The sequence below is a fragment of the Muscardinus avellanarius genome, assembly GCF_963383645.1.
Source record: "Muscardinus avellanarius genome assembly, chromosome: 10".
NCBI classification, from domain to species: domain Eukaryota; kingdom Metazoa; phylum Chordata; class Mammalia; order Rodentia; family Gliridae; genus Muscardinus; species Muscardinus avellanarius.
In genome coordinates, this window is record NC_137796.1 from 78,223,956 (window position 1) to 78,296,044 (window position 72,089).

General features: G+C 40.1%; 3 protein-coding genes across 3 annotated transcripts; 1 reads left to right on the plus strand and 2 right to left on the minus strand.

Moving 5' to 3' along the window:
- Positions 1–8,608: 8,608 nt before the first annotated feature.
- LOC308268036 (cytochrome P450 3A9-like) lies at positions 8,609–40,121 on the plus strand (the record flags this gene model as incomplete). The annotated part of the gene is made up of 13 exons (XM_080703045.1): positions 8,609–8,679; positions 11,948–12,041; positions 13,090–13,142; positions 14,500–14,599; positions 18,594–18,707; positions 18,960–19,048; positions 20,048–20,196; positions 24,706–24,833; positions 27,846–27,909; positions 32,765–32,925; positions 34,767–34,993; positions 37,890–38,052; positions 40,026–40,121. 13 exons carry the CDS (start codon positions 8,609–8,611, stop codon positions 40,119–40,121), a joined length of 1,509 nt encoding a protein of 502 aa, XP_080559171.1.
- A 9,478-nt stretch (positions 40,122–49,599) lies between these two features.
- OR2AE1 (olfactory receptor family 2 subfamily AE member 1) lies at positions 49,600–50,483 on the minus strand (the record flags this gene model as incomplete). Its single annotated transcript, XM_080702642.1, is given in 2 exon segments — positions 49,600–49,625; positions 49,628–50,483. Coding segments are annotated over 2 exon segments (882 nt in total).
- Positions 50,484–63,167: 12,684 nt separating this feature from the next.
- Positions 63,168–64,051, minus strand: LOC308267646 (olfactory receptor 2AE1-like; the record flags this gene model as incomplete). Its single annotated transcript, XM_080702493.1, is given in 2 exon segments — positions 63,168–63,193; positions 63,196–64,051. Coding segments are annotated over 2 exon segments (882 nt in total).
- Between the last annotated feature and the right edge of the window lie 8,038 nt (positions 64,052–72,089).

Here is a 72,089-nt window from a genome sequence, read left to right on the forward strand (position 1 = left end):
CAAAGAAGCCACTAAGAATTCATACCCTCATGAAGCTCAAATTTGAATAGGGGCAAGAGACCCTAACCAAATAAACACATAGGTAATACAGCACTATGAACTGGAATAAGTGTTATGAAATAAGAGAATCTTTTACTGGAGTTCCAGGCAGTATTTCACAAAGATGACCTATTAGTCAGCTCGTTGTTGCTGGGGCAAAGTACCTGAGAAAAACTTAAAGGAGGAAAGGGTTTTGCCTCACAATTTCAGAAGTTTTGGTCCATGGTCACTTGGTTTCATTAATTTGGGGCCTGTAATGAGGCAGAATATCATGGCAGAAGGGTGTGGCAGAAAAGAGCTACTCAACTCATGGCAGCCAGAAAAGGTGGGGGAGAGACGAGAGAGAGGAGAGAGGAGAGAGGAGAGAGGAGAGAGGAGAGAGGAGAGGAAGAGGAGGAGGAGAAGAAAGAGGAGGAGGAGGAGGAGGAGGAGGAGGAAGAGGGAGAATATATACCCTTCCAGGGCATGCCCTCAGTGACCTGCTTCTTCCAACTAAGCAAGACTTTCTACAGTTTCCATCACTTCCCAATAATGCCATCAATGATGAATTCACCAATGGACTGATCCACTGATACAATGAGAGCCCTTTGATCCAATTCCCTTTCCAAAGGCCCACCTCTGAACACTGCCTTTGACGTATGAGCCTTTAGGGAGTATTGTAGATCCAAACCACATAACATGACTTGCTTTTCTAATTAACTCTCTCCTCCTGCAGAAGTTATGGAATCAATAAGAATTGAGGGGTGGGATTTGTAAGAATGTTAGAATCACTGGTTCTGAGTCCTCAGCTGCCTATGAATCAGTTGGCCAAAACTGCCCTAATGAGCTCAAGTTCCTCCTTCTTCTAATCACAAGACACTTTCAGGACAGACTACGTCTTTGTCTCTCTTAGATTTTTAATAACACCCACCCCCACATACACAATTAATTACTTTTCTTGTATATCACTAGGGTCTTCTGGGTCCTCCAGCCCAGGCAGAAGCTCCTGTGTGGAAGATGTAGCATGAAGATGGAATAGGCTGGACCTGAAGGAAGACACCTGTCACGGGGGCCCTGAGCTCTTAATACTCGTGGATGCACATGCGCACGCGCATGCACACACACACACACACACACACACACACACACACACTTTACCTCAAGCAACTATAAATAATATTTTTTTGGTGGAACCCAGGGGCTTTTCTACCTCCGGGCTATACTCCCAGACCTATTTTATACTTTATTTGGAAACAGGGTCTCACTAAGTTGCTGAGAGTCTCACTAAGTAGCTGAGGCTGGCTTCAAACCTGTGCCATCCTCCTGTCTCAACCTCCCAAGCACTGGGATTACAAACGTGCCCACCTCTAAGTAATAATTTTGTTTAGGAAATTTGCCTTCATTTAATGAGGCATCCCATCTGAAAACCCTATAAGATAGCTATTGTTATAAACTCCATTACATATATAAGCAAATAAAGTTCAAAAAAAGTTAAATGGCCTACACAAAAATACATAGAGAATGCTTTATCTGAACCACATTTAAAATTTAGACAGTTTAGCTTCAGAGCGTCCGGTCTTAACTTTTTAACACACGCTCAGATTGCCCCACATTTACACACGTTTAGTGGGCAGACTAGAACTTCATTTCATGCCTTCTAAAAGTGTAGCAAGCAGACCTCTGCCCTTAAACAGGGTCAGAGTGAGGATACACAGCAAGCCTTTTGATGAGGGCTGGAGTCAGGTGAGTGGTGTCTTTTCTGCCTCATTTTCCCGGAGGGTAGGAACTTCTTTTGATTTTATGGCAAAAGAAATATAATTGAACTCAATGGGTTTGCCCCTTGGTGAGTGCAAAGCCAATAACTATAACCAGAAGATGAAAGAGTAAGGGAACATTTATGATTTTCAGCAAGTAAGGAGAACACTGAGGATAACTCTTGAAGGAACATTGCCCCCAGAGAACAGTACAAAGGGCTTTTTCTGGGAAACTCATGTTTATGCTTACTGGAAGATTCCACACTGAGGAAGGCATATTTCTGAGCATGCTTCCTCTCATATTCATGTTCAAAACTAGTGAAAGGGAACTCTTCTGGGTGAACAGTTTAGCTTCCTAATGAGATTATGAGTTAATTTTACTCTCTGGTGACCTAGATGAGAGGCTGGGTAGCCTCGGCTGGACTGACCCAGTCCTTGTGATTTTTTTCTTTGAAAAGCCTTAATTAAGGTGACTCATCTGAGGAGATGGGGATAGGGGAAGAGGGAAACTCTTTAAAGCACATGATGTACTTAAACATATCAAAGTCAATCAGGAAACCAAGCATGGGAGGGAGGGAGGGGTAGGGAAGGGGTTAGAGATTAGGTAGGGGCTGATTGGGGGATATGTGCATGTATATATCTCCACAAGTTTTTTACCCCATTAAGATGTATGACTATATTGCACCGATAAAAATTTATTTAAAAAATAAAATAAAAATAAAACAGTAAAATCATTGTGAGGGCATATTAACTTCTTTATCCCTGCAAGCTGAGTGGCTGCTCACCTTCTGCTCCACCCCAGAGTCTACACTGATAAACTAACTGCTAACATCTCCACTATCACTTCACAATTTATAAAGCACTCCCACATCTCTCATAATGGATCTTTATGGTGGCTCCTTGAGATGAATAGGACTGTAATTATTTTAATTCTCACTTTTCAGCAAATGAGTTAAACCAGGAAGCCAGGGCCTGGCTGGTTACAGATTGTGTTACTAACATGCTTGATTGGATACCAAGAAACCCCTTGAATAACCTAGCAGGTTTCATCACAAACACGGAATAAATGTTTCCTGTGCACCTTTCAGAACACACCTAATATACTTATAAAATGTTACAGAACTGGTTTTGACCACAAAAACAACAGGCACAGCTTTAAACCCAATGCTAAATTGTGTGCTCGCGGAAATCCTGGTATCAGGAAGAGAGATGTTGCAGAAAGTTCTGACATTTCACAATCACAATGATTTTTTGTGTGTGTGTGGTGGTACTGGGGTTCCTGGAAGCCCTTCTACCTCTGGGCTCACTCACAGACGTATTTTTATATTTTTATTTGAAAATAGGGTCTCTTAAGCCAGCAAGGCTGGCTTCGAACCTGCGTGATCCTCCTGTCTCCACCTCCCAAGCGCAGGGATTACAAGCGTGCGCCACCACGCCCAGCCAATCACAATTATTTAGGTAGCCAACAAGTCACAGAAAAATGAGAGAATATTGGCAAATTTTAGAAAACCATGTGGAGCAGAATTGGGCAATTTTTGAAGGAAAAGATGACTGTCATTGTGTTGTTGAAAAAGAACAAACATATCAAAGTCAATCACTAAGCCAAACATAAGAAGGAGGGAAAGGGAGGAATGGGGTGGGAATTGGGTAAGGCCTAATTGGGTGATGTGTGTGTGTATGCCTCCACCATTTTGTACTCCATTAAGATGTATGACTAAAATGCATCAATAGAAAAATTTTTAAAAAGAAACAGAAAAAGAATAACAAATTCTGTGCCTTCTCTCCTCCTAACTGGGGTAGTGGCCTCCTAACTGCCTAACACCTGACTCCAGGGTGTACTTATCCAAGAAGTCCTCTGCTCAGGCTCTAGTCAGAGCCTCATGAAACATGGATCTTATATCATTCCTCATTTGCTTAAATCTTTCTAACTGGTCCCAAAACCCACAGGATAAAATTAAAATGTCTCTGGACTGCAATACAAGGTCCATATTCTTCTGGCAATAGCTGGCTTCTTCATTCTAGTCCTTTCACTTCTCCAAAAATAGACTATGTTTTAAGTAACTGGTATATTTTGTCCCTTGACAAACTCCCCAGATATTATATTTTCCTGTGTGTGTGTGTGTGTGTGTGTGTGTGTGTGTGTGTGTGTGTAGGCTTTTAGCCTGGTGTTGGTCCAGACCATTTTCAATCATCTTTCAGCTTTCAACCAGGGCATCATCCCCTCCAACCGCCCCTTTCACTGTTTCAGCAGGCAGGCGATGGAGAGGATCTTGCTTCTTCTCGATCACAGTTCCTATAGAGGAATACTCAGAGACAGGGTACATATTACGATCCATGTGCATGGGTGTATTTCAAGAAATATAGATGTCAGGGAAAAGGAGGAGGGATCACACATAAGCATGACCTTTAGAAGGCAGGGATATTGACCTTCATCCAAATGCTGCTACAGAGGTGAAGCCAAGACTCCAAAATGCCAATCAATCTGAAGACTTAAAAAAGAGAGCACCACAGTCAACTCACTCTATGAGGGAAATATCAACTTGATCCAAACAAGACAAAACATCGTACAAGGGAAAAATACATGCCTGCCTCCCTCTTGAATATCAGTGTAAGGATTCTAAACAAAATAGTAGCAAATCAAGCCCAGTAGCAGTAGCTCATACTCATAATGCCACACACTCGTAATTCCATTACTTGGGATGCTGAGACAGGAGGATCGCAGGTTTGAGACTAGCCTCAGCAACTGGCATATAGAGAAACTGGTCTTCCAGCCATCTGCCACTGGATGAAGCAGTGAAAGACAAGGCAGTATTTTCTGGTGAAGTACTAGAGGCACCGTGTGAAATGCAGGTGCACCTAGCCAACCCGTAGCTACTCAATTCCGGCAAACCACCTACCTAGCCCATCACCACTGGATCTTCCCTGTAAGTACCTTTTAGCCAACCTTCAATCCTGCATGCCATCTCCAGGTTACTTTCTTTGGTCTATCAGCAACTCATCGCACCGCCCTTGCACAATTAGATTAGGGTTACTTTATGTGCACTTTATTTCTATTCATTTTTCTACAATCTCAGAAATAATATACTAGAACAGTTAGGCTGTGGGCCACATGCACGATTATGCTCAGGGCTCTTGGGCTCTCTCTACCAGTCTGAATTGGCTCTACAGTATGCACAATGCTGTCAGTAACATCCGGTGCACCTGAGAGGAAAAGACTGATGCAGACTTGGAGAGCAGATTGAAAAGGGCTGGCCCTGGGACTCACTCTTAGGTGAAGGCCCCCTGGAAACTGGCCCACAGCTTTTGTTGTCATTCTAAAGGAGAAGGTTGTGGTTTTGATGCTACTGCATACGTGCAGAATCCAGGAGGTAAGGTTTAACTAGTAAACATGCAGGGAGACCTAGAGGTAATGTTTTACAGGTAAACGTGCGGGGAGTCCTTGAGTTAATGATAGACAGGTAAACATCCGGACCCCTGAAGAAAGTCCCTGAGATAACAGCAATAAAACCCCTGGGGATGTGCAGAAGATCCTTGAGACAATGTATGACAAGCAGGATATTCAGAAGATATCACCAGCAAGAAACACAGGAATGTTTGCTTTGGAGGAACAGGCTGCTTTCAGGGAGTTCAACAGTCTGGTCATGGCTTTCCATAATTCTTAGACCCTTCCAAGGCAAACATTAGCCTGCGTCTGGTAGTCACATTCTCTACACAGTACTATGACATATCCAAGGCAAGTGTACACATTTTTAGGTGATTAAATCAGTGAGATTTAGTGTACTCAGAATATTATGCAATTATCACTTTTATCTAGTTTCAAAACATTCCCATCACTCCAACATAAAATCTTCTGCCTATTAGGCAGTACCTCCCCCTCCCATCCAATGGCAGTAACCACTGTGTGTCTGTCTCCAACAGTTGACCCACTCTGGTACGTGTGGAATTTTGTGTCTGACTTCCTAAACTTAGCACAATGTTTTTTAGATTCAACCATGTTGTAGCATATGTCGATACTTCATTTTAAACTTATGGCTGACAGCCGGGCGTGGTGGCGCACGCTTGTAATCCCCACACTTGGGAGGCTGAGACAGGAGGATCGCACAGGTTCAAAGCCAGCCTCAGCTACTTAGTGAGGCTCTCAGCAACTTAGTGAGACCCTGTTTCCAAATAAAGTATAAAATAGGTCTGGGAGTATAGCCCAGAGGTAAAAAAAAAAAGTCCCTGGGTTCCACCCTCAGTACCACCTAATAAATAGATAAACAAACAAACAAACAAACTTATGGCTCACTAATATTACACATGTCACAATTTGTCTAACCATTTTTCTGTTGATGGTCAGTTTAGTTATTGCCCATATTTTGCCCTTTGTGAACTGTTATAAACCTGTAAATACAGGTATTTGTTTATGTATGTAGCTGTTTTCAATTTGTTTAAGTAGCTGTTTTCAATTTTCTTAAGTAAATGATTAGGTATGAAATTGCTAGATCATATGACAACTCTGTGTCTAAATATTTGAGGTACTGCCAAAATGTTTTCCACAATGTCTGCCTATTTTTACACTCACCCCCCAGCAATGTTTGAGGGTTCCAATTTACATACATCCTCAACAACATTAGTTTTGGTTTGGTTTGGTTTGGTTTGGTTTGGTTTGGTTTGGTTTGGTTTTGGAGGTACTGGGGATCGAACCCTTCTACCTCCGGGCTACACTCCAAGGCCCATTTTATATTTTTTATTTGGAAATAGGGTCTCTTAAACCAGCGAGGCTGGCTTCAAACCTGCACGATCCTCCTGTCTCCACCTCCCAAGCGTGGGGATTACAAGCGTGTGCCACCACACCCAGCTACTTGCTTTTCAAATAGCCATCCTAGTAGGTATAAAATGGTAATATTTCTGGGATATTGATTTTGTGGAACTATACATGGTTAAAATCTGTAGGAATATGCCGGGTGTGGTGGTGCACGCTTGTAATCCCCGTGCTTGGGAGATGGAGACAGGAGGATCGCGCAGGTTCCAAGCCAGCCTCGCTGGCTTAAGAGACCGGGTTTCCAAATAAAAATATTTTTAAAAAATAGGTCTGGGAGTGTAGCCGAAAGGTAGAAGTGTTCCATCCCCAGTACCACCAAAAAAAAAAAAAACTGTAGGAATGAATTTAACTTCCTCAATTTGATTTCTGAAGCTCCAGGTATAATAGCAAGATTCAATAAATAGGATGGAGCCGGGCGTGATGGCGCACGCTTGTAATCCCCGCACTTGGGAGGCTGAGACAGGAGGATCACACAGGTTCGAAGCCAGCCTCAGCTACTTAGTGAGGCTCTCAGCAACTTAGTGAGACCCTGTTTCCAAATAAAGTATAAAATAGGTCTGGGAGTATAGTCTGGAGGTAGAAAGCCTCTGGGTTCCACCCCAGTGCCACCAAAAAAATAAAAAATAAATAAATAAATTGAAAAGCTTCTGCACAGTAAAGAAAACAAGAGCATGAAGTGAAAGCCCACAGAATGAAAGAAATCTTTGCCAACTACCCTTCTAATAAAGGATTGATATCTAAAATATATAAAGATATTTTTTAAAACTCTAGGGGCCTTCTTGCCAGCAGAATACTGGCAGATCTGCCTGAATATTCTATAGTGAGTCGCAAGCAAACAAAATCTTCTTGCTATATTAATATAAACCAAAAAGACCGAATTATAACCCATGGCTCACAGAGAAAGGATCTACAGAGGCCCAGTGATCTCATTAGACCCAGCTCTGTTGGAAAGCAGAGAGAACAACAGAAATGTGCCAGCAGTAACAGAAGTTGTCCATAGATGGAAAAGGTTCTATCTGAAGTGGTTGGTGAATAAAGACTCTATCATATGACCTTTAGCCTGAGTTAGGTTTTGAATTATGATTCATAATCTCTTTAGGAAGCCAGGCATGGTGGTGCACTCCTGTAAACCCAATACTTGGGAAGCTGAGACAAGGGGATCACAGGTTCAAGGTGCCTCAGCAACTTCACAAAACCCTCAGCAACTTAATGAGACCCTGTTTCAAATTTAAAAAAATAAAATAGGCCCGGGGAATGTAGTTCATAGGTAGAAAGCCTCTGGGTTCAACCTCCAGTACCAAAAATATTTGTTTAGTTTTTGTTTTTTAATTATTTTATTTTTTTGTAATGATACATCACTTTGAAATACAAGACTTGAGAGGATATACAAGCACATATCATCCAATAAGCCCTCATCCAATCCCCATCCCATTTCCTCCCCTTCCCTCGATCCCATGATTAATTGGTGATTATCTTTGATATATTTGTTTACGCACTTCATCAGTACCAAAAATATATAAATGAGAAAATTTTGAAAAATAGTCCAGAGGAGAGGGAGCACTGAGGCACGGTGAGAAAAGGAAACTACACGAGTGAACAGAGAGAGAGAGGGCTTTTTTAGATGGATTTTAAGGACTTCAGATAAAGGGTAACCCTGGAGACAAGAACAGGTTAGAGAACCATTTAATGCCAATGACTGAGTTTTTTATAAGAAACAATAAACAACAACCATTGACCTAATGATAATATTCATAGAATTTTTGTACTGATTTTCTACAAATTGTAAACTCAGAGATCTAAGTAGGCATGGAGAGGGTGCCTGACTCCCACAACTGTAGGTGGGGCTTCTCCACTGGCTGTCCACCCAACTCCACCTCCTTCTCCAGCACATAAGCACTTCAGGCTGACTTCACTGACTCACAGCTGAGCAGCTGTGGGTGGCAGTGGAGCACAGCAGGCGCTGCACTGCACAGGGCAGCACACGCCTCTGAAAGGAAAGCCCAGAGAAGAGAACTGAACAAGGAAATAGATGATGGACCTGGTCCCAAACTTTTCTACAGAAACCTGGATCCTCCTGACTACCACCCTGGTGTTCCTCTATCTGTGAGTAATTATTTAGGGCCCTTTGTCCCATAACCTAGGACTTGGGGTGCAAATTAAGCCACTCTTTCCCTTTTTTTGCTTGGAAGATCAAAAGAGAAAATGGACTGGCAGTTGCTTAAGAATTGGATACTACAAATACCTAAGAGGGGATTGTTGATCTTACACAGATCCCTTGAAGGAGAAAATAAGTGTTCCTCTTGCAGCAAGCTCCCAATTTCTTGAGTAGGGTTTAGTGACATCATTTGTTTCTGGACATGATTTTCTGATTGAGTCCTGTCAAGACTGATCAACCAGAATTCAACAGAGGCAGGTTATAAGCAACCGGTCACCATGTGCAGCAGGATGCATCCTTCACAAGCTCTCGGGATGCTGAGGGCCACCAAAGTGTCCATTCCTTTTTGCAACATTATCTTTGCGTGTGCGTGCGTGCGTGCGTGTGTATGTGTGTGTGTGTGTGTGTGTGTGTGTGTGTGTGTGTGTGTGTGTGTGTTTGCTGCTAGAGATATGTACAAGACTTGCCTCCTGTGGAACAGGTAGTTCCTGTTCTTTCATTTCCAGATCCACACTATTCACATACTGCAACAGGTTATGTATGCCCAAGATGTTATGTATCTCAGACTCCCCTGTTCCTTCTACTTTGTTTTCCTTCCCTGAAATAATTCCCCTCCCTCTTAAAACTCAATTACCCCACCCTACTAAGTGCAAACTACTTACCTATAAAGGATGAATATTTTTATTAGAGATGACTGGAAGAAATTTTGAACTCTTATTCTATTCCTTTACCTTTCCTTCCTGTCTCTGGGAGGTCTGCATCAGCATAAAGATTCATTTCTCCCCTGATTTGAAATCTACTGGCAGACTTAAGAGGCAAAAGCCCCCAACCTGACTTGAATTTTAGGTATCGGGGTTTTTTTTTAACTCAATAGAGGAGTGTGAATCAAAACCATCTAACAAGAATCCTTTCAGTCGTGGATTCCTGGTATCATGCAGCACATGCAGAGAAAAGGAGGTTTTGTTTTTTGTTTTATTGTTGTTTTGTTATTTTGTTTTGTTTCTGTGGTGCTAGGGCTTGAACACAGGGGTTTTCTACCTTAAAGCTGCATCCCAACCCTATTTTATTTTTTACTTGAAACAAGTCTCCCTTGGCTGAGAGTCTTGCCAAGTTGATAAAGCTGGCCTCAGACCTCCCAAGTACTGAGTTTACAGGCACACACTGCTGCATGCCTTGAAGAGGTATCTTTTGTGGTGGGTAGGAGATGCTCCACCATACAACATTTCACTTCTATTTCAATTTCACGTTTATAAAGATTAGGCATGCCGGGCGTGGTGGCTGCAGAGACAGGAGGATCATGTGGGTTCGAAGCCAGCCTCGTTGGCTTAAGAGACCCTGTTTCCAAATAAAAATATAATAGGTCTGGGAGTGTAGCCCAGAGGTAGAAGGGTTTCCAGGAACCCCAGTACCACAAAAAAAGATTAGGCATTCATAATGATATGAAAATATAAAATATAAACCTGATTTTAATCTTTGAAGGAAAAGCTAGGAACTCAGGCAACAACATATTCTCTATACAATGAAATTTCACAGTTGCTGAATTTTCTATTTCATTCTATTCAGGACTGAAATTTCTTTGAGTTAAGTCCAGTAGGTTCCCTCTGAAGGGTTAAAATAGGGCTGTCAAAACTGCTCTTTAGTTGAAAAGCATAAAGCCCAACACTTGGTTGAACATGGCGAGGAATATCATAGTTTAACAGTTTAGGAATTGAAATGGATAGGTTCTCCACAGGAGTCTCATGCATTCCCCATATGACCTCAACAAAAGTGCATGATATTGAGATAAATTAAAAGAAGGGAAACATCTAGAATAACTGAGTAGGTTGTTGAGTCTTCTGTGCTACAAGAAGCAAGCTAGAGTTTTTGTCCAATTTTGGTTGCCACTAAGCAAGAGAAAATAGAAGGGACTAGTCCACAAAATGTTCACATGCTCCATGTTCACACTGCTTCTGATATACTAAGCACTTGGAGGGTACACTCTCTCCAAGTGGCTACTCTTCTCAAGTAGGGAAAGTCTTCATTAGAAGTAATCCTTTTTCTTTGCATGGCATCATCATACTAAAACAATGCCTATTCTGTTGCTGCTGTCTATGAAGACTGGAAACTTTGCCTCTCCATTTTTACTTTGTTCTATTTTCTTTCCATTTACCAGTTTGTATTGATTTACTCTACCATTTTAGATTCGTTTATGATGAATTATTTTATATTATGTATTCTCTTTGAATAACTATTTTTAAAATATCCATTTTAGTCATGTCAAAAATGATTCCTTATTTATGATAGTAGATGTGATTAAAGTGACTTCATCTCCTTAGAATACTATCAGATATAGGAGTCTGATGAATGAATATATCCATGACAGATGCTGCATATATTCGTGTGTGTGTGTATGTATGTATGTATGTATGTATGTATGTATGTTTGAGTTACTGAAGATTGAACTCAGGGGCATTCTACCTCTAAGCTACATTTAAAAACTAATAAAATTAGTTTTATCTTGAAACAGAGTCTCACTAAGTTGATGAGTGTTTCACTACTTGCTAACTTGTCCTCGACCTGTGATCCTCTTGTCAAAGCATGCACCACCATGCCCAGCCACATGTATATTTTTAAATGTGCCTGCCCAGCAGATTATTTCAACCCATCAGCTTTTTTGGATACCTGTCTGGCAGGTCATGTTAACATCTCCCATGAGGAAGAGAATGTGGGTCACTAATGAAACAAAAGGCATCCAGAGTGGAGTTAAAGAGAGATAGGAGAATATACCTCTGTGCCTCTAGAACAATTCCCAGAGTATGCAGTGGCCCTAACTGGAGGTCACTAGATGGACAGACCCACTGGCATCAAATCAACTTCCAAAATCGCCATAGGCACCTAAAATGACCTGGATTCTAGGCTGAATATCTGCATCTCTTAAAAAATTTCAAACTCAAGTTTGGGAATTTTTACCAATTATTCACTCTAGGATTTAAAGCCTAAAGACTTCACCACTACCTTGAGCTAATCTTTACAATGGGTATGAGAGGAGAGAGTCTCTCAGTGAATATGGGAGAGGAGATGAGCAAATATAATCATTGTTATTGGAATTTTTTATATTTATGGCCTACATGTTACTCTGTCTTATCACTGTTCCAGTTCTTGATTCAATAACCGGCAACACACACACACACACACACACACTATCCCTGCAATTTGTCTTTTCCTTTCGCTTTACAGCTATGGGACTCATTCACATGGACTTTTTAAGAAGTTGGGGATTCCAGGACCAAAACCTCTGCCTTTTTTGGGAACTCTTCTTGCTTACCGCAAGGTGAGTGTCATTTGTGCTCCCTCTTGTTTCTTATGGTTTCAAATGCCAGCTTAATTACATCAGTAGAAAGATTGCACCTTTAGAGGAAGTTCTGAGGTTTCAGCTTTCAAAAATGTGTGTGGGCCCCACCCAGAATACGGCCAGGTTTTCCCCAGAGCTCTCTTTTCCACTCTTTGGAGGCCAGGATTGCTTCAGTCAATTAGATCTCTGGTAAACCAAATGTTTAGACTCTGTGGGCATCAAAAGAGGATATCTTTTTCTCCTAGTGTGGATTTCAGGAAGGGACATTCATAACCTCTGGGACATTTTATTGGCACAGTTCAAACATTTCAACTGAAACTTAGAACTTAAGATTTATTTCCAAATTTCAAAAGTGAAATCTCAAAGCCAGTATTTAGCTAGCTGTGTCCTTTGTGCAAAGTTGGCACCTTCCCATCCTTCTATGTCCAATTACAACACTAGGAGGTGACTCAACTTTCTTGCATGCTTCCTGACTCACTTTCTCACAGGCTGAAACTTAACATAAACCTGCTAGACCAAAAGAGGTTAGTGACCTCTTCAAATTCCTAATTTCACAGTAATTCTAGAGCACTCATAAGATAAACAAAGGGGATACCGAATATGGAGGTAAAAGAGTGTGTGTGTCCTTAATTAACTGCCTCACTTTCACTTAGTTTGGGTTTCCTCACATGCCCATAGAGGTTACAACTCCAGAGATCTTTAGGATTTCAGAGATAACACAAGAAGCAAAAGGCACTGCAGAAGAAAGAACTTAAGGAGTATTTATTGACAAGGACAAGTGGTTGAATAGGTACAATAGTACTGAGAGAAATTTCAGATGTGACTTAAGTTCTTTTTTTTTTTTTTTAGTTCTTCATTTCAAATATTTTCTTCTTTCCCCTCAAATGTCTCTGAACAAGAGCTCCCCTTAACCACCAGTGAGGGATAGTAAGCTGGTTTCATGGGATTTGAGTCTTTGGTGAATCATTAAGACCTGAGGTTGGTACATTAAGAAAAATAATGGAATTACTTTTGTTTCTCTTCCCAGGGTTTTTGGGATTTTGACACAGAATGTTATAACAAATATGGGAAAATGTGGGGGTGAGTATCCTGGAAATTTCCCTTGGGTAGAGTTATTATGATAGTTCGCTTTATTGCATTTGGAAAATCTCACCCCAGAGCTCTTGGGATGCAGTTCTCTGCTGTAATGCCTTTGGGGGCTTGTCCTGCCAAGAGTCTCATATGTCACCAGACATCAAGGTCCACAGTCTGAATTAGAATGGGAAGGCTCCATGTTATGACTTTCCACTAGGCTTTCATGGCTCAGAAACCCTCTAGCAGCACCTTCGACCCGGAGTCTGGCTCTTCTTCTCTTCAGCATTTTTTCTTTCCTTTGAACCCCTTTAATTGCATGAGACATTATTAGAGATTTTTTTATTGTGTGTTATAAATGTATGGCATTCTCCCTTTTCTACATTAATATCCTTTTAATTTAAATCACTTTACTTACATTTTGAATTTTTTTTACATTTTGAATTTAACATGCACTTCTGAAAGAAATGTTGGGAAATACTGGGAAACAGTTTGGGAACCATTTATGCTCAGCTTCTTCACTTTCTCTACAGGAGCAGAGATTATTTTTTTTATTTTGGGCCAAAACTTTTTAATGGAATTATGCACCAGTGTTTCCTTCTATCCTTCATTCTACAGACTTTAAGAACCTATGCAATGTAGTTACACCAGTGTGTCCCCTGGTGGACTGGTGGAGTTTAAGATACTGGAGTTTGGCCTCAGCTAATTGTATCAGCTGTTATCTTAGGAGCCTCTAGGGGTTTGCAGTGGAAAAGGTATAATCATTTTGCTCTCTACACTAACAGATAATGGGAGAAGGCTTTGACTCTTCCTATCCCTTAAATCAAGGATCCCCAGAAACCACAGGGCTGGCCACAGCAATCTGTTGAGTTGACATGGTCCATAAAGACCATGTACTCTGATGACATGAACACATATCACTGGATCTCCAATGACCCACCAAACTCCCTCTTGCAACATTATTTGTGAGCAATTAATCAATTATTGATGTTCAATTTTCCAACAATATCCTTTTTGATGATCCAATATTTTACCATACAAAACATTATGAAGAACAGTGAAAGGAATGCCCCTGTATTCACCACCTACCTTTAACAAATGTTCCAATGTCACTTCTACTTATGATCTTTTCAAGATATATTTTGTCTTTATGTGTCTCTTCACTGCTTGAGCTGCAGTACCCTTCATACAGTGAAGCACCTGTGCTTAATACCCCCAAACTGACCCAGGAGTTAATGCTGCTGTGTACCGTATGAGTAGGCTTATGGATTATGTAACATCAGGATCAAAGACTGAATTCCTGGGTGTGGTTTCTGCTGCACAATCCGGTTTGTTAGGTTTAACCTTCTGTGTATTTTCAACAAAGGTTGTATGATGGTCTACAGCCAATATTGGTTATCACGGATCCAGACATGATCAAAATAGTCATGGTGAAAGAATGTTACTCTACCTTCACAAACCGTCGGGTAGGCACCTGCTTTTTCAACATTTTAACATTTGTTTATTTATTTAAATTGTTTTATCCTGAAATAATTGTAGATTAGGAGACATTGCCAAATATGTACCAGGAAGGTACATGTATCCTATAATAACAATCTCACATATCTATAAATATATTATGTTCTTATTCCTGTAGAAATAGGAAATTGATTCAATCCACACTGCTCAGTTAGATCTCTCCAGTGTGTGTGTGTGTGTGTGTGTGTGTGTGTGTGTAGATAAATTTATCACATATTTGTGTAATGACCAGTACATTCAAAATACAGAACACTGGCCAGGCATGGTGGTGCATGCTTGTAATCCCAGCATTTGGGAAGCTAAGACAGGAGGATCACAGTTCAAGGACAGTCTCAGCTACTTAGTGAGGCCCTTTGCAACTCAATGAGACCCTGTTTCAAAAATTTTAAAAAAAATACATCATTAAGCAATCTTTAAAAAAGAACTTCCACAGTTGAAAATAGCAGAAACTAAGATTATTATGCTAAATTAAGTTTAATTCAGAAGTAAAAAAAAAAATGTTTAAAAAAGAATACAAAATATGGCTGGGGTATAAGCTTGGAGGTAGGATGCCCCTGGGTTCCATCCCCAGTACTGAAAAAAAAAATACGGAACACTTCCTTTACCATAGGTTCTGCTTTGCTAATCCTAAGAGTTAGTATATGTATCTTGTCTTTTCGTGTGTGTGTGTGTGTGTGTGTGTGTGTGTGTGTACCTGGGGATTGAACCCAGAGGCATTCTACCTCTGAGCTATACTCCCAACTTTTTTTACTTTTTAGTTTGAAACAGGATTACATTCAATTGCAAAGAACCTCACTAAACTGCTAAGGCTGGCCTCAAATCAGATTTTCCTGTCTTAGCCTCCCAAGTATGACTACAGGCATGCACCACTACACCCAGATGTCTTTTCCTCTTAACAGGATCTTTATCAAAAGAAACTTTTGCTTATTTGGAGGAGACAAATATATCTAGTTTTTTTTTTTTTTTTTTGGTGTGTGTGTGTGTGTGCGTGTGTGTGTGTGTGTGTGTGTGTGTGTGTGTGTTACTGGGGGTGGAACCCAGGAGCTTTCTACCTCTGGGCTATACTTTCAGACATATTTATATTTTATTTGGAAACAGAGTCTCACTAAGTTGCTGAGAGCCTCACTAAGTATCTGAGGCTGGCTTCGAACCTGTGCGATCCTCCTGTCTCAGCCTCCCAAGTGCGGGGATTACAAGCCACCACACCCGGCCTTATATAGCTTTTGCTTTGGGTGGCAAATGTGAAAATTCTTCACCTAGACCTCTTGTGCTTTTTTTTCTTTTCTTAGTTATATGCTTTAAATTTAAGTCTCTGGTCCATTTTATGTTAATTGCTGTATAAAGCATGAGGTTTAGGTGAAGATTTTCTTTTCTTTTCTTTTTTTTTTTTCTCTTTTTGGCACATGTCAGTCCAGTTCTTCCAATACCATTTTTGAAAGGTTGTCCTCCCTCCAGTGTGTCACTTTTGCACCACTGTCCAAGTCACTTGAGCCAGTGTATGGGTCTATTTCTCTATTATGTTCCATTTGTTTTTTGGGTTGTTTTTTTTTTTTTTTTTTTTTTGTGTGTGTGTGTGTGTGGTACTGGGGTTCCTGGAAGCCCTTCTACCTCTGGGCTACACTCCCAGACCTATTTTCTATATTTTTGAAACAGGGTCTCTTAAGCCAACGCGACTGGCCTCGATCCTCCTGCCTCTGCCTCCCAAGCGCGGGGATTACAAGCGTGCGCCCCCACACCCGGCTTTTTCTATTATGTTCCATTTGATCACTGTGTCTGTGCCTCCTCTAGTACCACACAGTCTTGATTTTAGAGAAAACATGCCTGGTTTTTGTGTGTGTGTGTTGATCTTGTCTTCTACAACCTTGCTCTCAATTCACTACTTCCAGAGGTTTTTTGGTCTATTTCAAGGGACCTTATATCCAGAAAATGATTTCATTTAAAAATAGGAAATTTTTCAATTCTACAATATATATGCTTTTTTAAATTTTTCCTACTGCACTAACTGGTAGTTTCAATATGATGTCAAATAAAAGTGGTTAAAGTAGACATTATTTTTAAATATTTTGGTATTAATGCATTATGGTTATACATAATAGTGGGATTCATGATTACATATTTGAACATGCACATGACAAAAAATATCAAGTAAACCAACTTGATTTTTTGCAACGTAAAACAGTTTAGCCCAATTTTAGCTGGTGCTGATATTTTAAATTTATACACAATACCTGCCTTTACTTTTTTAAAAAAAAAAAATTTAAGATGTAAGCTAGACGTGGTGACACATGCTTGTAATCTCAGCATTTGGGAGGTTGAGACCAGAGGATCACGGTTCACGGACAGCCTCAGCTATTTAGTGAGGCCCTCCACAACTTAGTGAGACCCTATTTCAAAATAAAGAATAAAAAATAGGGCAGGGGGTATCGCTCGGAAGTCAAATGACCCTGGGTTCCATCCCCAGAGCCACAAAAAGAAAAAAGAAAAAAAATGAGTAAAGTGTCGGGCGTGGTGGCACACGCTTAAAATCCCAGTGCTTAGGAGGCTGAGACAGGAGGATCGCACAGGTTCAAAGCCAGCCTCAGCTACTTAGTGAGGCTCTCAGCTACTTAGTGGGACCCTGCTTCCAAATAAAGAATAAAATAGGTCTGGTAGTATAGCCCGGAGGTAGAAAACCCCTGGGTTCCACCCCCAGTACCACCAAAAAAAATTAAGATATACATACTAATGAAGTTCAGTGTGATGTTTCAGTATATGTGTGCATCGAAAAACTATCAAATCCAGCCTCCCTGTATCCACCCTGCACAGCCCTGTTCCTAACCTGTAATAGTCACCATCCCACATTCAGACATCTTTTACTTGTCTTACCATATCTAGCTGAATAGACATTGTTAAATTATTCCTGAAGTGAAGGCAAAAGTATTCAATGTGTCACCAGTTAGCCAAACGTTTGTTTTGTGTCGATGTTTGTTATGTGTTTTATGACATTAAGGAAGTTCCCTCTCTCTTCCTGCCTCCTTATTATTGTGAATGAACGCTGGAAGCAACTCATTTTAATGCAAAATATATATTTTATATGATGAAAGTTAGTTATAAGCAAGCAAGATTTATAGCCCAGTCCCAAGGTGAGATACATAATTATCTTTCTTTTTCCATCTGTCCCTTGAGGACAAAAAAATAAGAGAAAAAGACTTCCATGAAATTTGCTGTGTCCTCAAGATAGCAGTTAGGTTCCTAATCCTTTAATATTAAGTTTTATTATTTTTCAACCACTGTATCTAGGCATCCCTTCATCAAGATGGTTATGCTGTAGATATATGTGAAGGCAGAACAGGCGTAAGGCAACAGTATATATTGCCAGGACCACCTGTCACCAATCCATGCCTAGTCTGCATAATCCTGGACGTTGTACTAGGTCTTGTTCTTATCTATTTCCCTAGAAAAAAGTTTCCCAACTACATGGAAATTTTTCATCTAAAAGGAGTATAGAATATAAAATATTAAAATTACATGCCAGGCGTGGTGACGCACACTTGTAATCCCCGCGCTTGGGAGGCTGAGACAGGAGGATCACACGGGTTCGAAGCCAGCCTCAGCTACTTAGTGAGGCTCTCAGCAACTTAGTGAGACCCTGTTTCCAAATAAAATATAAAAAAGGTTTGGGAGTATAGCCTGGAGGTAGAAAGCCTCTGGGTTCCACCCCTAGTACCACCAAAAAATAAAATAAAATAAAATAAAATTACATGAGATGCCAGGGTGTCTTTTCTAACCTCACAGGAGGATAATCATTCAGAATAAATTATTATTGAGTGTCTGACACAGAGTCTACCACCTAATAGTCAGGAAATACTGGTTAAATAAGTGGTTCCTATTTAACAAAATTTTATATCTGTGTAGATCTCCACATTTATATAGGGCCAAAAACTCTTTTTCTTTGGACTCTAGCCTATTAGTCCTGTGGGATTTATGAAACAAGCCCTCTCCCTATCTGAGGATGAAGAATGGAAGAGAATAAGAACCTTGCTGTCTCCAACCTTCACCAGTGGAAAACTCAAGGAGGTAAGAAAATAAGAGGACTTTTCATTGGATACTTACAGAATGAATTGGAGAACAGGAAGAAAATGAGATAATATTCCTTTACCAAGAGGTGGTCCTCTGAATTTGAATATTCTAAAAATTATTTTGTTTATGTCCTAACAGAGTCATAATTTATAAAATTCATTATAAAGGTCTTCTTAATCCTTGGGAAAGCCATGGCCTCTGGGACTAAGTCTCCTCATTAACATGGGTGGCACTGTGTTTTTTGCTTAGATGTTCCCCATCATTAGTCATTATGGAGATGTGTTGGTGGAAAACCTGAGGCGAGAAGCAGAGAAAGGAGAGCCTATCACTATGAAAGAGTAAGTAGCACTGCAGCAGCTGGGTCCTGAGCTCTGTCAAGAGACCCTCCAGCTGCCTTCAGGGAGCCGAAACTTCCACTGCTAACATACTCCACTGATTACACAAAAGCAGAAATATGGAGTTACAACTGCAACCGGCCCCCCAGGAAGGGTGGCCCCCAGGATAAGAATAAGGGCTGGGTGAAGAAAGGAGCTTATCTCCTCTGTACAGGAGCCAGGGTTAGGTTAACTGCCTATTTGTCACACTATTTGTCTAGATGACAAAATACATAGTTTAGAGAAAAATAAACGTGCTTATACCAAAGCTGTGAGTGTAGATAGTAGGAAATGGTGGGAGAAGTCACCTGGCACATATCAAAGGCAGGAAAGCCAAAATGTGGAACTCTGAATTCCTTAAATCTCTTCATGGCTTTACTGATGATACCAGAAAAATACTGAACATTAAATTTCTGCTACTTCTTTCTCCAATCTCAACAGAGTAGGCCCTGTAAAGGGTATGGGTTGAATGGCCATATTATTTATGGTATGAACGGAGATTTTTTTTTTTTTGGTGGTACTGGGGTTCCTGGAAGCCTTCTACCTCCGGGCTACACTCCCAGAACTATTTTTATATTTTTTTAAATTTGGAAACAGGGTCTCTTTAGCCAGCGCAGCTGGCTTCAAACCTGTGCGATCCTCCTGTCTCCACCTCCCAAGCGCAGGGATTACAATCGTGCACCACCACGCCCAACTGAACTGGGAATTTTTAATTATTCAGGAACCATAAGGAAACACTCAGACTTTTCTGGGAAAACTGGGGACATGCAGTCTCTTGGTTTTGGTATGCAACGAGTTCATTTGGAACATCCTTGGTTCTTATATGCTACTGAAATGATTCTGCCCACCCCACCCCCAGTCAACCTCAGGCCCCTGGAGTGTGGAAGCGTGCATATTTTTTGAGAGGTATAGCAGAGACAATGCTCCTACACAGATTTTAATTATCATGTCTTTCTTCCTCAGCATCTTTGGGGCCTACAGCATGGATGTGATCACTAGCACATCATTTGGAGTGGATGTTGATTCCCTGAACAACCCACAAGATCCCCTTATAAAAAAAACCAAGAAACTAGCAAAATTTGACTTTTTCGATCCTTTGATCTTCTTAGTAAGTATGTGGACTATCATGTTGTTCTTTTTCTTGTTTTAAATAAAGCTTTACTGAGTTATAATTCATATGCTACCTAAATAATCCACTTAAAACTCTACAATTCAATGGTTTTCAGTAGTACATTCAAAGATATTTGCAGTCATCACCAGTGTCCATTGTCACACAGTCTGTCAACACAGCCTGTACTTTTAACTATCAACTCTTGTACTCCCCTCAGGCCTGAACGAGCACTATATATTTGCCTATCTGGACACTTCTGTACATGGAATCCTCCAATACATGACTTTTCATGCTGGCTTCTTTCATTTAGCGTTATGTCTTCCAGGTTCTTCTCTCTTGAGATGAAGCATGTTATCAGTACTTCATTTCTTTCTATGGCTGAATAATACTCAATTTTATAGGTATACGCATGTCTCAGTCAATTAACTGATTAGTTAACAGACACTTAGAATGTACCCACTTCGCAGGGCGTGGTGGCGCACGCTTGTAATCCCCGCGCTTGGGAGGCGGAGACAGGAGGATCGCGTAGGTTCGAAGCCAGCCTCGCTGGCTTAAGAGACTCTGTTTCCAAATAAAAATACAAAATAGGCCTGGGAGTGTTGCCCGGAGGTAGAAGGGCTTCCAGGAACCCCAGTGCCACAAAAAAAAAAAAAGTGCTATGGGTGTAGCTCAGAGGCAGAGTGCCCCAGTACCACCAAAAAAAAAAAAAATCTACCCGATTGCATAGCGTTTTTCCTCATCTTGTCCAATACTTGGTGGTTGTTCCATTATTTTTAGTATAGCCATGCTTGTAGCAGTGTAAGGGTATCACACAGTTGTTTGGGCTTTTTCCCTTTACTTTCTTTTCTTTTTTAATATTTTATTGGTGCACTGTAGGTGCACATGATAGTGAGATAGTGACATTCATCTATGCAGATAATTTGATTTGGTCTGTTTCCTTTCCTGCCTCCTCTTTCCTCCCCTCGTCCCTCCCCAATCCTCTTCTTCTACTCTGATGCTCCCTTGATTTGTCTGAGCTCCCTTTTTGTTCCTTTTTTCTCTCTAGCTTTCACATACGACAAAAACATTGTGCCCTTCATTTTCTGAGTCTCATCTCATTTAACAGTTTTAATTTTAATTTCTGTAGTGCTGATGATGTAAAGCAACATTGGCAATTTTTATTTTTTTTTTTCCTTAGATAAATAAAGCCCTTTACCTGGATGCTGCTAAATTGTATTTTCTGTTGCTGAGTTTTAACATTTCTTTATTTATTCTGAATACACATTCCTAACCAGATATATGATTTGCAACATTTTTTCACCTATTCCATGGGTCTTCTTTACCCTTTTGGTAGTGTGCTTGGAAATACAATCTTTCAAATTTGATAGTGTACAATTTGTATTTTTTCCATTATTGTTTTTGCTTTGGAGTCAAAATCTAAGAATCTGTTTTCGAAGCTGAGGTCATAAAGACTTACTGCCTTCCCAAGTACTCACTGGACCAGAGACCCATGTGCTTACTACTGGACTCTAAATTCTGTTCTAAATTCATTGATCCATAGGTCTATCCTTATGCTAGTACCACATTGTCTTCAGCACTGAAGCATTGTGGTAAGTTCCTATATTGCAAAGTATGAGTTCTAGAACTTTATTCCTTTTGGTTTTCTTTTAATTTCTCCCCTAAATTTTCATAAGAACTTTAAAACCAAGTTCTCATTTTGCACAAAGAAACCTGCTTAGAATCTGGTACAGAACAGAGTAAATCCAGAGATCAATATAAAAAATATTGCCATTTTGAAACCACTAACTTTTCCAGTCCGTGAACTTTGTATGTTTTTCCCTTCATTTAGATCCTCTTCATCTCAACATTTTAGTTTTTGATGTATAAATCTTCCAGTTTTATTGCTAATATTTCATTCTTTTTGGTGCTAAGCATCAGTGGGTTTGTTTTACTTTTTGACTGTTTAGACAGTGGATAGAAATATAATTTATTTTTTATGTAAATTATTTATTCTAAAATATAGGTGGACATCTTAATGTGAATGGAAGATGTGAGAAAGATATTCTGGTCTTTTCCCCAGTATTGGGGAAAATCATTAATGTATTAATTATGGTGTTAGCTATAGTTTTTTTTTTATAGGTACCCCTTATCAGGTTGGGGAATTTCCTCTATTCCTACTTTGTTGTTTTGGTGTTAGATTTTGTCAAAGTATTTTTGGCATTTATTATTCTGCTGTGATTCTTTTACTGATATGGTGTATTGTACAGTACAGCATTCATAGATAAATTCTTCCTCATTGCAGTATATAAATATTTTTATATGTTCATGGATTCAATATGTGCTAATGTTCTGAGTATTTTGCATATATAATTATAGGACATATTAGTTCACAGGTTGGTTGGTTGGTTGGTTGGTTGGTTGGTTGGTTGGTTGGTGGTACCAGGGATGGAACCCAGAAGCATTCTACCTCCAAGCTACACCCCCTGCCTTATATTTTATTCTTTATTTTGAAACCGGGTCTCACTGAGTTGCAAAGGGCCGCACTAAGTAGCTGAGGCCGTTCATGAATCACCATTCTCCAGTATCCACCTCCAAATGCTGGGATCACAAGTGTGCGCCACCACACCCAGCTCACAGTTTCTATTCCTGAGGTATCTTTGGTGTTAGTATTAGGTAGTACTTGCCTTATAAAATTTAACTGTTCATTCCTCTTCTATATTTTGCAAGTGTCTATAAAAAACTAGTATTTGTTTTTGAGGAGTATGGGTGTGTGTGGGTGTGTGTGTGTGTGTGTGTGTTACTGGGAATTGAATCCAAAAACATTGTACCTCTGATATACACTCCCAGATCTTTTCTTACTTTTTGTTTTGAAATAGGATCTCACTAGGTTGCTGCGAGTCTGGCTAAATTGTTGAGGCTTGTCTCTGACCTGTGATCCTTCTGTCTCAGCTTCCCAAATACTGGGATTACAGGTGTGTGCGAATGCAACAAGCTAGTTCTTCTTTAAATATTTGATAGATTTCTCTATTAAAACTATCTAGACTGGAGCTTTTCTTTGTGTATAGTTCTTGATTGGGGGGGGCGGTTCTGGGGATGGAACCCAGGGGCATTCAACCTCCAAGCTACACCTCCTACCCTATTTTGTATTTATATTTCAAAACAGGGTCTCACTACATTGCAGAGGGCCTCACTAAGTAGCTGAAGCTGTCCAGGAACCACGATCCTCCAGTCTCAGCCTCCTAATCCTGGGATTACAAGCATGCGCCACCACACCCAGCTTGATTTCTTATTCAGTATTTTTTTTTTTTTTTTTTTTTTTTTTTTTGTGGTACTGGGGTTCCTGGAAGCCCTTCTTCCTCCGGGCTACACTCCCAGACCTATTTTTTTTTCTTTTTTTTTTTATTGGTGCAATGTATTCATACATCATAATGGTATAAAAAAAATACAGACCTATTTTTATTTTTGGAAACAGGGTCTCTTACGCCAGCACGGCTGGCTTCGAACCTGCGCGATCCTCCTGTCTCCGCCTCCCAAGCGCGAGGATTACAAGCGTGTGCCACCACGCCCGGCCTAATTCAGTATCTTTATGGGTTATATATATATGCATGTTGTGTATTTTTGTGTCAGTTTCTGTAGTTTGTGTCTTTCTAGGAATTTTTCAATTTTGTATATAACTTAGACAACTGTTCCAATAATCAAATAGTAAAATTCCTTGATATTCCTGTCTGTGTTTTTAATGTCAGTTTATTTTCCCTTTCATTTTGTATGCTAATCATTTTAGTTCTTTTTTATTTTGGGGTCATTCTAGCTAATATTTTGCAAATTGTTATGATATTTTCAAAGAATCCACATTTTTTGTGAATTTCTTCTATTCTTTTATTTTCTATGTCATTAGTTTCCACATTATATTTTACTATTTTTTTCCTTCTGCTTGTTTTGTATCTTTTTCTTTTGGTTTAATGTTGTAAAGTTTGATTTTTTTATTTGAGATCTTTATTTTCACTTACCAGATATGAATTTCCCTCTAAAGGATGCTTTTTTTTTTACCTCCCAATTTGTTATATCCTCTCTTCTTTTTTTATTTTTAATTTCAACACAAATTCCAACTGACCTTTATATTATTCCTTCCTTACCCATTGGTAATTTAAGAGTGTATTAATTGAGCTGGGCATGGTGGCGCATGCTTGTAATCCCAGCACTTAGGAGGCTGAGACAGGAGGATCGCACAGGTTCAAAGCCAGCCTCAGCTACGTAGTGAGGCTCTCAGCAACTTAGTGAGACCCTGTTTCCAAATCAAATATAAAATAGGTCTGGAGTGTAGCCCAGAGGTAGAAAAGCCTCTTGGTTTCATTTTGTGGTTCCATTCCTGGTATCACAAAAAAGAAGCGTGTATTAATTGCACAGATTGTGAGTTTCCCAATTTCTATTATTGGGTTCTGGCTCTATTAGGTTGTCCTTGAGGAACATGTACTATATTCCTTTGTTCCATATAAAAACTACATTTTCACTATTGTTTCTTTTCCCCCATTAGCACTCTTTCCATTCCTTGGCCCAGTTTTTGAGGCCCTAAACTTCTCCCTATTTCCAAAAGATGTTACCAATTTTCTGAAAAAAGCTGTCAAAAAAATGAAAGAAAGTCGCCTCCAAGAAAAACAAAAGGTAAGATCTGAAGGTATTTAAGGAGGATGTTAAACCTTTCAATGATTTGTTGGGCTGCATATGTAATTATTTCTATACTTCTTTGCAAGATTTTAACAATTAGATGGAGAACTCTAGCTTGAGAATAGGAGAGATTTTACATTTGGGAAGAAAGAAGATACTGATTGGTAATAGAGATATAGAACAAGATATCCATCAACAGATGAATGGATTATAAAACTATGGGATATGTACACAATGGAATTTTATCCAGCCATAAATAAGAACAAAATTACGTCATTTACAGGTAAATGGATGGAAATGGAGAACATTATGCTGAGATTAGTCAGTCACAAAAAGTAAGAAATCGGATGCTCTCTCTAATATGCGGAAGCTAGGGAGGGAGAAGGAAAAAAAGGTCATAGAAGGATCTCCAAATAAAGGAGAAACCATAGATGAGCAAATAAGGTGACCTGAGGGGGATGGGCGGGGAGAAGAGGGAAATTCCCTAATGTACATGATGTACATTCACAAACATATCAGAGTCAATCACTAAGCTAAGCATGAGAAGGAAGGAAAGGAAAGGGAACAGGGTGGGAATTGTGGAGGGGCTAAACAAGTGATGTGTGCATGTATCCTTCTACCATCTTGTACCCCGTTAAGATGTATGACAATGCACCAATAAAAAAAGAATGAGACAGAGAGAAAGCATTTAAAATTAAATAATAGCCATGACAATGAGTATGTCACAGCATAAATATTAATAAGATAAAAACATTGCCACATCTCAGATAAAGGCACACTTATACATTGTTAGTTGGAATGTAAGCTGGTAGAGCCATCACAGAAAACTGTATGAGAGTTCCTCAAAAATTAAAAATATAGCAATCACTTCAATGGGGATATATCCAAAGGAAATAAAGTGTGTATGTTGAAAAACAGATGCAGTATCATGGAGCACTGTTTTTATTTAATTATTTTGTTCTTCTTTATGGCTGAGTAATATTCTATTGTGCATATATACCAAAGTTTTGTGATCCAGTCGTCTGTTGATGGATATCCAGGCTGGTTCCATATTTGGTTATTGTAAAATGTGCTGCTACGAACTTGGACGTGCAAGTATCATTATAATCTGATTTAATTTCCTTTGGGAAGATGCAGAGGAACTGGACCACATGGTAGTTCCATTCCCAATCTTCTGAGAAACCTCCACCCTGATCTCCATAACAGCTATATTCATTTGTAGTCCCGCCAACAGTGTAGCAAGGTTCCTATTTCCCCACAGCCTTGCCAGCATTTATTATTATTTGTGTTCTTGATGACTGCCTTCCTACGTGAACTTATATGGAATCTCAGTGTGGTTTTAATTTGCATTTCCTTCATTGCTAAAGATGTTGAGCTTTTTTTTTTTTTTCATTTATTTGTTGGCCACTTGTACTTTTTTTTGGAAAACTATTCAGTTCAGTTGCCCATTTTTTATTGAATTTTTAATGTTAAGCTTTTTAAGCTCTTTGTATATCCTAGATACTAGACCTTTGCCTGATGGGTAGGTGGTAAAGATCTCCCCTTATATAGGCTTTCTCTCTAGATTCTTGATGGTTTCCTTTGCTGTGCAGAAGCTTTTTGGTTTCATGCTATCCCATTCATTCATTCTTGTTTTAATTTCTTGAGCTTTTGGGGTATTATTGAGGAAGTTTCTATCTGTACCTATACTGAGAAAGTACAGTCAGTCTCAAAAAATGAGAAGATGTGTGTTTTCTCTTATACGTGGAAGCCAGAGAGATATTCAGGAATAAGGTCAACATCAAGATAGATGGTCAGAGACTCCAGGGCGTCACTGATCACAGATAGTGGGGAAGGGAGGCAAAGTCATAAAGAGTATAATAGTTGAAATAATGCTATGAATATATACAAGACAGTCAATTTCAATATCAAAAACATGTGTAGGGAGGGGAGGGGCCTGGTGAGAAGGGCACCAAGAGCTGTGTGCACATATTTGTCTGATAATCTATACCCTACTATGATATAAAATTACAATGCATCAAATAAAAATAGAATTATTGACACACATTAATTTTAAAGAATGTATTATGAAATTTTCACATTAAGGAAATAATGAATTTTGGAAAAAGAGATATATTTACACTGATAATAGATGTTACACAGTATATACATGTATCAGAATAACATGGTACTTCATTAGTATTACAATTTTTAATATTTTTTGTACTAGTCAAAATGAATTTTAAAAATCGAGGGAAAATCTTTACCACAACCTTTCTGTTCGTAGGATAAATTTTATTTAAAAATTCTTTTCCTCATAATTTAAGTCTGCCAGATTTTAAGTTAGTAAAGAATAATTACATTTCTAAGCCTCTCATTTTACATACTCTACAATGAAAAGATTTTTGAGGTTAACTGGCACAGTTTGCTCTATAATTAAATTTGAGCACCTCATGACCTGAAGTGGTCATGGGATTCTCTGGGCATCCCAGCCTTGACTACTGAAGTCTGGATGCCAACACAGGATGCCTGCAGATCAGGGAGTCAAGAATGGGTAACCCAGGTCACTGCAAATCTTACAGCATTCTAGAACGGTAGAATACTTCAGGATGCTTCCTCGCAACTTGCTCATGAACTCTGAACGTGGCAGGAGATTGCTTTATGGGGCCATTGGTAAAGAATTAAGATAGCAGAACAAAAACTGAAGTCCAGGACTTCTTCCTTAACAAACATGTAAGACAGAAGAAGAAGCCAGGAACCCGCTAGACAAGAGACTGTGTGGAGAAGCTCAATATCAGGGAGAGCAAAGACCAAAAGCTGTTGGGTTCCACAACTGGTTTTCACTCAAGGAAACACGCTCTCCAGATTTTACAGGTGGCTGTTTTTGTTCACCAGTGATTCCGGCAACCCCGCCTGGACTTGAGAACTTAAAGGGACAATATTTTTTAAAGAAGGTTTAAATTCTGCACCCCTAACTTGATTCTGACTTGACTGACCTTTCATCTTAGAAATTTCTCTTTCTATTTCCAGCACCGAGTAGATTTTCTTCAGCTGATGATAAATTCCCAGAACTCCAACATGGAGTCTCATAAAGGTAACCAAGATGTTGCATGATCTTCTGCTGGGGAAGCTCAGAAGAAGGGGTTGTCCTGAAAATGTGTGGGAGGTTTTCCAAGCAGAGGAGCATTTCTGCCAAATGCAGAAAAAACACACTTGAATTTTTTTTTTTTTTTTTTTGGCGGGTTTGGGGCTGGAACCCAGGGGCGTTTGACCTCCGAGCTACACCCCCTGCCCTATTTATTATTATTATTATTATTATTATTATTATTATCATTATTATTATTTATTTATTTTGCAACCAGGTCTCACTGAGTTGCAGAGGGCCTCACTAAGTAGCTGAGGCTGTTCACGAACCGCAATCCTCCAGTCTCAGCCTCCCGAATGCTGGGACTACAAGTGTGCACCACCACGTTTGGCGAATATTTTGTATGGTAGCCAGGTATACTTTCAGAAGCACACAGGTATAACAATGTTAAAAACTGAAGTCTATAGAAACAAGCATTTCATATCAGGAAGTCATCAGTGATGTTGGATCATCAATATCTCAAAAAATGCTGATTCTCAATCTCATTCAGACTCACTGAATGAGAGCCTCTGTTTGGGAATTTGCATCAGAAGGAGCGCTATCCCAGTAGTGGTGAAGCTCATTAGGAACACTGGGTGAAAGTATGTTTACCAGCTGCATTTATTATAAGAATTTATTTTTCCATTTGCCACTGATGAGTACATTATGGGGTAAACCTTGGGGACTGAGTAAATATCCTGTTCTCTTCATATTTTCACCTACTTGTTTTATCATCTATGGATGTTTTGGGGAAAATTATTGTTGCAAAATGATAACTTTGTAATTCCATAATTTCCTATATACTTATGAGTTGGTATTTCATTGTAATGGAGAATCAGATTTTGCTTCTTTCTTCCTTTCTTTTGTACTTTTTTATTTTTTATGGTGCATTATAGTCATACATCTTTTTTTTTTTTTTTTTGCGGGTCTGGGGGTGGAACCCAGAGGCATTTGACCTCCGAGCTACACCCCCTGCCCTATTTTTTATTCTTTATTTTGAAACCGGGTCTCACTGAGTTGCAGAGGGCCTCACTAAGTAGCTGAGGCTGTCTGCGAACCACGGTCCTCCAGGTCTCAGCCTCCCGAATGCTGGGATTACAAGCGTGCGCCACCACGCCCGGCTATAGTCATACATCTTAATGGTGTACAAGATCACCCATTTAGCCCTTCCGCAATTCCCACTCCATATCTCTCGCTCCCCTTCCTTCTCATGCTTGGCTCAGTGATTGATATGTTTGTGAATGTACATCATGTACATAAGGAACTTTCTCTTTTCCACCTCCGATCCCCCTCCGATAGGTCACCTTATTTGCTGATCTATGGTTTCTCCTTTTTTGTCTAGAGTTCCTCCATGACCCTTTCTCTCCCTAGCTTCCGCATATTAGGGAGAGCACCCAATTTCTTAGTTTTTGTGATTGACTAATCTCACTTAGCATAATGTCCTCCAGTTCTATCCATTTTCCTGTAAGTTGTGTAATTTTGTTCTTCTTTATGGCTGAGTAAAATTCCATTGTGTACATATCCCACAGTTTTGTAAGCCATTCATCTGTTGATGGACATCTTGGCTGGTTCCATACTTTGGCAATTTTGAATTGCGTGGCTATGAACATAGATACACATACATTAGTTTGGTAGTTTGGTTTCCATTCTTTTGGGTAGATACCCAGAAGTGGTATTGCTGGCTCATATGGTAGGCTTGTTCCCATTCTTCTGAGGATCCTCCATACTGTTTTCCAAAATGGTTGCACTAATTTGCAATCCCACCACCAACGTATTAGAGTTCCCACTTCCTTACATCCTCACCAGCCTTTGGTGTTGTTTGTGTTTTGAATGATTGCCATTCTAGTTAGAGTTAGGTGAAATTGAAATCTCAGGGTAGTTTATTTGTATCTCTCTGATTGCTAATGATGTTGAGCATTTTTTCATACATTTATTGACTGTTAAAATTTCTTCTTTTGTGAAGTGTCTATTTAGTTCACTTGCCCATGAGTGGGCTTTTTATTGGGTTATTTGTTTTCTTATTGCTGAGTTTCTTGAGCTCTCTGTATACTCTAGCTATGAGTCCTCTTGGTTGAAGTTCTTGATAGTTTTCTTTGTTGTCCAGAAGCTCTTCAGTTTAATGCAATCTCATGTATCAATCCACCTTTCAATTTCTTGTGCCTTTGGGGTCTTGTTGAGAACGTTTTTACCTGTGCCTATGTGTTGAAGAGTTGGACCCATGCCCTCTTCAAGGAACTGGCAAGGTCTCTGGTCTAATTTCCAAGTCTTCCTGTCTTTTTTTTTTTTCTCCTCTCCTGTCCTCTCCTCTTCTCTTTTCTCTTCATCTCATTTTTCTTTACTCTTCCTTCCTCATATCATTATTCCTTTTTTCTCTTTCTATTTCTTTCAGCAGCCTAGTGCTTTATTCCACACACTGTCTTACTCTCATTATTTACTTTGATGCTCAAATCCACTCATGTTTCTCCACTTTATGCTTTTCAAGTGGGTCTTCGAGTCTTTTCTTACTCTTCTCCTTTTTATTGTTTATGTTATAAGGTGGTTGTATTTTTAGAGAAAGTATAGTCTCATAGCAAAATTGAATTGAATATAAGAATATTTTCCACATATCACTACCTCTACATATGCATAACCTCTTCCTTTTTAATACCCACCACCAGAGCAGCATATGTGTTATAATCAATGACCCTACACTGATGCATTATATCCATTCAGAGTCCACAGCTTTCATTACAGTTCGCTCTTACTCTTGATCATTTTATGGGCTTCACAATTGTATACTGACATGCATTTATGTCCTTTTTTATTTTCTGAGGCTGTCTTTCTTTCTGAAGCAAAATGTTCCATAGTTCTGTTTTGTTTCTCTTGAAAACCCTGAAATCAGTGACTTCTCCAAGGATCTTTTCTTTTTGCAAGAAATAAAATTTAGGAGCCAAAATCTATGATTATTCTGTGGATTTTTGCCTCTAGATCCTCTGAGTGGATAAAATTATGAAAGTGAAATATTTTATGTGAAGTGAAAAATTAAATATATATCATTATCCAGTAAAACAGTCTCTCTCTTCTCTCTTATCTCTCTTTCTCTTTATCTCAAAATCAGGTTTCTAAGTTACAGCTCATTTCTGTGACATAAGTCAATTCTCAAGCTACCAATAGTTGACAACATCTGACAAAATTCCTGAATGTTTAATAATTCATTACATAGAAGAGGAATAGGTTTGTTCCAGCCTGCCAGTACAAATATGTCTATATCTACATCTATATTCTATCAAGCATCTCTCAATCTACCTGCCTATGTACTATCTTGTTCAGTATAGCTTTCTGTGTTGAAGGAAATAGTTATAGATTTACTATATTAAGCAGTATGCTGTTCAATACAGTAACCACTAAACTCATGGCCCTATTTAACACTTAACGTGTGGCTACTGCCACTGAAGAACTGAAGTTTTAAATTTTAATTAATTAAAATTTTACTATCTACATATGGTTAACGGCTACTACAGTGGAAAACAGAGCTCTAAACTTCGAGTTTATAGTACAATTACAATTCAGTTCCATGGGGTACAAAGTCACTGGATAAAGAATTTGATTTTTAAATTGTCCCACAACCATATCTCATAAGTCATCATCAGTAAATTAACACTCCATATTTAGACATTAATTTTGTACTGTTTTGAATTACATGGTTTGGGTAAGCACCATATTTATTCTAAGGTACTACATGTCTAATGGTTCCAATCCATTTCTTGCTCTATGAGATAATTGTGTGACTGTAGTTAGCTTATGTCAGAAGAAAAATCAAAAGGGAGAACAAATTCTGTCACAAAGGCTGTTTGTTAAGCATAAAGGAGACTAAAGAGGAGGAACATGTACTAAAGAAGATAACATTCAGCACATAATTGAATATGTTTTGTTAATTTTACACAATGGGCCCTATTCTCTTTTATTTTTCATGTCAAATACCCTTCTGTTTAGATGAAAGATTCTTTAATTTTCCATACAATGAAGCATTAGTACTGCAAAGTCTTTCAAAGTATTTCAAACTATATTTTAGCTAGTGTGATTTACATATTCCCTGAGGCTGGGCATGGTGGTGCACACTTGTAATCCCCACGCTTGGGAGGCTGAGACAGGAGGATCGCACAGGTTTGAAGCCAGCCTCAGCTACTGAGTGAGGCTCTCAGCAACTTAGCAAGACCCTGTTTCCAAATAAAATATAAAACAGGTCTGGGAGTATAGCCCGGAGGTAGAAAGCCTCTGGGTTCCACCCCCCAGTACCACTAAATAAATAAATAAATAAATAAATAAATAAATAAATAAATTTTCCCTGAGGGGAAATGCTATCTCTTTTTTATTTCATGTTTGATACTGGAGACTGAACCCAGGGTCATTTTACCTCCAAGCTATACCCACAGCTCTTTATTTTTTATTTTGAAATAAGGCTGTACTAGGTTGCTGAGAATCTCACTAAGGCTGCTCTTGAACCTGTGATACTCATGTCTCAGCCTCTTAGGTCCTGGGATTATAGGTCTGCATAACCACACCTGGCTACTTACCTCGCCCAGCAGCAGTGGATGGCAAAGAATAGTGTAGTCATAATGAGTAACATATGACCAAGAGCAGTGTAGTGGAAAACTGGATTAAAATTATCTTACCTTTTTCATAATGTGTCAGTTAGACATGTGAGTGTGAACCACTCCCGACGTGACTCTGAATTGCTCTTTCATCTTTCCCTAGGGATCTGTGAACTTTATTTGGATTTTTTCATCTAAGCTGCGATGTTCTATACTAACTGGATTTACCTACAATGTATTTCCTCTCTCATTAGCTCTTACTGATCTGGAGCTGGTGGCCCAATCAATTCTCTTTATCCTTGCTGGCTACGAGACCACCAGCAACACGCTTTCCTTCATTATGTATGAACTGGCCACTCACCCTGATGTCCAGAAGAAACTGCAGGAGGAGATTGATGAGGCTTTGCCCAATAAGGTGGGTGGACGGCTCCTGGAGAGGGAGGGCAGAGGTGAAGCCACAAGAAGAATGCCTCCTTATAACTTCCTAGGAGAATTTTTCCCAAAAGTTCTAAGCATTGATTCTTTTCACGATTTGTATTTAGAAAGGATCTGAAGGGAGAAACAAAGGCAAGAACACAGTCAGTGGATACTGCTCCCAAAAATTTGTGGTTGCTGTAAAAGAATATTGGTTCAGTTGCATTCATCATCTGTTACCACAATAATACCATGAAAGAAATATCCATAAAACCCCAATGGCAAGAAAGTATGGGTTTATCACTCAATAGTCTGGAGAGTTAGCGCTGCTGATATTGCTGGACAAGACTGGCCTTGGCTGGGCTGTGCTGAGCAGGCTGACTCCGGTCTGCTCCATACAGCCTCGTGTTCCAATCACTAGGTTATAGGTGCAGATAACAGTCTATGGTCTAGGACATCTGTCTCCTGATACCAACTCTTAACCTCCACAGTATGGCAAGTAATGGCCACATATTGCCCATGCTGTCTCCGATCTCGGGACGCTGGATAAGCTGGGATTCTGTAGACTGAAAAGACGTTGCCTCTGGAACTGGATTAGATAGTTTGACAGTGGAATAAACACAAAGCACCTTCTTCAGAGCTCACTCTCAACACAGAAGCAACAACCAAAAGACTGGTCAAACAAGAGAAGATAAGGGCTGGGTGTGGCTTCTTATCCTCCATAAAACCTTCACTAGAACTGAAATTGTGTGCCCTAGGAGCATCGAATCAAAATAGTCTTTTATCATATTTGGGATGGAAGTTACAAATTTCTTCCCATACTATTTATACTTTATATTATATAATGTTTCACACTGAATTTTATACATATGTATATATAACCAATTATAATAGATGTTTGCATATACATATACTATATATACATATACATACATGTGTATACTCAAAAGCAGAAACATGCAAGATTTTTTCAACTAAAATTCTGATATAGAAAAAGGATCTGCTGGGCACATGCCTGTCATCCCAGCGCTTGGGCGACTTAGGAGGATCGCACAGGTTCAAAGCCAGTCTCAGACCCTGTTTCCAAAATAAAATATAAAATAGGTCTGGGAGTATAGCCTCGAGGTAGAAAAGCCTCTGGGTTCCACCCCAGTACCACAAAAAAAAAAAAAGGAAAAGGAAAAGGATTTGCGTGCGTGTGTGTGTGTGTGTGTGTGTGTGTGTATAACTGGGGATTGAGCACAGGTGTGTTCTATCTCTGAGCTACACCCATAGCCCTTTTTATTTTTGTTTGTTTTGTTTTGTTTTGTTTTTGAAAGAGGCTGTTGCTAGGTTACTGAGAGTCTCACTACATTGCTAACACTGGCCTTGAGCCTGCAATCCTCCTGCCTCCGCCTCCCAAGTACTGGGATTACAGATGTGCCCCATCATGCCTGGCAGATTTGTTCTTCTCTATGTTCTATATCCTTGTTATAGATGTGTAGCCTCTCTATTAAGTGGTAACAGTGACTGTGACATATTTTGCTTCCGTATAACTGTCATAATTTATAGTCATATTTCTTCACATGACAAAGAAAAAGCAGTAAATGGTAAAGCTGAGGATTTTAGGCTCTGGGCTGGTAATTGTCCCAAAGGTCTCTTAATTCATAACCATTCTACACCTATTACTGGGCCACTGAGCAAGTCAAATGACATAATTGTTATTAAAATTCTCAGCAAATGCTGATCTCCTTTAAGCAATATGAGATATCCTTTGAATCTCCAAACACTTCAATAGTACTGCATAGACTACATTGAAAGCTAATTCCAAACCCTAGTTTATGAAAATCTGTTTCTCTCCAGGCACCTGTTTCCTATGATGCCCTATTTGAGATGGAGTATCTAGACATGGTAGTGAATGAAACCCTCAGATTATTCCCAGTTGCTGGCAGAATTGAGAGATTCTGCAAGAAAGATGTTGCAGTCAATGGAGTGTTCATTCCCAAAGGTACACTGGTGATGATGCCAAGCTATGTTCTTCATCGAGACCCAAACTACTGGCCGGAGCCTGAGGAGTTTTACCCTGAAAGGTATAGGGCCCTTGGGAAAGGGAACACACCTGTGCCAAGCTAGTCCAAGCATGTTCTGATATCTGATAGAGCAGATGACACACATGTGGTTATACAATCATTTCTATTTATGTCTTCATTTTTAACAGTCTTTGTAATGTTACAAACATGACAGTTTCTTACAAAATTGGACAAATTATCAATTAGAAAAAAGAATGTTATATCCATCCACTGTTTAAAAACTTAAAATAAGGAGGAGTTAATTGCATGTAGTGTTTCATTAATATATTTCTATGGGTATATCAAATTTTTTCAAATACTAGAATCATACCACATTTGAGGGGGGGGTTGGGGATGGAACCCAGGGGCATTTGACCTCCGAGCCACATCCCCTGCCCTATTTTTTATTCCTTATTTTGAAAAAGAGTCTCACTAAGTTGCAGAGGGCCTCACTAAGGAGCTGAGGCTGCCCGCGAACCACGATCCTCCAGTCTCAGCCTCCCGAATGCTGGGATTACAAGCATGTGCCACCATGCCTGGCTCATTTTATTTTATTTTGAATTGCTGTTTACCTTATTTAAAATCCATCTATAAAGTCTCCACTAACCTTTGTTAATACACACAATCAATTCTCTATTTTTACTGAGTTTATATCTAATTTCAACTAACTGTAAATCAAAACTATTTAGAAAAGCATGTATCAGTATGAATATGTACAAACTATTCTTTTTGTCATGATTCCCTAGATAACGTAAAAGTATTTATATGGTATTCACATTACCTTAGGTATTACAAGCAATTTAGAGATCATTTGAATTATATTCAAAGAGCTATTTTGGTTCATTGCAAATATTTCCCCATTTTTAAAATGTACTTTTATTGGCGCAGTATATTCTCACATCATAATGTAAATCATGCTGACAATGACAGTCATGCACTCAGCACTTGATGTCTTCCCTCCACCCTGCCTACCCATTCCCTCCCTACCTAATACAGAGTTCTGAGGCTGACTGGTATATTCACATATGTACACATAGCTGATGATAGTATTTCCATTAATAAATCTCATTCTTCCTCCTCCCCTTCCTTTAGACCACCTCCCTGGCTCCACTGAGGTTTCCCCATCCATTATCTGGAGTCCCTCTTGTATCCCAATTACTCCCTACCCTGCACATATTAGAGAAAACAGGACCCTTCACTTTCTCTGATTGGCTAATCTCACTTAACAATGTTACACAGGTCCTTCCATTTTCTTGCAAATTACATAATATTTTTTCCTTGCTGAGTAGAATTCTATTGTGTGTATTTCCCAGTTTTATGACCCATCATCTATTGATGGATACCTGAGTTGGTTCTATAATTGGGCTACTGTGAATTGTGCTGCTATGAACACGAGTATGCATATATTACTGTAGTTCTCTGGTTTTGGTAAACCCATTCCCAGTTTATATTTCCCTAGGGTTTTTTTGTTTTTTGTTTGTTTGGTTGGTTGGTTGGTTGGGTTTTTTTGTTTTTTTGTTTTAAGGTGGTTTTTGTTTTTTTTTTTTTTTTTTGGTACTAGGGATGGAACCCAGAGGCATTCTACCTCCTTCAAGCTATACCCCAACGCTATTTTATTTCTTATTTGTAAACAGGGTCTCACTAGGTTGCTGAGAATCTTGCTAGGTTGTTGAGGCTGGTTATGAACCTGTGATCATCCTGTCTCAGCCTCCCAAGTACTAGGAATGTAAGCATGTACCACCACTCCTGGCTATATTCCCCCCCCCCTTTTTTTTTGCAGGTCTGGGGATGAACCCAGAGGCATTTGACCTCCGAGCTACATGTCCTGCCCAATTTTTTTATTATTATTCTTTATTTTGAAACAGGATCTCACTGAGTTGCAGAGGGTCTCACTAAATAGCTGAGGCTGTCCGCGAACTGCGACCCTCTGGTCTCAGCCTCCCAAATGCTGGGATTACAAGCGTGTGCCACCACGCCTGGTTTATATTTCCCCATTTTTAATAAGGGACTTGAGCACCTAAGATTTTTTTGTGTGTGTGGTACTGGGGTTCCTGGAAGCCCTTCTACCTCCGGGCTACACTCCCAGACCTATTTTTACATTTTTTTATTTGGAAACAGGGTCTCCTAAGCCAGCGCACGTGGCTGGCTTCGAACCTGCGCGATCCTCCTGTCTCTGCCTCCCAAGCACGGGGATTAAAAGCATGCACCACCACGCCCGGCTGTAAGATTTCATTTTGATGGGTTTCTGAAACTAATCCTCCATAGATGCAGCAAAATAACTACGTACAAAATTATATATAAAATTATATTAAATATATATAATCTGGGGTGTGTATAATACTGGGGATTGAACGTAGGGGCACTCTACCACTGGTCTGTACCTCCAGCTGTTTTGGGGAGAGGTCAAATATTTACTAGTGCATTATAATTAGACATTACAGTAAGGCTCAAAGGTATACAAACATACACTCACACAACACTTGATGTATTTCTCTCCTCATAATGTTTATGGATGAGACTGTGTTTTTAATATGTGTTCACATAGTCCTCATTTACCTTAGAAATGTGCCGATTTTTTGTGCTGATCCTAACCCTAACCCTTACCAGTTCTAGAGAGTTTTTTGTAATATTCCATGAGATTGTCTATCCTGACAATGATTTTTACCTAAAAACAGGGTATTTTTTTCCTTTCCAAACTCTATGCCTTTCATTTCTGTCTCAACAAGACTGAATGCTCCTATTGGGAAAAGGGGGTAGAAAAGGTCTATTCCGGATCATTCTAACAGCAAAACTACAGAGGATTTTAATGACCAGGTCAAGAAAGCATCTTGCCTACAACTTCTCAGGGGTATCTAAGTGACAATCTTAAAAAAAAGTAACTCTTGTAGTTTTTGTTTCATCTCTATTGTGAAACCAGGTTCAGTAAAAAGAACAAGGACAGCATCAATCCTTATATATACATGCCCTTTGGAAATGGACCCAGGAACTGCATCGGAATGAGATTTGCTCTCATGAACATGAAACTTGCTCTTGTCAGAGTACTGCAGAACTTCTCCTTCCAGCCTTGTAAGGAAACACAGGTCAGTGTTATAAGTTATAAGTTCTTATAAGTTATGCATTGTGGGGAGATTTTTTAAAACTATTTACAGAAAGTGCGTGTTCATTTATTTTTCATATCTATCAGCCAAAGAATCTTCTTTGAGCCATCTATGAGACTTTGGGGTCCTTTGTTTTGGGAGCTCTAAATCTGCGGCTTTATAAAGAACATATAAAGTCAATGCAAATTAGCATGACATGATTGCGTACAATATCTTTTAACTTGAGCACAGTTTGAATTTAGCTTTGAGTTATCTGAAGATGGGTCATTATTGTGCACAATCAGAAAGTGATAATGTCATATGCTGATGTTTGAGTAGCCAGTGGCACTCTCCTCACCAGAATCAACCCCTCCTCTTCAGTTGGCTTTTTGGCATGAAAAAGAACAGCTGTTCCCCTCTTACCTGTAGCATTAGGGCAGTCGTGTGTCTGATAGAAAGGGGGTCTCTGGCACACCAAGAGTAGGGCAGATACTTTCTACAAACTTCCAGTCTACTCTAGAATGGCACATCTCAGTCTCCACGACAATTTGTTTGTCATTCTTGAATCAGATTACTCTGTTGGGTAAACACTGAAAGAGTGATTCTGTAAATGGAGAAATGATGTAGTCAAAACACTATAAGACTCAGAAGCTCCTCATTTGCACTCTCCTTAGAAGCCAAGCGGAGATATAAGAAAATAAAATAAAGCATAATGCCAGCCTGGCATGATTGTACATGCCTGTAATCCCAGTACTTGGAAGGCTGAGACAGGAGGATCCAAGGCCAGCCTCAGCAACTTAGCGAGACCCCCAACAAATTCACAAGAGTCTGTCTCAAAATAAAAATATGTCTTAGGGTAAAACTCCTTCAGGTTCAATCCCCAGTACCCCAAGAAGAGAAGAGAAGAGAAAAGAAAAGAAAAGAAAAGAAAAGAAAAGAAAAGAAAAGAAAAGAAAAGAAAAGAAAAGAAAAGAAAAGAAACAACATGATTTAGAAGGCCTCTTTCCATCATAAAACTGAATGGGTTCAACTGAGGGGATGACCAGACTTCAGAAGTGGAGAGGTACCTACACAGTTGAAATGTGCAATACTTGCTCAGGGTTGCTATGCAAGTCTCAACAAACACAAACACAAAATTAACTTTGTGGTTTTCAAAAATAGCTCACCATTTATCTAAGGATCTGCTTTATTTTTTAATTTCATGTTTTTACTTAACATTATATCAATAAAGTAAACAAGCCAACATGATTTTGTCTCTGGCCTGCTTCAGAATAAGTGTTCATAAAAGTTATTTTTTGAATAAACAGATGAATTAATTATTTCACTACTCAATCTTGACAAAGTTCAAAGAATAAGTAGAGCTGGACGTGGTGGCACACGCTTGTGATCCCAACATTCAGGAAGCTGAGACAGGAGGATTGCAGTTCACAGAGAGCCTCAGCTATTTAGTGAAGCCATTCACAACTCAGTGAGACTGTTTCAAAAATAAAAAGACTGAAAAATAGGGCTGGGGTGTAGATCAGAGGTACAATGCCCCTAAGTTCCATCCCCAGTACCGCAAAAAAACAAGATATATGATTCTAAAAGTCGTTTTTGGTTTTTTTGTTTTGTTTTGTTTTGTTTTGTTTTTGTTGTTTTGTTTTGTTTTTTGCATGTGTCTGAAGATGAAACCCAGAGGCATTTAACCTTCGAGCTACACCCCCTGCCCTATTTTTTACTCTTTATTTTGAAACAGGGTCTCACTAAGTTGCGGAGGGCCTCACTAAGTAGCTGAGGCTGTCTGCAAACTGCGATCCTCAGGTCTCAGCCTTTCAAATGCTGGGATTACAAGAGTGCGCCACCACGCCCGGCTCTAAAAGTAGTTTTAATGTGTTTGTAAAGCATTCTTGTTCTTGATGTATCTTTTCTACTTTGCTTCTGTGGTTGTTGGTGCTTCACTAGTTGATTCACCTTGTGCTTCTTTGTCTTTGTAACAGGTTCCCGTGAAATTAAACAAGCAAGGACTTCTTCAACCCGAAAACCCCATTGTTCTGAAGGTTGTGTCAAGAGATGAGACCATGTATGGAGCCTGACTTTCCCTATAGAATTCAATTTTTCAAGTAATCTATATTCTTGAACACCAGATACATATTTATTTTGTGAAGAAAACTCAGAAATGGAGATGAGCTTAATCTTCCTCAGTTGATGAGTGATTAGGGATCTGAACTCTCACTGAACATGCTCAGTTTCTGTGTAGAGTGTGATATAAAAGTGGCCATCTCAGTGCAACATGTGTAGACGCAGTCTCTCTGATTCTTGTGGGACTTTGTCTTTCCACTCCCAATCAGTCCCATTAATTCCTCCTGAGATCCGATAAAAGGATAAACATTTGTCACCAGTTTTATCAGCAGCATTTAATGAAAATAAAAATTATTGTTATAACTCTAGTAGTGACCTTCATATCCCATGTCTTCTTTGAAATATTCTAAAGTCTTATATTGAGAAAGACAATAACCACCTCTTGATAAAAATGTATTATCTGATTCTTTTGTGCCCCTGAAGGGAAATCTATAGAAGTGAATCAATAAGAACCAGAACTGAGTGGTGGCACTCAGCTATTTAACAATTTCAATTAGATTGTTGAGATAGGTAGAGTTAACCCATTGTGACTTTGCTCATTGCTTGAAAATATAGTGTCACTCCGCCATTTTGAAGCACAGTCTACTGCAGCACTTATTATTCTTAGTTTTGATTTAATGTTTCTACCCCATCTCCCTGAAGCTTACAGAAGGAAGAAAACATGTTTGCTTCTACCTCTATGAAATCTATCTTTATCAACTGTATTAACACAATGAATATTCAATAAAAATGGTTGATCAATCGATTCTGCAGCAATGCTAAAAGAATTAATTAGATTCCACTAGAACGAGAAGCTGCATGGGGCTTTTCCATTTCTCTTACTGCCCCATCTCTTCTCTCTCTTTACTTTCCCTCTGTTCTCCTTCCCTACCTGAATATTCAATCCTAAATCCATTAGAGGGGCACAGCAAGGCAGTAAGCACACTTTGATGATGTAGATGGGAGTCATGAAAACTCTTAGACAGAGATCATGTAGGATGAGGAAATCATCCATGTGTTCAGACCAACTTGGCCTGGATGTGGGAGCCGAAGCAGGGGGACATGGGGTCCTTGCAGAGTGTGTGTGTGTGGTGAGGGGGGGGGGGGTATCTGTTGTGCACATCCACTTTCTAAGTAGGTTGCGGAAAACCCAGGTGAGTTAAGGAAGGCATATGCTATTGGAAATGGATTAATGGAAGTTGGCTACAATATGGGAGGTTGATCAAATGAGTAAATATATTAAGAATAATAAGTCCAGACATGGTGGTACATGATTGTAATCTCAGTATTCGAAAGGCAGAGACCAGAGGATCACAGTTCGTGAACAGCCTCAGCTACTTAGTGAGGCCCTTAGCCACTCAGTGAAACCCTGTTTCAAAAAAATTTTTAGCCAGGCATGGTGGCAACCTACTATTCTGTATAATAGTTATGCACCAATAAAAATAAAAGCAGAACTTCCGAGGTGAACACAGTCCAATCTCAGATTCAGAATCAAGGTTCATTGTTTCCCAGTGATTGGGGGGCCATTTGTTATGCCACAACATATCATTGGAGTGTCCTCCTTCATTTCAGATACAGTAAAATGTATAGGACCCAGAAGATAGGTGAGTGCTAGGGAGACTAGGAGGAAGCTATTAATGTTTAAGTAACTGAGAACTGTTGGAGTTACTGATTCACTCAGAAGAAGGAGTGCTGAGTTCTAGGCAGGGTTGGCCCCTGGTGTCACACTGTTCAATACAGGGAAACAAAGGGGGAAGGGAAGAACTACTACTACTGACTTGATAAAGCACTTAGTGTGTAATGGGTATACTTTGTGCTCTGCAGCATACCTTTTAGTGGACAACATTATAACTGTAGTTTTTATTTTTTATTTTATTTTTTTTTGGTGGTACTGGGGTTCCTGGAAGCCCTTCTACCTCTGGGCTACACTCCCAGACCTATTTTTATATTTTTATTTGGAAATAGGGTCTCTTAAGCCAGCAATGGCTGGCTTTGAACCAGTGCGATCCTCCTGTCTCCGCCTCCCAAGCGCGGGGATTACAAGCGTGCGCCACCACGCCTGGCGTAACTGTAGTTTTTAATGGCCAGCTTTCAAGAGTACTCACTAGGATTCTTTTTTTTTTTTTTTTTTTTTTTTACATTTTTATTTGGAAACAGGGTCTCCTACGCCAACGCGCGCAGCTGGCTTCGAACCTCCCAAGCACGGGAATTAAAAGCGTGCGCCACCACGCCCGTCTACTCAACTAGGATTCTCTCCTGCTAGTATTCACATCCTTGTGTGTTTGTACTTGAATAAATTGACCTGTGATACCACGCAGAAATTCAGGGTCTGATGGTGTGTGGCTCCTGAGGCTGAATCAGAAAGGACACTGAGGTTTCCACTTAACTCTCTCTTCTATCACTCCTCTAGTGGAAGCCAGATAGGATGTTGTAAGGACACTCAAGTAGCCACATGTCAAGAAACTGAAACCTTCCACCTGACTTGCCAGCTGTATACGTGAGCTACATTTAAAGCGGATTCTAGTCAAGCGTTAGAATAACAGCTATTCCAAGTCATCTTAAAGTCAGCCTCTTGAGAGACTCCAAACCAGATCCATCAAGACAAACATATCAATCACTAAGCCAAACATGAGAAGGAGGGAGGGGAAAGGAATAGGGTGGGAATTAGGGAAGGGCTAAATGAGTGATGTGTGCATGTATGCCTCTACCATCTTGTACTCCATTAAGGTGTATAACTACGCTGGGCGTGGTGGCTCATGCTTGTAATCCCAGCATTCAGGAGCCTGAGACCTGAGGATCGCAGTTCGTGGACAGCATCAGCTACTTAGTGAGGCCCTCTGCAACTCAGTGAGACCCTGTTTCAAAATAAAGAATAAAAAACAGGGCATGGGGTATATGTAGCTCAGAGGTCAAATGCCCCTGGGTTCCATCCCCAGACCCACAAAAAAAAATGTATGACTACAATGTACCAATAAAACATTTTAAAATTATATAAAAGATAAGCCAATTCTAAATTCCTGACCTACAGAAACTACAATAAGTCTATTGTTTATGCCACTAAGCTTTAGGGTAATTTGTTAAAGAAAACAAATACAGAAGCAGAGGGCCAGAAAATCATGTTGGATGACTGCAGCAGAGAACTAAGGATATCCAGGGTCATTACTATCAACTGGAATTTCTGGGTGAGGACAGGACTTGGTGCTACTATTGTGTGTGTGTGTACCCATGTATGTGTGTACATGGATGCATGTAGTGCCAAAAAAAACCACCAAATGGTTAGAACAGACAAGGGATACTGTTAAAGCCCACTGCAACAGGGAAGAGAAAGTGAACCTAACTCAGAATACAACAGGAGACCAGACATTGAGAGGGTGATGGAGTCAATTAATAAAAATGCTAAGAGGAACTTGGTTAGGTTTCTGGTATGGGAGATTGTTCCTGGACTGTGCTTGGCCCAGGGTGGCAGGAAGAACAGCACCAAAGATAAGGAGAGGAACTCAGAGAAATCTGACTAAAGATTGCCAAAGGAGGAAGTCCGTATTAGTGAAGGGTAGGTTTCTATAAGGTGTGCTGAGAGGAGGGTGAAGATTCCTGGCACCAGGCGGGTGAATGATTGAGGGACAGGCTCTACAGACAGACTGCCTGGGTTCAAAAAGCAACTCTGTCACTTACAAGCTATGTGCTCTAGTTATTTAACATTTTTGAGCTTCTGTTTCTTTACCTGTAAAATAGGTATGAAAACAGAATCTGCTTAGCAGAATTATCACAAAAACTGGAGGAATTATGCCTGTAAATCGTTTGACTAAATTTTAGGTGCATAGAAAGACACCACCAATGCTGGCCATGGCTGCTAAAATCCATCCTTCCCAGCATTACTCTTACAAGCTGAAGAAGCGATAGAAGCAGGCCGATGTGCCATAGATCAGTTCGTTCACTGGATTCCTGAGAATACTTTCCAGGGTTTGATTTCTTACCATATCTCCTTCCTCTTTTTTCTCTCTTTTTTTTAAATTGGTGCATTGTAGTCATACATATTAGAATGGGAAATTTTTTTTGCCAACTACTCCTTCAATAGAGAACTAATGTCAGAAATACACAGAGAACTCAAGAAACTCCCTTTCCTCTTGATGCTGCACTATGACATGACAAGAGATGAGTTTTCCTGCAAACACACTTTGCTATTTTTACTCTAGACCGAAGTCTTGCACTGACATCCACCCTGTGACTTTGAATTGTTCCGCTCTTTTGTGCCACCCCACCCTCACTGTCCCCTTGTATGGACACATTGATGGACTTTGCCTCAAAACCACTCCACTATTTTCTCTTTCTCTGGATTAATTTTCTATAACAGAGAAATGGCCAGGATGGGATATCCTAAATCTTAATGTCTCACAGTTGATAGAGTTCAAAACATCCTACCTCAGAGTATAGAACCTTGGTATTTGAGGAAACAGCAGGTGCAGGAAGGTCATTCTCATTATTCCAGGTCCTTTTTCCTGAAGGTGGTCATAGACCATCATTTGAAAAGTGTCATTCCGCCGGACGTGGTGGCGTATGCTTGTAATCCCCGCACTTGGGAGGAGGAGACAGGAGGATCGCACAGGTTCAAAGCCAGCCTCGCTGGCTTAGGAGACCCTGTTTCCAAATAAAATATAAAATAGGTCTGGGAGTGTAGCCCGGAGGCAGAAGGGTTCTATCCCCAGTACCACCAATAAAATAAAATAAAATATGAAAAGTGTCATTCCTATAACCAATGCAAAGTAATATTCTTATATCTGAAGACACAGGACACACAAGAATCTGAACAGCCTAGCTAATTCCTTTCTTCAACAGTTCATTACCATAAGATAATTACCCTTTTTCTACTCTTCTCTAGTAGTCTCCCTGCTGCATGTTTCCCCCCTAGATTCCACATATGAGAGAAAAGATTATATTTGTTTTTCTGAGTCTGGCATATTTCATTTACCATTATAATCTTCAGTTCTATCCATTTTCCTTCAAATGACATGGTTTCACCTTTTTGATGGCTGAGCAAAACTCACTGTGTGTGTGTGTGTGTGTGTGTGTGTGTGTGTGTGTGTGTGTGTCATTTCTGTTGATGAGTACCTATTCTGATTCCGTAACTTGGCTATTGTGAACTGTGCTGCAGTAAATACAGCTACGCAGATATCTCTATTAATAAGATGATTTTAATTCCTTCAAGCATATTTTTTCAAATATCAGAAATATTTTTTTTTCATTCCATGGGTTGCCTCTGAGTCCTGTTAATTGTTTCTTTTTTGAAGTTCTAAGTTTTGATGTAATACTATTTGTCTACTTATACCTTTGTTGCCTATGTTTTGGGGGTCCTATCTTTAAAAAATAATAATAATTGCCACAACAATGTCTTGAATGTTTTACTTCATAGTTTCAAACTTAAGTTTTAGATCTATGATCCATTTGGGGTTGATTTTTGTGTATAATAAAAATTATCTACTTGCTCTTCTGCATATGCTTATCCAGTATTACTAGCACCATATACTGAAGAGGCTGTCTTTTCTCCACTATGTGATCTTAGTGCATGTGTGTGTGTGTGCATGCACACACAAGCATGCAAATGCACACATATGCAGGTGCTTCAGTAGTTTTATGACATGCTAAGTTTTCACCTTATTTTCTTCTTCTTTCATATATCTGTTCTTCTAATGGGTATTATAAGTTCATATGCTTTAATGATAGCAGTTATCATCCTTTCATTTCTAGAATTGAACTCCTTTAAGTATTTCCTGTAAGGATGATGTGGTGGTGATTAATTCCTATCTAAGAAAGACTTTACTTCTTCGATTTTAAAGAATAATTTTTCTGGGTACAGTATTCTTTGTTGGAACTGTTTTTCTTTATCTTCCCATTATCTTCTGGTTTGTAAGGTTTCAACTGAAAAGTCTGCTGTACAGCTGATGAGCTTTCACTTATATGTGACTCCACCTCCACATTTTTCTCTTCCTATTTTGGGGATTTTTCTCTTTGTCATCTTTTTTTGTGGGTTTGTTTTTGTTTTTTTTTCGTACTAGGGGGTGGAACCCAGGGGCTTTCTACCTCCGGGGTATACTCCCAGACCTGTTTTATATTTTATTTGGAAACAGGGTCTTATTAAGTTGCTGAGAGCCTCACTAAGTAGCTGAGACTGGCTTTAAACCTGTGCTATCCTCCTGTCTCAGCTGGGATTACAAGCGTGCGCCACCACGCCCAGCTCTCTTTGTCTTCTCCTTTGAATGTTATGTCTACAATATACTGTGGTAAAGATCTGTTTTAGTTGACTCTAGCTGAAGTCCTTTGACTTCTGGATGTTCAAATCTCCTTGAAAATTTGGGAAGTTTTCAGCCATTATTTTGACAAATAGATTTTCAATGGATTTCTTATCCTATCTTTGCCTTCTGGAATTCCCATGGTGTGTATATTTGATCGCAAGATAATGCTCCATAAGTCTCCTGGGATTTCTCCATTCTTTTTGGTTTTCCTTTTTTTAATTTTTGTTGCTGTTGTTGTTTCTTTGACTATGCTAATTCATTGGACTGGTCTTCAAGTATAAAAATTCTTTCTTCTGCTTGATCTAATCTGATATGGAAGCTCTCTATTGAATTTTTCATTTCATCGATTAGTGTTTTAATTTCAATATTTCTGATCCTTGGTGAATATCTCATTCGTATCCTGTATTGTTTTGTCTTGTTTCTCTAGTCTCTTGAATATCAGTGAGTTTCTTTAGGATTATCATTTTATATTTATACATCTCATAATTTTCCCTCAAGTTGAGATCTGTGGAGAATTATTATTCTTTTTAAAGTGCCATGTTTCTTGTGTCCTAATATTTGTGTCTGTCCATCTGGTGTGATGTTTGTTTGTTTGTTCCAATCTTGTGGAGTTCTGAAACTGAAAAACATGGATGAGCACTTCTCCTGGTCCCAAAGGACAAAGCTAAGTGAGTCCAAAGACCTTTGCACCCACAATAGTTCCAGTGTTGTGGGTTATTAGACAGGCTTCCCTAGATCCCACCAGTTGTGTGCAAGTATTGGTAGGGTTTATGGGTTTTGATTGCTGTATTTATATAGTTACATGGTTTGGGCAGGAGCCCTCCCAGCTCTCAATGCACAGACACAAGTGAAACAAGGACCTTACACCAGTATTCACTATCCTGAGCCTATACAGTTTGGAGGGAACCTCACCGAGATCAACCAAAGAAGGGCAAGTACTGACAGAGGCCCAAGGTTGTGGGGCTTAGCCAGCACTTTTCCCAGTTCTAGAAACACAGGCAGAGGTAAGGCCAGGACCAAAGAGCTGTATCAACTGACATCGGGCTGTGCAGTGGAGAGGGGACCTCCCTTAGATCCCTCCAGGAAAGTGTAGACACTGGAAGGGTCCCAAAGCCAACAGGATTGGTCAAGAATTTTCCTAAATCTGGGTAAATAGATGTTGATGAGACCAACATCTGGAAGCTAGATCCACCAACATCAGGACATGAGATAGGGAAGAGATCTCATTTAAATTCTCCTAGATGATGCCGGGCGTGGTGGTGCACGCTTGTAATCCCCGCGCTTGGGAGGCAGAGACAGGAGGATCGTGCAGGTTCGAAGCCAGCTGCGCGCACTGGCTTAGGAGACCCTGTTTCCAAATAAAAATGTAAAAATAGGTCTGGGAGTGTAGCTCGGAGGTTGAAGGGCTTCCAGGAACCCCAGTACCAATAATAATAATAATAATAATAATAATAATAATAATAATAATAATAATAAATTCTCCTAGATGAGCAGTAGCACTGGCAGAGTGAAAAAGTTCCCCCAGGATGTTTCCAAGTCCAGGGATACAGGCTCAGGTGAAACTGGAATTTTACAATGGTGTGTCTCAAACATGGGAACTGGAAATGAGATCCCAAAAAAACCCATGAGACAAATACGTGGGTGGGTCAGAGGCCATGGCAGCCAGTAGTCCTGAACTTACAGGACACTGGGGGACCTGTTTTCTGCTCCCTGACACACTCACCGGTCCCAATATCCTGGCAGGGACCAGACTTTCCTTTTTACGCAGCTGGAAAAGGACCAGATCTCCCTTGGCTACTAAGCCAAGATGGAGTCTAGCCATGGCTACTGTGGAAGCTGGAGATATGAGGGTTGGAGGAGATCCAGAGTAAGTATCTACTTTGTAGCTGGGGGGTCATGATTATAACAAAACAACTAAATGAAAGTAAAGCCATTGACTTCTGGAGTTAGGACTGCATGTGTCTGCTAGTATTATTAGAATTTTTTGCATATACATTGGCTTGCATAATGCTGTAGAGTCAGGTTCACCACTCTCATCTGAAGGGCCAGGGTTGAAGTGGCAGGTGAATTCCTATGTTCCTCATCATGTGTTGTCTTTCTAGTTCTCCATGCTGTTTAGGATCCCCTTACTTCTTTACTCCTTCCCTTTCAAATTTGTACATATTGACTCAATGAACAGTAAGGCTCTACAATGCTTCTTATACATCATCCATTTTCCTTTAGGTTTTTTTGTGTGTGTGTCTGTGTGTGTGTGTGTGTGTGTGTGTGGTGCTGGGTCTTGAGCCCAGGGGCAGTCTACCTCCAAGCTACACCCCCATCCCTGTTTTTTATTCTTTATTTTGAAACAGGGTCTAACCAAGTTGTGGAGGGCCTCACTAAGTAACTGAGGCTGGTTCACTAAGTAGCTGAGGCTGATGTCAAACTCAGATCCTCTTGTCTCAGCCTCCCAAGTACTGGGATTACAAGCATGCACCACCATGCCAGCTCATCCATTTTCCTTTAAAAGTAACCCTTACTTCTCATGTTTCTGATATTAAGTGATATATGCTAATTTTATTATCCACACGTGTTCTCTAATGCCATGTTTTATGTATCTTTGTTAATTAAGATAATGAGAAGCCGGGCATGGTGGCGCACGCTTGTAATCTCCATGCTTGGGAGCTGGAGACAGAAGGATCGTGCAGGTTCAAAGCTTAAGAGACCCTCTTTCCAAATAAAAATATAAAATAGGTGTCTGGGAGTGTAGCCCGGAGGTAGAAAGGCTTCCAGGAACCCCAATACCACCAAAAAAAAAAAGATAATGAGAAAATACCCTTTTATATTTTTTTAATATACTGTTAGAGTATTGCTCATCATTAAAATGATTCTTCTTTTAAAATGATTTTTTAACTTTTCCTCTAATTCTCTTAAAGGTTAATTGAAATGCACTGTTTGGTGCTTAGATGCCTGAGACCAAGGTAAAACTGTTATTATATGTAAAACATTTACTTCATTCTTATACTAGTCAAAGAACAACAGAAGTCTGGGTTCTTGAAAAGTCATAAATCTTACCTAGATCAGAGTAAGATCTTATCCTATTCTGCTCCATACATGGGGCAACTACAAGTGCAATCAATGGGTGACCGTCTCTCTTCTCAACACCCTTCTCAGAGCTTTCGCTACATCCTTATTCCGGAGAGTATAAATCAGAGGATTTAGTGTGGGAGTGATGATGCTATAGAACACAGAGCCAACTTTGTCTTGCAGTGGAGTGCGCTGGGACCTGGGCCTCATATAGGAGAAGATGCAGGCACCAAACCAGAGGGAAACCACAATGAGGTGAGAGCTACAAGTGGCAAAGGCATTTCTCTTACTCCCAGCTGAGCGCATCTGAATGACACTGTGGAGGATGAAGATATAGGATGTAGAAACCAGGATGATGGGGAGGAGGAGAAGTATGATGGTGCTTAGATACACCGTGGTCTCATAAACAGTGATGTCACCACATACCAATTTCACAACAGCTGGAAACTCACAGTAGAAGTGGTGTATTTTCCGAGTCCCACAGAAAGGAAAGTGCATCAAGATCACTGTGTGAATTAGAGAGTTTATAGCTGCCCCCAACCATGACATGACAGCCATCATCACCCCAACCCTCCTGCTCATGAGCACAGTATAGCGTAGCGGATGACAGATGGCCACATATCGATCATAGGACATGAAAGCCAGGAGAAGACACTCAGCACCACCCAGAGACAAATAGAGGAAGTGCTGGGTTGCACAACCCACAAAGGAGATGGACTTCTTGCCAGATAGGTAGTTGGTGGCCATCTTGGGGATGGTTGTAGAGACATGCATCAGATCCATGAGGGAGAGCTGGCTGAGCAGGAAGTACATCGGTGTGTGAAGCCGGGGATCCGCACAGATGAGGAGAATGGTCAAGGTGTTGCCACTCACTGCAATGAGGAAAACCACCATGGTCAAGGAGAAGAGGAAAAGGTGGGGGAGGGAGTCATCAAAGAGCCCTTCAAGCATGAAGTCTGCCAGGGAGGTCCTATTCCTCTGCCACATGCTCCCTTTTTCAGTCCCTGGGGAAACATGAAGTGGAAAAGAAGTGTGATGCCAGAAATACTCAGGTCCAATATGCAGGACAACAAACACTTCCAATCTGAGGGGAAAAAATTTAACAGGATATTTTTTTCTTTTTCTAGTTATCCAACAACTATAATTGTTGAAATAACTTTTTTTGTATGGTACTGGGGCTCCTGGAAGCCCTTCTACCTCCGGGCTACACTCCCAGACCTATTTTATATTTTTTATTTGGAAGCAGGGTCTCTCAAGCCAGTGCGACTAGCTTCAAACCTGAGCGCTACTCCTGTCTCCGCCTCCCAAGCACGGGGATTACAAGCGTGCGCCACCGCGCCGGGCTCTTGAAGTAACTTTTTTTTTTGGTGGTACTGGGGTTCCTGGAAGCCCTTCTACCTCCGGGCTACACTCCCAGACCTATTTTTACATTTTTTTATTTGGAAACAGGGTCTCCTAAGCCAGCGCGCGCATCTAGCCTCGAACTCGAACCTGCGCGATCCTCCTGTCTCCACCTCCCAAGCGCGGGGATTACAAGCGTGCACCACCACAACCGGCTTGAAGTAACTTTTTTAAAGGAGAAATATAAATGTCTTCATAAACATGATCACTCTGAAATTCTAAAATACTTAAACACTACTGAAGGCCAACTTTATATCTCTTCTCACTAAGATATATGTATAATATATGTGTATATATATTTCACCACATACCAACTTCATATATAAAATATATGGGTGGGGCTGGGGTGTGTATGTTATTTATGTGTTTATCTGTGTGTGTGTGTGTGTGTGTGTGTGTGTGTGTGTGTGTGTGTGTGTATGCGATGTGTTTGGTTTTGCTGTTTATTTTATTAGTCAGGGTTGAATAAGAGAAGCAGAACCACTGAAATACTTCCACATATACATATAAGTATAATGGACCATGTGGCAGAACTTTTCCTTACACTGTTATGGATACTAGTTACACAACTGGGGTACAGCTGTCACACGTGTGTCTAATATTAACTTCATATTAATATTAGTTAAATATTAATATATTAATTTAATTAATATAAATATATATTTAATCTAATTAATATTAGATGTTGGGCCTTCAGGCAACCAGAAAAGAAGGGAAGACAGCTGTTTAAAAGGGGCAAATAAAAGGCAGACTGAAACCCACAAAAATTAGCTGAAAGTCACAAAACTGTGATCGATCCTGACTAGCAAGGGCAAACTGAGTTACTACTACATAACAGGGATAAGGAACAACATGTCTGGAATAGGATATTTTTTAAGGTGCCTCTTTCTGCTGAGGATGGGACCCAGGGGCATTCTACCTCTAAGCTACACCCCCAGCCCTATTTTTTATTCTTTTATTTTGAAACAGGGTCTCACTGAGTTGCAAAGAGCCTCATTAAGTAGCTGAGGCTCCCATTTCCCCTTTCCTGTGGAGCAGGTCAATAGAAAACTAAAGTCCAATTCAAACAGGACTGTTAATGGCCCATACCTTTCAGAAATGAAGATTTGGGTCACCCTACCAACAAGGAATGATGATCAACTGTAGACAAAGGAAATATGGAACATGAGGTAAAGAGGGTAGTTATAAATACCAGCCATGACTGTGTGAGCAGCTGCAGGAATAAAAACTTACTATGACTTTGAGCACTTCTTCCTATTGTTGATATGAGTGTTATATATTAATAGTAAATTATCCAAATGTGTCTCTTTAATTCCATCATGCTCCTATCAAACATAAAAAGCATCAGTAAGAATTAACTTCACAAGCTGGGTGTGATAGCACATGCTTGTAATCCCAATATTTGGGAGACTGAGACAGAAGGATCGCAATTCGTAGACAGCCTCGACTACTTAATGAGGCTCTTTGCAACTCAGTGAGACCCTGTTTCAAAATAAAAGAATAAAAAATAGGGCTGGGGGTGTAGCTTGGAGGTAGAATGCCCCTGGGTTCTATACCCAGTACTGCAAAAAAAAAGAGTTAACTTCACATCTCAATATTTATGTAACTGAATATAAAATAAAATTTATGAATCAGATAGAAATAGAATTAATTTCACCCAAAATGGAACGAAAGGAATTTTATACTTTCTTCTGAGGAAATGGTTCATGTAATCTATATCCTATTCTTGAGAAAAGATTATGATTTTGGTTATACATAGACTAATCATATGAGTTATAAGTATAATTTGTATTGTCTTCATTTGGATATTATAATTTGAATAAATATGGATATGGATGCAAAACAAAGCAGCCATATCTGTGTTCCTGAACACAAACCAGAGATATGAATCAGACTGACAAAAGTAGAATTTTAACCATTAGTAAACTAAACTTCCCAATCTTCCCTTATCCAGTCTTCACATGTATACCAATTGACAGGTTGACCTCCATGGTGAAACCAGACTTGAATAATAACAATCCAAATAGCCCTTCCAAATATTCAACCTTTTCTGCCTTTTGATTTTCTTTCTAAACATATTTCAGATAATTTATTTACATTTTAAAACATAAAACACAAAACTCAATGTATTCTTCATACTATGACCTCTAAGAAACAGGCCCCACTCATTGTACTGATGCCTACTAATGCAGCCTAGGGTCTCATTTTAATGGCTGTCACTTCACACTGTTATTTCATGCCCACCTACTGTAGACTAAGACACCAACCCCACCCATGTTGCATCTGATTACTCCCACCAAGTTGGCATATCTACACCTATCCTTTGCTTAATCATCCATATTCTTCTTTATCTCTTTCCTTGTAAGTGTCCAGTTCTTCTCTGCAAATATCCAGAAAGCCTAACTTTTTCAGCATCTGATTCTTGTCTCTTTTCCTCCCTTCGCAAATTTTCTTAATCATTTCCCATTCTTTTTTTTTTTTTTTTTTTTGCAGTAATAGGAGGTGAAACCCAGGCTCATTCCGCCTCTGAATTATACCCCCAGCCCTATTTTTTATTCTTTATTTTGAAACAGAGTCTCACTGAGTTACAAAGGGCCACGCTAAGTAGCTGAGGCTGTCCACAAACCACCCTCCTCCTGTTTCAGCCTCCCAAATACTGGGATTACAAGCGTGCACCACCACACCCAACTCCCCCATTCTTACTAGTGGCCCTTAAATGATGTTTTCCTCAGTCTTCTCAAAAAGCATCCTCATGAGCTGACCAAATGGCACCATCTGACTTATGGAATGACAAGGCCCCAGCTCCTAGTAAAGATTTCCTGGATGCCTTGAGCCCCAACATTATCTTACCTGTAATTTCCTCTGAGGAGGTTTGTGGGCAGAACAAGATAGAAGTAAAGTAGATGGGGAAGAATAGTCCACACTGACCCATACAGTGGCTTCGAAAGAGTCTTTTCTGAAGTATTTATCAGACTTCCTACGCTAACTCTAGAAATCCCCATGTACTATGGAATGGCATAGAGAATGGTAGTCCAACACAATCATAACTGTTTTCATTAATTACCCCTGTCATAGAGCATCACAAGAACAAGAGAACATGTGATTCTCTGACAGTCTCAAAAACCTGACTTTGAATTTGATCTCTATCAGCGCATAACAGGAAAGGTTAAGTAACCGAATTTACTTAATCCCTACTACTTGGGCCATGGAATCAGGCAGATGTTTCCTCTGGCTCGAAACATATATTTGAGCCTCCTCTTCATCCCACTTTGAGAACTTGGGCGATAGGAATTCCCACCAATGTCACCTGATTATGATGCTAAATAAACACCAGAAACACCAGCTTAATTATCGTGTTTACTGAGTCAAAGGAAAACTGCTTTGGATTTTCTGTGCTGCAGGATCACTAAGGTACTCTCGTAATAGCTTTTACCTCTTCCCCTACTTAATAACATATAAATACAGCTTATACAGCTCAGAAGCCCCTTTCTGGCTGCACAAACGTTCCCTCAACAGTAATCACTGAGGTTAGAATGAGAGCAGGCTTGGCCTGACATAAGCCAGTCATGAGAGAAGAAGAAAATGCTCTATAAGAAATGTCCCCCTACCCAGAGGACCTATGATGACACCTGAGGCAAAATGAGGGTACTAAATAAATGGCATTGTGGATGCCCACCCAGAAGACACATCTTGGATCTCTGCTGGGAACCATCTCCCAAGGTACCAATTAATCTTTGCTGTATACATTGAAATAAGCTTCCCCACAGGGCATTATTTGGAGTTTGTTTGTAGGGTGCAGGAAGATGGGATATTTTGTGGAGGCTGGATCTGAAGATTATGTGGGAATATTCTATCCAATTAACTCTGCAGAGAAGCCATTTCTAGAGTCCCTGACTTGCTTTTCACTTTGAGACCAAGATCTCTGTAGCCTTTATCCATCCAAACCTTTTGAGAAGACCATCCAAGAAAGATCTGGTCTCTTCTTGCACACTGAACACTTTTCTGGGTTTTCACATGTGTCATATCATAGAAATGGAGGCAGGTGATTCCCACCTTCACTCTTCATCATACTCCAATTTTACAGACTACACGACTCTATGTAAAAAGAGTTCATATACGCAAGAGAAGTATATCACTATATCACCTTAGTCACACCCATTTTATTTTCATACCCTGCCCTCCCTCTCAGTATACAAGGATATGATTCACTATTTTTTAATCTATCTCAACTCACATACTATAATATCAATAAAGAGGATACCCTTTATTGTTACTTATTCTTTGAATAGATGAAATATCATTTTCTACAAAACCTATATTCTATGCCTTTATCTGGTGCTCTCCTTTACGCCAGAATAAAGTGTATTTCACTTAAGGCATTTGTGTCATTTATATCATGCAGTTATTTATTTCACAAATATTTGATGAGCACCTGCTATTTTCCTAGTAATGGATTAGTTAGCATGTACACAGTGATTAATAAACCTGTAGAATCCTTTCCTCTGTAAGATTTACAAACACACCGAGATGTATTAAGAGTTTTTATTAGTCAATACCCTTCCAGTGCAAGTGGCAGGCAGCAAAACTTATGAGTAAAACCACAGCAATGAAAAGGTTATGGCTGATCTTGAATCAGCTAAATCCACCTGGCCAGGCAGCACATGCCTGTAATCCTCATACTTGGGAGGCTGAGACAGAAGGATCACAAGTTGCAGACCAGCCTTAGCAACTTGGTAAGACCTTGTTTCAAAAAAAATTAAAAAGGGCTGAGGTTCATCTTATTGGCTGAGTGTCCATGGGTTCAATCCCTAGTACCACAAGGAGGAGGAGGAGGAAGAGGAGGAAGAGGAGGAGGAGGAGGAGGAGGAGGAGGAGGAAGAGGAAGAAGAGGAATTAGCTAGATTCAAAAACTTGAGTAATACCAGTGCTTTCTTTTTTCATCTTTCATCTTGACTTGGGTCTCTGTGTTGATCTCATTCTCGGGCATTTCTCTGTGAAAGGTGAAGATGGTCTCTTGAAACTCTAATACCATACTCATGGTTTGAGACTAAAGAGTCCTCCAATTCCAGGTTAGAAAACACAAGAAATAAATCTGTTTAAAAGATCTTTGACCTCTTGGCCAGTCCCTGAAGCAATATCTGTGTAATTGCTGTATTAGACTGGACCGAAAGGAAAATCTCTAGCTGGGCACAGCAGCATATGCCTGTAATCCCAGTACTTGTGAAGCTGAGACAGAGGATCTCAGGTTCAAAGTCAGCCTGAACAACCAGTGTTGCTAAGACTCTATTTAAAAAAAAAATTTAAAGAGGTCTGGGTGTGTATCTTAGTGGTAAAATGCCTATAGGTTCAATCTCCAATACCACAAAAAAAGTTGATACCTAAGCTATTTAAATTGGGGTTGAAGTTTTCCTGGTAATAGACGGCAAACAAAAGTTTTGATAGAGACAAAGACATAAACAGAATATCTGTCTGTTTTGTCACAACCTCAAGCAGCCTAATATATATGTAACTGGAGTCTTGAAATAGAAACAGAACTGGGCGAGTTGGCACACGCTTGTAATCCCCGCGCTTGAGAGGCTGAGACAGGAGGATCACACAGGTTCGAAGCCAGCCTCAGTTACTTAGTGAGGCTCTCAGCAACTTAGTGAGACCCTGTTTTCAAATAAAATATAAGCCGGGCATGGTAGCACACACTTGTAATCCCCACACTTGGGAGGCGGTGACAGGAGGATCACACAGGTTCGAAGCCAGCCTCGCTAGCTTAAGAGACCCTGTTTCTAAATTTTTAAAAATATATAAAAATAGGTCTAGAAGTGTAACCCGGAGGTAGAAGGGTTCTAGCCTGAAGGTAGAAGGGTTCCATTCCCAGTACCACCATAAAATATAAAATAGGTCTGGGAGTATAACTCACAGGTAGAAATCCCCTGGGTTCTACCCCCAGTACCACAAAAAAAAAAAATAGAGACATGAGGGATGGAAAAAATAACTGAAGAAATAATATTATACTACAAATCATCTTGACCTGGTTACAGAACATGCTACTTAACAAAAGCAGAATAGATTTATTTCCTATGTATATGGACTATTAAGATATATCAAATTCTAGGCAATAATGAGAGGATCAATAAATTTAAAATGTAAGTCATATGAAGTATTTTCCCAGGCCACTAAAGAATCAGAAATAAATAGCATAGATATCTCCTGGAAAGTCCAAATATTGGAAAACTTCTGGATACCCATAGATCAAGAGAAAAATCAAAAGAGAAATAAGAATATTTTGTTTTGTTCATTAAAACCACTTCACTAAGGTAGGATTGATATGCAAAATATTGTAAATACTTAATGTACAAAACTTAATGAAAGCGGTGTGGTGGTGCACATCTGAAATCCCGATATTTGGGAGACTGAGACAGGAGAATCACAAATTCAAAGCCAGCTACAGCAACTTAGTGAGGTTCTCAGTGACTTGATGAGAACTTGGTTTCTTTTTGTTTGTTTGTTTGTTTTTTATTTTGTTTTTGAGGTACTAGGGATGGAACTCAGGGGCATAAGAAGTCCAAACTCATACAGTAGTTCCCGTTTTATTTATTTATTTATTTATTTATTTATTTATTTATTGGGGGGGTACTGAGGGGCTGAACCTAGGGACATTCTACCTCTGAGCTACACCCCCAGCCCTATTTTTTATTCTTTATTTTGAAACAGGGTCTCACTGAGTTGCAAAGGGTCTCACTAAGTAGCTGAGGCTGTCCTCAAACCGCGATCCTCCTGTTTCAGCCTCCCAAATGCTGAGATTACAAGCATGAGCCATCATACCTGGCTGAGAACTTGTTGCCAAATAAAATACAAAACTTAGCTGAGAATACAACTCAGAGGTAAGAATTCCCCGATTTCAATCCCCAGCATCAAAACAAAACACAATCAAAAAAACTTGATGAGTTTGAAGATAAGTGTACCTATAAAATCACCATAATCTATACCATATATGCACCACCTGCAAAAGTTTACACCTACCTTCATTAATTTTTTTTGAGGGTCTGGGGATGGAACCTAGGGGCATTCGACCTCCAAGCTACACCCCTTGCCCTATTTTTTATTCTTTATTTTGAAACAGGGTCACACTAAGTTGCAGACGGGCTCACTAAGTAGCTGAGGCTGTCTGCAAACCACAATCCCCTGGTCTCAGCCTCCCGAATGCTGGGATTACAAGCATGCGCCACCACACCCAGCTCCAATGTAACTTCTGTGTGTGAAAAAAAAACACTTATTATAAGCATAATGTGCTATTTTCCTAGCACATTTTTAAGTATACAGTACATAATTATTAGTTATGTGCTCTATGCTGCATAATAAAGAGCTCAGGATTTGGAAAACTGCAACTTTGTGCTCTTTGACTAATACTTTTATTGTTGTTAAAAGTATTAGTCAAATTGTTGTTGATTGATTGTCGTTGCCCTTCCCCAGACCCCTGGCAATCACCATCCTACTTTATGAGTTGAGTTTGACTGTTTTAGAGTCCTCACATAAGTGTCATGTAGTATTTGTCCTTCTTTACCTTATTTCATTTTTTGTTTTTTTTTTCTTTCATGCCCCTTTATTTCACTTAGCATTATAGCCTCTGTTTGTTTTTATTTTATTTTGGTGCACTGTAGTCATATATCTTAATGGGATACAAGATGATGGAAGCATACATGCACACATCACCCAATCAGCCCTTACCCATTTCCTGCCCCATTCCTTCCCTCTGACTCCTTCTCATGCTTGGCTTAGTGATTGACTTTGATTTGTTTGTTAAAGTACATCATGTGCATTAGAGAATTTCCTCTCCCCCCTCCCATCCCCTCAGGTCACCTTATTTGCTCATCTATAGAATCTCCTTCTTCATCTAGAGTTCCTCCTATGACCCATTTCTCCCTAGCTTTCACATATTAGGGAGAATATCTGATTTCTTATTTTTTGTGACTGATTAATCTCACATAGCATAATGTCCTTCAGTTCCATCCATTTTCCTCTAAATTATGTAAGTGTATTTTTCTTTATGGTTGAGTAAAATCCCATTATGTACATATCTCACAGTTTTGTAATCCATTCATTTGTTGATGGACATCTTCGCTGGTTCCATAGTTTGGCAATAGTGAACTGTGCAGCTATGAGCATAGATAGGCATGCAGTAGTTTAGTAGTTTGGTTTCCTTTCTTTTGGGTAGATACCCAGAAGTTGTATTTCTGGATCAATATGGTAGGTTTATTTCCATTCTTCTGAGGATCCTCCACACTGTTTTCCAAAGTGGTTGCACTCATTTGCAATCCTACTAACAATGTTTTAGAGTTCCCACTTCTCCACATCCTCACCAGCATTTGTTGTTTGTGTTTTGAATGATTGCCATTCTAGTTGGAGTTAGGTGAAATCTCAGAGTAGTTTTGATTTGCATCTCTCTGATTGCTAATGATGTTTTTTCATGCATTTATTGGCCGTCTTTGGGGTGGGGGAGAGGGTTATAGCCATCCCAACAGGTGTGAGGTGATTCTCAATGTACTTTTTTTCTCGCTGTACTTTTGATATGCCTTTCTCTGTTGATTAGTGATACTGAGTACCTTTAGTATACCTATTGGTCCTTGTATCTACTTTAGAGAAATATCTACCCAAATCCTGTATCTATTTTAATAAGATTGTGGGGGGGGGGGTGCTATTGAGTTGTAGAGGTCCTTATATATTTTTTTGATTTTATAAAACACTACATTGTGTACTTTTGGCTTGGCAGATTCAAGCATTATGTGAATAACCATATATAAACTTTACTTGAACCAGGCATGTTTGTAATCTCACATTTGAGAGGCAGAGACAGGAAGATCACACGTTCATGGCCAACCTCTGCAACTTAGTGAGACTCTCTTTCAAAATGGGAATGGAGGTATAACTCATAGGTAGAATACCCCATCCCTAGTACCAAAAAAATCTTAGCTTGGATTAATTCATTCTCAATAACCTGACAGTGTTCTTGAAAATACCATGCTTATGTGAGGAGACAGAGAGAAAGGTAGCAGAAGAAACACTACCTCTATCTAGGAAGAACTATGAATTGGCTATTTATGCAACACAACATGCTTCTGCCTTCAAAAATGACCCAGACAGGATTTCAAATTAATTCTACCTGTTGTTAGTCTGTTAGGAGGGAAATCCAACCTTAAGCTCAGTGGGTAAAGAATATAAGCCTCAAACAGGGCGTGGTAGCGCACACTTGTAATCCCAGCCTTTGGGAGGCTGAGACCGAGGATCGCGGTTCACAGACAGCCTCGGCTACTTAGTGAGGCCCTCTGCAACTCAGTGAGACCATGTTTCAAAATCAAGAATAAAAAATAGGGCAGGGGGTGTAGCTTGGAGGTTGAATGTCCCTGGGTTCCATCACCAGACCCAGAAAAAAAAAACAATAATAATAAGCCTCGCAGTGGGTGGCTCATCTTATATAATATGCCAAAAATATTGTTTGTGCCAGGCATGGTGGCGCATGCTTGTAATCCCAGCACTTGGGAGGCTGAGACAGGAGGATCGCACAGGTTCAAAGCCAGCCTCAGCTACTTACTGAGGCTCTCAGAAACTTAGTGAGACTCTTTCCAAATAAAGTAAAAGATGTCTGAGAGTATAGGCCAGAGGTAGAAAAGCCCCTGGGTTCCACCTCCAGCACCACAAATAAAACAATGTTTGTCATTCCTAAAAATTAGAATACCTCTCAAGGTATTCTAAGGGCTGAGGTATAGTATAGCTCAGTGGTAGAGAACTTGCCTAGCATGCACGAGGTCTTGGGTCCAATCCTCAGCGCCACAAAGGAAAATCAGAAATAGTTATCAAAAAAAAAAAGCATAACTCTGTGCCCAAATCTTGACTGCTTTTCTTCACTTGTCACTCTCAAGAGGTTTCATGCCCTTTATGTGTGTGGGGGGCAGTGGAGGAGAACTGGAGATTGAACCCAAGGGCATTATACCTCCAAGTTATACCCCAGCCCTACTTTTTATTCTTTATTTTGAAACAGGGCCTCACTAAATTGTGGAGGGCCTCACGAAGTAATTGAGGCTGGCCAAGAACCTGTGATCCTCCTGTCTCCCAAATACTAAGATTCCAAGTGTGTACCACCACATCAGGCTTCATGACTTTTTTTTTTTTTTCTTTTTTGGTGGTACTGGGGATGGAACCCTTCTACCTCCGGGCTACACTCCCAGACCTATTTTATATTTTTATTTCGAAACAGGGCCTCTTAAGCCAGCGAGGGGCTTCAAACCTGCGTGATGCTCCTGTCTCTGCCTCCCAAGCGTGGAGATTACAAGCGTGTGCCACCACGCCCAGCCTTCATGACTTTTTTTTTTTTAACTAATTGAGAAAGATAAAAAATTTGTGCTGCCTTTGACAGTCTTCAGACCACTAAACCCAGGAAAGTTCACTGACATGTCAGTACACTGCACTTCTATGGCACTAATCTCTAGTTTTCTGAGATGAAGTGTAACCAAGGTATTATTCTTTTATATTGTCCTTCTCCGATTAAGTATTATTTGATACCAGGTGAGATAGTAAGCCAATATGTCTCTTTAATTAGTTCATGTAACAAATGGTCATCGAGTATTTATTTTGTGCCAGGCACTTTCTTGGCACGAGTGACTCAACAGTGAACAAAGCAAAGTTCTTCTCCTTCTGGAGCTTACAATCTAGTAACGCAGATAACAACTAGATAATATAAATAACATGATGTCATGCAAAATCATGCCAAGTAGTATGTTTAAATGAAGTCTAGGAAGGGGAAAGAGAATGAAGTGTTCTGTGAGTCAGAGAAGCACATTTTGGCAAGGTTAAATTTTAGAAGAGAAGCCAGGTGTGGTGGCACACGCTTGTAATCCCAGTACTCGAAAGGCTGAAACAGGATTACTACAGGCTCATGGCCAGCCTTGGCAATTTAGTGATATCCTCTGCTATTTAGCAAGACCTTGTTTCAACATAAAATAAAATAGGGCCCGGGAGGGTTGCTGAGAGGTAGAATGTCCTGGGTTCCATTCCCTAGTACCACAAAAAAAAGGAGGGGGATGAAAGTGTAGCTAAGCATTTCCAAGCCTTGAATAGTAACAAGTGCAAAGGTCAAGCGGAAACTGGCATACTCGAGACACAGCCAGGAAGCTAATGTGACTGGCATATGAGAAGCGAGATGGACAGAAGACGCAGGGGGCCAGGCCATACAGTGCCCTTCAAGTTCAAATAGATACTTTGGATTGTATCTCAATGTAATATAGAGAGATATGAAAGGGTTTTTAAAGCGGAATGAAATGATCTATGTTCTGAAATGATCATTCCAGCCACTGAATGGAGGATGAGAGCTAGAAGCTGGACACCAGTTAGAAGACTATTGCAGTAGTTCAGAAAAGCTAAGATAGTGAACACGATTGATGCATAGTTACTGTCAGTCAGTTAGGGACTGAACCTAGGGACACTCTACCTCTGAGCTACAACTTCAGTCCATTTTAATTTTTATTTGGAAACAGGATCTCATGAAGTTGCTGAGGCTGACCTCAAACCTGTGATCCTTCTGTCTTAGCCTCTCAAATACACCACTACATCTCATGCTTCTGATATGAAGCAACACACTAATTTTATACTCCATAAATACTCTCTACTGGCATGTTTTACATGTTTTTATTGGTGAAAACAATATGGGAAAGGCTCTTATATCTTTATCTTAATATCTTTTTATAGCGTCACTGATCTTTATATGTCTTCTTTTAAAAGAATTTTTAGCCGGGCGTGGTGGCGCACGCTTGTAATCCCCGCGCTTGGGAGGCAGAGACAGGAGGATCGCGCAGGTTCGAAGCCAGCCGCGCGCGCTGGCTTAGGAGACCCTGTTTCCAAAAATGAAAATGTAAAAATAGATCTGGGAGTGTAGCCCGGAGGTAGAAGGGCTTCCAGGAACCCCAGTACCACCAAAAAAATAATAATAATAAAAAAATAAAAGGATTTTTAACTTTTTCCCTAATTCTCTAAACGTTTATTGAAATGTACTGCTTGGTGCTTAGATGCCTAAGACCAAAGTAGAATAGCGAAGTTATATGGGAAACACTTCATTCTCAATCTAATCAAAGAACAACAGACTTCTGGGTTCTTGAAAAGTCATAAATCTTACCCAGATCAAAGTAAAGAGCTTGTTGTATTCTGCTCCATACATGGGGCAACTACAAGTGCAATCAATGGGTGACCGTCTCTCTTCTCAACACCCTTCTCAGAGCTTTCGCTACATCCTTATTCCGGAGAGTATAAATCAGAGGATTTAGTGTGGGAGTGATGATGCTATAGAACACAGAGCCAACTTTGTCTTGCAGTGGAGTGCGCTGGGACCTGGGCCTCATATAGGAGAAGATGCAGGCACCAAACCAGAGGGAAACCACAATGAGGTGAGAGCTACAAGTGGCAAAGGCATTTCTCTTACTCCCAGCTGAGCGCATCTGAATGACACCATGAAGAATGCAGAAATAGGATGTAGAAACCAGGATGATGGGAAAGAGGAGAAGCACAATGCTACAGATATACACCGTGGTCTCATAAACAGTGATGTCACCACATACCAATTTCACAACAGCTGGAAACTCACAGTAGAAGTGGTGTATTTTCCGAGTCCCACAGAAAGGAAAGTGCATCAAGATCACTGTGTGAATTAGAGAGTTTATAGCTGCCCCCAACCATGACATGACAGCCATCATCACCCCAACCCTCCTGCTCATGAGCACAGTATAGCGTAGCGGATGACAGATGGCCACATATCGATCATAGGACATGAAAGCCAGGAGAAGACACTCAGCACCACCCAGAGACAAATAGAGGAAGTGCTGGGTTGCACAACCCACAAAGGAGATGGACTTCTTGCCAGATAGGTAGTTGGTGGCCATCTTGGGGATGGTTGTAGAGACATGCATCAGATCCATGAGGGAGAGCTGGCTGAGCAGGAAGTACATCGGTGTGTGAAGCCGGGGATCCGCACAGATGAGGAGAATGGTCAAGGTGTTGCCACTCACTGCAATGAGGAAAACCACCATGGTCAAGGAGAAGAGGAAAAGGTGGGGGAGGGAGTCATCAAAGAGCCCTTCAAGCATGAAGTCTGCCAGGGAGGTCCTATTCCTCTGCCACATGCTCCCTTTTTCAGTCCCTGGGGAAACATGAAGTGGAAAAGAAGTGTGATGCCAGAAATACTCAGGTCCAATATGCAGGACAACAAACACTTCTGATCTAAGGAAGAAAATGTGAAGAGAGGTGTTTTTTTCCTAGTTATTCAACAGCTATAGTTGTTCAGATGAAGCTGGCTGTGGTGGCTCATACCTGTAAATCTTGGTATTTGGAAGGCTGAAACAGGAGGATCACAGATTGGAGGACAGCCACAGTACCTCAGTGGTGTAGAGGGACTCTCAGCAACATAGCAAGATGCTGTTTAAAACAAAAAAATAAAAAGGACTAGGGATGCAGCTCAGAGGTAGAATTTCTCTGGGTTTAATCCCCAGTATCACAAAAAAAATTTATATGACTTTTTTTAAGAGAGAAACCTAAAATATCTCTTCACAAGTGTGATCACTCCAAAATTTCAAAATATCTATATTCTTTTTTTTTTTTTGTGGTACTGGGGTTCCTGGAAGCCCTTCTACCTCCGGGCTACACTCCCAGACCTATTTTTTTTACATTTTTATTTGGAAACAGGGTCTCCTAAGCCAGCGCGCGCAGCTGGCTTCGAACCTGCGCGATCCTCCTGTCTCTGCCTCCCAAGCGCGGGGATTACAAGCGTGCGCCACCACGCCCGGCAAAATATCTATATTCTTTAAGGGCCAACTTTATGTCTCCTTTTACTAACAAATATGTATGTCAGTGTATATATTTATGTGTGTGAGAAAGATAACTGTATCTTGTTTGTCTCTATAGCTTGTGGGGCTTATTGCTTATTTTATCAGGAATGGTCTAACAAGAGAAACTCAACCACAAAAATTTTCTACATATACATCTAAGTATAACAGATTGTGTTATAGAACTGTGGCCTTACATAATTGTGGAAGCTGATTCAGCACTCTATGTAAAGCTGTCACATTTGAGTCTGATGGTGAAACTTGAAGCCAACTGGGCAAACAATCAGGAAGGGAAGATGGTTATACATAAGGGCAAAGAAAAGGCAGATTGAAACCCACAACAATTAGATATAACCCTACAAGGGTAGACAAAAAAAACCTCGTCAGTTTTTGTTGTCTATGCAATTAATGGTGTGGATTCATTGCAATCCCTTTAACAGAATGGAATGCACTTACCTGATACAGAAGTAAAAGGACCCAAAGGAGCATCCTAGGGAAGGTGGAGCAGCTACACGTCCAGCTGCTGCTCCACACCATTGAGGTGACTCAGCAGACTGGCAACAAAGTTGGGCATGGTGGCGCATGCTTATAATCCCATTACTTGGGAGGCTGAGACAGGAGAATCTAGGTTTGCAACCAGCCTCAGCTACTTAGTGAGGCCCTCTGCAACTTAGTGAGAGCCTATTTCCAAAAAAAAAAAAAGAATAAAAAATTGGGCTGGAGATGTAAGTTGGAGATAGAATGCCCCTGAGTTCAATCCCTGGTACCACAAAAAAAAGAAAGGAGGAGGAGGAAGAAGAGGAGGAGGAGGAAGAGGAGGAGGAGGAGGAGACTAGCAACAAGTGAAAGCAACAAAAGAGATGCTTCCCTTCTGTTCTCTAAATCTCCAGGAATCTCCTCTCTGAGGTCAATCATAAACACAAACACACAAAAAAGGGAATTCTGAGAAAGGGAGTTCATCATAGCTAACTTCACACCTCACAAAGCCACCAGAGCACATCTTCTGTTGACTTGGCACACATACATCTCCTTAAGTCATACTTAAGTCATACTTAATCTCCAAATAAATATAGTAGTCATTTGCCTAACACAATACAATATATCCAGCACACAAGAGAACATTTGCTAATCTATTCTCCAGAAGAGAATAAAAACTTCTTTATTTAGTCTTTTGTAGACATTTATTCTTCTCCTGGAACTTAAAAAATAGTATACATGTGGAATATTCATAGAAGGAAGAAGCATTCATTCTTACTACCACAGAGTAGATCATCCTAGACATAGAAATGCCAATTCATCCTCATTCTTTGGATATCAGTTCCCATTTTCTCAGTAAATTCTGGCACCTGCTCAGTGGATCCATGAACAAAGGAGCCATGGCAGCAGGGAGAGAGATTATGCATGTGTTCAGCACAGTGGACTCACTACTGCCAATCTGGTTGAAGCCACTGCCGAATGTCCAGGCTACCAGTAGCCAAGATCATCTGAGTTCTCAGCTTGGCACCATGCTCTCGGGTGATCAGCCAGCTACTCGGTAGCAGATTGATTGCACTGGATCACTTTCAACATGGAAAGGAAAATGCTTTGTTCTTACTGGAATGAACACTTATTCAAAGAGGATTTGATTTCCTTGGACTGCAGTGCTGTGCCAAAACCACCATCTATGAACTCATGGAATTACTGATTCACCATAATGGTATTCCACGCAGCAGTGCTCCTGACCAAGAACCTTACTTCACAGCGCATTAAGTAGGGAAACTGGCCCATGTTCATGGAGCTAATTGTTCTTAATATAGGTCTCCATCATTCTGAAACAACTGGCCTACTAGAACAGTAGACGACCTTCTAAGACTAAATTACAGCAACAGCTAGGGGGCAGCACCTTGCATTGCTGGAGCAATGTCCTCCAGACATGGTAGATCCTCTATATCTGCATCTGATTTATGGTGATACATCTTCCACAGCAAGGATTCAGAGAATCAGATTCCATGGATTCAATATATAGAAATGGGAGTGAACCTCTAAAACTATGATCCGCAAAATTTTTGCTTCTTGTCACTACACTTAAAACTCAAAGTCTTGCCGGGCGTGGTGGCGCAAGCTTGTAATCCCCGCACTTGGGAGGCGGAGACAGGAGGATGCGTGAGTCAGCCGCCCTGGCTTAAGAGACCCTGTTTCCAAATAAAAAGTATAAAATAGGTCTGGGAGTGTAGCCCGGAGGCAGAAGGGCTTCCAGGAACCCCAGGACCACACACACACACACACACACACACACACACACACACACAACCTCAAAGTCTTAATTCCAAAGGGAGGAATTCTTCCACAAGGGCCAAAATAATCTCAAAGTCTTAATTCCAAAGGGAGGAATTCTTCCACAAGGGCCAAAATAATGATTCCATTTACTGAGAGTTGAGATGGCACCCTAACCTTTGGGGTCCTCATTACAGCTGAATCAGCAGGTAAAGAAGAAGATTATGCCACTAGCCATCCGATCAATCCTGACTAGCAAGAGAAAACTGAGTTACTTCTATACAATAGGAATAAGAAGCAACATGTCTGGAAACAGGAGATTTTATAAGGTGCTTCCTTGTACTCCCATGTCCTGTGGAACAGGACAATAGAAAACAAAAGCCCAATTAAGACAGGACTACTAATGGCCCAGATCCTTCAGAAATGAATATTTGGGTTGCCCCACAAGAAAAGGAACCATGACTAATTGTGGGCAAAGGGAACATGAAATGGGAAGTGAAAGAGGGTAGTTACAAATACCATCCATGACCATGTGAGCACCTGCAGCAATAAAAGCTTATTATTATTTGAAGCATTTCATCCTACTGTTAATATAAGCATTCATATACTAATATTAAATAAACAAATGTGTTCCTTTCATTCCACCATAATCTTATCAAACATGAAATGTATGAATAAGGGTTAACTTGAAGTTGAGCATGATGGTGCACTCTAATCGCAGTACTTGAGAGGCTGAGACAGGAGGATCACAGGTTCATGGCCAATCTCAGCAAATTAGTGAGGTCCTGTTTCAAAATTTAAAAATAAAATAAAGTAGGCCTGCAGGTGTAGCTCAGAGATAGAAGGCCTCTGAGCACAATCCCCAGTACTAAAAAAATCATCATTGAGCCGGGCGTGGTGACGCACACTTGTAATCCCCGTGCTTGGGAGGCTGAGACAGGAAGCTCGCCAAACAAGCTGATCCTAAACAAGATGACTCACTCAGCTCCGGTTACACCCAGAAGTTGACAGGCCAGTGTGCAATAGAAGACTGAGGAGCTCCACATCTCATACCACAAAAATTGGACTCTAAGCTTTATGGCATAAGTGCTTTAAGAATGACTTGATTAGTGGGATTTGTGGTAGTCTTAAGTTTAACACTTAAGTGTCTGCCCAGTTTGACTCTACATTGCTAGGATTAAAAAAATAGAAATTCTCATCCTGTGGGGAGGACTAATAGAGTTGTGATAGCCAATCTCTGCAATCTCCACCATTAATGTAACCAGAATTGATAAGCCTATTGTTGTCAGATTTGATGCGTGTCAGGTGTTATCTTATGGCAGCCTAAAAAACCAATGTCAGCTTTCCCAGGATGACAAATACATCTTCCCAGAATCAGTTCCAGTTATGCTGAGACTAGACCCTACCTTTACTGGGACAATGTCTGGTAGTGTTGTGGCTCAAATTTATTCTCAACCCTGACAAATTCCTAGTGGAACTTCAGCTAGTGGTCCCTTGCTTATCAATGCAATGAGGGGCAAAAAGGTCTCCACAGGTCCTGATGTCAGACCAGACCTGGACCAGGGGGGTTCTTTGATCTCCACATGTAGATAGATACCATAGGGGTACCCAGGGAAGTTCCAAATAAGTACAAGGCAAGAAACCAAATAGCCACAGACTTGGAGTCTCTTTTCTGGTGAGTCATAACCAATAAAAATGTAGATTGTATAAATTGCATCTATTATAATCAGCAAATATTTGTCAATTATACTTAAAATGCAATAAGAGGAATTGCTGACCAATTAGACCCCACCAATCAGATGGGCAGGGAAAATAGGATGGTTTCATAAAAAAGAGGTGTACGTAAACCAGGCATGGTGGCGCACGCTTGTAATCCCAGCATTTGGAAGGCTGAGACAGGAGGAATGCAGGTTCAAAGACAGCCCCAGTTACTTAGTGAGGACCTTTGCAACTCAGTGAGACCCTGTTTCAAAATAAAGAATAAGCCGGGCGTGGTGGCACACGCTTGTAATCCCCGTGCTTGGGAGGCAGAGACAGGAGGATCGCACAGGTTCGAAGCCAGCCTTGCTGGCTTAAGAGTCTCGGTTTTCAAATAAAATATAAAATAGGTCTGGGGGTGTGGCCCAGAGGTAGAAGGGCTCCATCCCATCCCAGTACCACCAAAAAAAATAAATAAATAAAGAATAAAAAATAGGGCTGGAGGTGTAGCTCAGAGGTAGAATGCCCCTGGGTTTCATCCCCAGTACCTCAAAAAACAAAAAGGGTAAAAAAAGAGGTGTGTGTGTGCGTGCGTGCGTGCGTGCGTGCGTGCGTGTGTGTGTGTGTGTGTGTGTGTGTGTGATATGATGGGGGAAGGTCAATGCTGCACTTTTATACCAAATAACACTTCCCCTGATGGAACCATTATCCGAGCCTTAAAGGGACTGACCACCCTGTCTGATGAGTTGGAGAAAACTCTGGAGTTGACAACCTTTTAACAATATGCTCCAAAAATCATTCAGAAATTGTAAAGCTTTATTGGCCTCAGTCTCAACCTCCTTAATATCAGTAATAGGAGTTTCATCCTCATTGGATGCTGTCTCATACTGTGTGCCAGTGTAATTTTTTAAAAAAACAGTGCCAACAAGTAATAAAAACCTCAGTAGCTAAAATAGGCCCACCCTCATAGGCCACCCTTATGGTTCTGATTAAAAGTAATCTCAAAAAGTAAGAACTTCTCATTAAAAGTTTTGAGAATTCCCCAAAGGGTGAGAATGAGGCACCCCTGGCTTTGTCCTTAAGACTCTTTTTGGCTAGAAACAAAATAAAAACAAAAAAATCATCTTGTTTTTTCATCAGTCTTACTCATACATTAACAAAGAAGAGTCACCCTAGATACCTCAAGTACAACCCAACACATACTCTCTCAAATATAAACAAAGCAGTGATAAAAAAAAAAGAAAAACAATATAATGATTAATTGCATGGTCTGCTTCTGTCATGTTTATGCTAGGATATCCACATCTCACACTTATCCCTCCCCTCCCAACATTAGGTGACCAAATGTATAAAAGAGCTTATATGTTCAGTGTTCAGGGCTCAGACCCAAAGCTTAGCTTACTGAGCCTTCACTAGTTAATAAAGTACCCTGCTTTTCCTGTCTCCAGCCACTGTCTCTTATCTTCGGGAACCTAGCTTTCCTACAACACCACCAAGTTGACAAGTCTACACATATCCTTTTGCTTAATTATCCCCAATTCTCTGTCTTTCCTCATTAGTGTCCAATTATCTCTGTAACTACCCATAGTGTATGTTTTTCATCATCTGCCTCTTGTCTCTCTTCCTCCCTTAACAAACTTTCCTACTAGCTTCCCATTTTTTCCCATTGTGGCCCTCAGATGACTCTTTTCTCTACCTTCTCGGGAAGCATCCTTGTGGACTAACCAAATTTCACCATCTAGTCTAGTGACAATGCTCCAGTTTCTACTAAAGATACCTAGATATGCTGACAATGTACTATTTTCTAATAAAGATATCTGGATACCTCAAGCTCCAAGATTATCTTACCTGGAATTTCCTTTGCAGAGACTTGTACACAGAAGAAACATAGATGTAAAATAGGAAAGAAAGAATAGTCCACACTGACCCAAACATTGGTTATTAATCATCTAAACAAGCCTTTTCTGAGGTACTCATCAGATTGTTTTCTCTAAACCTAGAAATTCTCCCTTTAATACAAAATGGCATAAAGGATATTGGTCCAACACAGTCATCATTATTTATGCTGACTACCAAAATGACAGAGCATCGCAGGGGCAATAAGACATGTGATTCTGTCGCACTCTCAAAATCCATGCTCAATTCCTATGTAGGTCACAGGCTGAAAGGTGATCCTGCCAGGGGCATTGTTTGTTCTAGCCACAAAAACTTCAAATCTTTCTGAATTGATTTTCCTCTCTGGTTTGTGGTAACAGCAGTACAGTGAATAGTCACAATGGCAATTAAATACATTTTTGTTTAAGTAGAAAAAATAAAATCTGTGCTCAAGGTGGGTGCAGTAGTGCATGCATATAATCCCACTACTTGGAAAGCTGAGACAGGAGAATCATAGGTTCAGGGCCAGCCTTAGAAATTTAGGGAAATCCTCAGCAAGTCTTTGCTTCAATTTAAAAAAATAAAACTTAGCCAGGTGTGAGGTCACAAACCTGTAATCCCAGTATTTGGGAGGCTGAGACAGGAGGATCACAGGTTCGTGGCCAGTCTCGGCAATTTATCAAGATTCTGTTTCAAAATAAAAAACAAAATAATGCTGGGGTATAGCTCAAAGGGAGAATGCTCCTGGGTTCAATTCCAAGTGCCACAATTTTTTTTTAATTTGAAGGGCTAGAAGTGCAGATCCAAGGTTGAATGCTCCTGAGTTTAATCCCCAGTACAAAAACAATAACAATAATAGTCACCATCATCATCCATGCTCAGATTTTGAGCTCTTTTATCCCACAACAGAACATATTAAGTAACTAAACTTACTTATTGGGCTTTGGACTCATGCAGATGTTTCCTCTGGCTCTAAACATATATTTGAGCCTCCTCTCCATCCCACTTTGAGAACTTGGGCAATAGGAATTCCCAACAATGTCACCTGATTAAGATGCCAACCAAACACCAAGTTAATCATCATGTTCCCTGAATCAAACAAAAACTGCTTTGTATTTTCTATGCTGCAGGATCACTAAGGTACTCTCATCATAGCTTTTACCTCCTCCTCTACTTAATAACATATAAATACAGCTTATACAGCTCAGAAGCCCCTTTCTGACTGCACAAATGATCCCTCATTAGTAATCACTGAGGTTAGAATGAGAGCAGGCTTGGCCTGACATGAGCTAGTCATGAGAGAAGAGGAGCACGCTCTGTGAAATGTCCCCCTACCCACAGGACCTATGAGGACACCTGAGAAAAAAGAGGACATTAAATAGATGGCACTGGGGATTCCCACCCAGAAGACACATCCTGGATCTCTGCTGGGAACCATCTCCCAAGATACCAATTAATCTTTGCTGCATACATTGAAATAATCTTCCCCAAAGGGCAATATTTGGAGTTTGTT